Raw genomic sequence first — 63,719 nt, 5'->3', positions numbered from 1 at the left:
GAGGTCCCTTCCAACCTCAGCCATTCTGTGATTCTGTGATTCTGTGAGTTGTGAGAAGACACTTTAGGTTCTTTTCTTCATATATGGTCCCCCTTTTAGAGCTACATAGTATTTTGCTATTTTAATTTTTCCAGCTTATGTTATTTACCTCATTTCTTTCCACAGTCCTACAATTAGAGCTAATGAAAAAGCAAACTTTTTTTTTTTTTTTACTATGGTAAAATTACATTATGTTTTCATGTTTCCTCCTATGAAAAATAACCCCCAAAATATATATTTATTTTGAGTATCTTATCTTCCTCCCTTTTTACTTTCCCATCCACACCACTTTTTCCAGGACACAAAAAGGAAAAAGGAGGAAAGAGGGGAAATAAAAAGTGGAGGAAAAATACAGCACCATTCTCTAACTTTCATCTCCATGCGGACGTTAAATTACATTTTTTCAAAAGACAAGGTGGTAGAGAAAAGAACAGGTTTTATAATTCTTAATTAAAAACTCCTGTGTTTATAATCAGAATGGTTTGCTTTTTGAGATCACTTTTGGAATGAGAAGGATCCACAGACTAGTTATAGTTCCAGTAAAATTTCTGCCAGACTCAGCTTAAATCCTCTACAGCTATTACTGGGTCTGAAAAATACATGGCAGCTATTTAGCATGTCATAAAATGGACTTGCGTCAGCCCAAAGTTAGACATGTGGTGATGATGTCAAAGTTTGGTACAGCGCCTCTGGTTTTACATCCAATTAAGCTGATCTCCTAACTTTCCCATACAAGGTGAACACATACAATAGCAATAGAAAGCCATTTTATAAAGCCAATGAAAAGCCATATCTAAAGAAAAAGACAGTCAACCACAGGGTCTTGTTTGTTTGCTTGTTTTTAATGACCAAGGAAGGGAAGACCCCAGCTTTTTGTAACCTGGTGCATGAGATGTGCTGCAATGTGAGATGCAGGTTCTCCTGCGGGGACGTATGAGGCAGAGCCTACCATAAAAACTTACAAACGTATTCTCGGATTTGAAATAGACATAGAGATCATGACTGATAATCGGCTCAAATTTATGAAATAAAGGAAGGTTTCTTATAGTTGTGTAAGACTGTAGAGAAATCATTCAAATAGCACCAGGGTATTCACATACCTTAAAAAATATTGACATATTAAAATGATTCGGAAAAAAAATAACTACAAGAGAGGTCTGAGGTCTGGGAAATCTGCCCACTGTGAATAAATAAAATAGATCAAGCTATTTCATTTTTCAAGAGTGCTTTATGAAGCAATTGTTATGATATCCTAAAACTACCCCCATTTAGTGCTATACAGTCTTCTTGGAACAAAACTTCTTTCTACCAGAAAGATATGTGTAAGCATACCAAAACAGAATAAATAAACACAAAATCTATTATTTTACTTAAAAAATAATCATGAGTATGTATTTTAAAAATAATATTAATATCAATTGCTGAAGCTTGTTTTCAAAAGCTTAAAAATTACCAGCATTAACTGGTTTCTTTTTATGTTGGATGGAATGCTTGTTCTGAAACTTTTATTTCAAACACATTTATATTTGTCCAACAAACAGACAAACAAACCCCAAAACATTTGAGGAGAATCACCTACAAAAAGAAATAGTTTTCAAAAAAGTAATAGAAAGTACTTCAATTTAAGAAAAAAGAAAGAAAGAAAGAAATGGAAGTTCTAATGGCTGCATGCTGAGGATGTAGAAATTCACAGTAGAAAAAACATGCCAAAATTTAACCATCATGGTAATTAATCTGAAACATTTTTCCTTGGGATTGGATAGTTCCCCATCGCTTGAAGCCTTTTAATAAAAGTGAATTTTACTTTGTGAAATTCACATTCAAAATCATGAAGAGGTATGGTCAATCAAAAGACAGAAGAAAGACAGCTGGCACAATCACTGTTGATTCCTTCTTGACTTAAAGATCTCTCACAATAAAGGATGGTGTGTTCTGCCCTCCTACCGTACACCTTAGCCCTCAATTATCCACATTTTCCTAGTCATCTTATTTGTTTTCTGCATTGGTGACATACTTTATACTCAGTTGGCATATTCCTTGGCTACCCATATTTTACCACTTAGCCCAAGCAAAGAAACCAACTCATCTCCAGGTCTGTCCTCTAGCTTTTTCTTACTGTAATCCAGTAAAATAGGTTGTTCTGTAAACCCAGAAAATGATTGATCAGCATTTTGGTGGTATGTGTATTGAGTTACAAAGATGAACAGTATTAAGGCTTTCCAGCTATGAGCTTATGAAATGAAAATCAATAGTAGTGTCAAGTGTCACTGAATGACTGACTATAATAAGTATCATTGCCCATATGATTTCCATTGGACTTCGTGGGTAATATTGATACGCAGTTTTGGAGTGGGTTTTTTATTGTGCTGTTGTTGTTAGCCTACAAAAAAATGAAGATTATGCTAGCACTTTAGCACGCAGGAGGGTTCAGTGGAAGCCTCAGGCACCTGAAGTCCTATCATCTACAAAACTGTGTTCCAACAGTAATCCTCTTTGTGTTTCATTTTGCTGTAACGTCAGTTTTGTAAATATTACAGCCTCCACTTTGCCTCGCAGCTATGGAGCTTCACAAGAGTAAAAGCAAATGAAAATGCTGCCAAAAATTTCAGACTTTTTTTTCTCTGTGCATGGTATTGCGCTGATGCTAGGGAGTTAGAAATGAATRCAAGGTTAGGGAGTTAAGTGAGCTGAGATCTTTATATTGTGTGTGTATGTCTGTGTGTGTGGTTGTGTGTGTGGTTTTGTGTTGCTCTTCAGACAGTAAATATGTATTTCATAAATATTTCTATTTTAGAATAAATTATAGAAATATACCGTGTTTTTTGAAAAAAGACAAGAAGTGAAGTTCTTGTAGTTAAAACTATTTCTGAGAATTTTAGTATATCAGATTGAGATTGCCACTAAAAAAAGTTTATTTCAAATAATTACATTCAATGAAAGTTAAGTTTATTATCTGAACTCCTAAACTCTTAGTTGAACAGGATCAGCCTCTGCTTCACTTTCTCATTCTACCTTGTTGAGAACAACAATCTGCTTTGATAAATATAGATTAAATAAAGACAAATTTCTAATTCCCTTAACTCAGAAATTTTGAGCCTCTGCTGTTATCTCAGGTACTCATGAAGGCATAGTACCAAGCAAATATTAAATATTAAAAAGTATTGAGCAATTCAGGAGACAAAGTGACATTAGTGCAAAGGACTGGCAGCATTATCCACGGTGCAGATCTTTGTATATCAGTAAATTAAAAACTATTTCTGCTGAGTTTTAGGAGGAAGTAAACTCCACTTTGCTAAATTAGAATATGAGAAATAACATTTTCCTTTTCCATTGGTGCAAGACAGGAAAATCATGGCTGTCTGCACAGAAATGACAAAGAGCATCTTGGGGCAAAGTACTAAAAGCAGATCTGAATGAACTAGCTTTAACAGCGCTGGCATCCAGTATATTTTTGTCCAGCTGCCAGAAGTTATCTACTTAAAGTCACTGCAGACCATCACAGAGAAAACACAGGAAAAAGATACTAAAACAATTTGCGGAATTTCCCATTGTTTTCCACATGTTTAATTAAGAATTGGAGGTAGGGAGTAAATCAAATACAGAAGTCAAAATGAAATTCATGCTATATGAACCTCAGAAAGCTTAAACCACAGAAATATCGTTTAACATAATTCGGACCAATGAATACTTCCAGGAGTCATACAATTTCATATTCAGATAGCATTATCAAAATATTAGGATCATTGCAGAATTCAGAACGTGGAACAAAAGTTTAACGTATGATCCTATTCCATGCTACAAAAAAAAAAAAAAAAAAGGTGACTTTCTTAGAAAGACATAATGACAACTAAAAATGTTGGATTTTCTTTTTTTCTGAATAAACTAATTGGTTGAACTGCATATAAGGTGCCAGTCTTGATTTTTTATTTCTCCTGAATGGGCACTCAAAAATAAAACTGTCGAATCTAGTGAAAAAACAAACAAGCATACATCTTACCTGGACCCAGTATGATAAATTTCATACAGAATTGTGTGTTCAAAAGCTAGCATAGACTCACAGAATTTACGGAATGGTAAAATATGTCAGATTGTATAATCTAATTTCTGTCTCTGAGAACTTCCAGAAGATTCAGTACCTGAGTATCAATGAGTTCAGAAGAAAAAATATCAGATGATATTTTCGAGGAATAAAACCATATGAAGCATAAGGTGTTTCTCTTTACAGTACTTTATTTTAGATATTTAGAAGCCTACTTTATTCTACATTGTCTGTTGGTACATCTCTAATGATATAGTATATTACATCTATTTAGTGCAAGCATAATGGAAGCAGCAAACAAATACTGCTTTTTCCCTCCAGACTGGCGGTCTGAAACTATGCTGGTTATCTGGGAAAAATAACCTATAAGCAAAATCACCCCCTACATTCCCTAAAGGATAATTGTATCTATTTTAGGGCTTTTTCCAAGACAGAAGCGATACAAAAATAGATAAAACAGTTCCTAAACATTATACAGGCAAATGGTCCTAATGTAAAGTGCCATCAAATGGATTTATATGCCTTCCTTAAGTCTACTGTAAAATGATACAAGCAGTGAGACACTATTTCCCTTGAAGAAAGGCATTCAAACTTGATAGTAGAGTAAGTTGCCTGATAATCAAAAGAGAAATTACACAGTTGTCTCAATGTTCACACCCAAAAAACACTTGAAGAACTCTCTCCTGTATGCACTAATTGTTTATCCACGTTTTTCGGACTGAGTTAGTTAATTTTTTCTCTGTAAGTCAGTCCCACCAAGTCATTAATCATTTTTGTTGCTCTTTTCTGAATTCACTCTAACACTGTCAATGTTTTTTCTGGTGTTATGAACACCTGAAAGTAAGAAGTTATTACAGGCAATATTCATTGAATCTTAACTGGAGCACAGAAAAAGAATGTGTGACATTGTAATAAATCTTTCCACTCAGAATATTTTTTTTAACATAATTTCTCTACCGAAAAACACTGGTAAACAGAGAAGCATTGGTAATTATTTACTGAAAACTTAATGTTTTAGACAGATATAATTCCTAACAGTATAATGCAATGATGATGAACCTATGTATGACACTGGTGTCAAAATCAGCAAATGCAATTATTGTCAGTATCTTGTGAATATTCTTTCTTCCTCTTCTTCCTTGCTAGCATTTTCAGTGTTGTTGCAGTAGTTTTCACCCTTAGGAAATCTGCAATTAAAAGAAATATGTAAGAATTTGCTGAAGAGTGGTGGGATATAGATATGACAAGGATTTGTAACCCTGTTCTGAAGCGTGCCTACCTTCTTAGTGTAAGAAAGTGAATTCAGCATTAGTCAGCCTACTGGGAGACCCAAACATTTGCTGGTATAGACAAATACCTTTAAGAAGCCAAAAATGTGAGCAGAAGTGATCTGAAATTTTGGTGTTTTATTCTGAAATGGAACCATTAGTGTCAGTGCAGATAATTTTTGTCCTGGTTTAAAACCCATGCATTTCATCAAGATGCTTTTTCTTCTTTATTTCATGAARCCACAGATAATATAGTTGACAACCCACATATACAGGCAACAATACTATGCAGCAGACACCAGGACTGATACTCGGTTCAACACACAGCACCATTTCTTATTTCTGAAAATATTTAGCTGTAATTAACAACTGGGTTAAGAGAATGAACTGGAGAAGGAACTTCCATTTTATTTTTTATGTGCTTATATGGAAGTCACCTCTTTGAAATTAAATTTGCTCACATTCTTGAATATTCAAAAAATTCAAACAGGAAAACCACTTTTTTCTCTACTTGGCTTCAAGATTTACATTTATCTTAAAGATTAAACAAAATACCATAGCTCATATCTAAGAATGAAGAATGAAAATAAACACACTGTCCATTTATCCTAAATTCATTGCACTTATGATTCTATTAGGCAGAATTCTTGAATATAGAGTTCAACTTGAAACCAACATCCTTCACAATAACTTTGTATTTGTTTGGCCCAAACAGTGACACCACCAAAAGTCTTCTCTGCAGCCACTGATTGCAATATTCCACTGGAACTTTTAGTCTAGTAAGTTTTATTATCATGGTAGACAGGAACTATGGATCTCAGGTCCAGGCTCCAAGAAATTATAACTGAAAGCACAACTCATTTCCCCAGTTTACCTTGCTATCCACTATAAAAATGTCAGTCTGCCTCTTTTTTAAAACTGTGAAAGAAAATATACTGATATTTCTATTTTTGTAAAAGCAGAGAGCTTCTGAGGTACTATACTGGTGGGAGTAATTTCAGTATTTAGCTAAACAGAATGGAGCATATTATCTGTTAACACCTAATCAATATTCATCAGTCTCTGCTTTTAGAAAAAAGAGAAAAGAAGTTGTTTTCCATGTGGTAAACTGTCAACAACTTAGACCTAAAAGTTGCAGTGAGATTTTCAGAGATTCAGGAATGAGACAATTTGAAAAGCAGGTATTTATACTGTTAGGTGAAAACTTACAAATTTGCTCCCACAGTCAATGACAAGTTACAAAGTATTTGCTGACCAATAGGACCAATAGTTTAGTGTTTGGTTAAGCAAGTGTATRCCCGCATTTCTTGTCAAATCCCATAATTGCATGGATTTTCATGAGCTGGTAAATGTATCAGCAATTGATCTCCTTTTACCTGTCAGACATCTAAATGCAGTTATTTATCAGTGTACTAATATGGCTAATCACTAAGTAATGTTATGTTAAAAATCAATATCCCATCAAGGCAAAACATCTGCTTTAACAAAGTACAAATAGTAGCAGCAATATGAGTAAACTGAAGACTGTATTCTTTTGAGTCTTGCTGTAGCAGTGCAACCAGACAGAAATGAGAGTCGCAAAAGTTTTAAAGCATAATTTGGAGGCTCAAAAGAAGAATGAAGAGTGTGAAATGGTGTCTGAACACCTTCTAACATGTTCAGAGATGACTATTAGGTCAAAACATTGGCTGAAAAGGCCAATTTTCCTTAGTTCTCAATATGATTTGTCCTTGATGCCATAATTGTTTTGGATTGTTAATAAAAACATATCCTGCTCAGTTTCATGTTTTGGAAAGAGTTCTGGTTCTAAACTGACAAATTTCAATACAAAAACCTTTGATGCAAACTTTAAAAATCAAAGTTTACCCTTTGCAGCAAAGAGTTCCTGTGATTTCAAAYGGAGTTACTATTCTTTTTTGAATATCTAGTATTTCACAAAGTGTTACTTGTACTGTAAATTCATCAGGGTAAGAAAAATTTTTGTACAATCCATCTCTACAATCCCTAGGTATACTGTGTCTTGGGTTAGTTAAACACTACTACAATAAAAGTAAATAGCAATAATCACCACGAATTCAAGTGTGTATTTGGTTTCTTGACAAACAAGTATGTTTAAACACAGTCAAGAACATCACGTGTCATTGTGCCCCAATTTTAAAAAGAAAACCTGTAACTGAAGGCTTAGAAGATTTCAGATTCAAACAACTGATGGTAAAATATGACTCACAATTGTGTAGATATAGTGAAGGTATTGTGTACTCTCCTTTTGTGCAGAAAAGAAAGATGTTTAGAAATTAGTGAAATAACCGACCAACTGACCAGATGGACAACAAGAGATACTGTAGTATTAAATGCAAAAAGAAACAAGTGTGTTTATGGCATATAGCCTCACACTTGTTGGCATGGCATTAATAACTCCACTTGATTCATTCCTAAAAATAGTAAGCAGGTTGGGATTGGTTATGCTGAACGCATCTGAATTTTGTAAAAAGGTCAAAATCAAGTCTAGCTTGATTGATCTTTTGTGTTCTAGTTTCCCTTCCCTCTTGCTCTTATTTTTTTAACCTGCTCTTGATTAAGATGATTTCTTGGAAGTAACTCTACCACCAATGGATTAATACAGTTCAGGACTATTTTATCCTCTAGTCTCTGATTTAGAGGAATTATATTTCTATCAATGTCATCTTTATAGTTTATAAAGGTTWTATATAATTTTCTATAATACAGTGCTTATTCAAATTTTAGATCAACATAGAGGTTAAGTTTCAGCTCTACTTATAACTTCCTGTAACACCTTCTGCACATATGTTTATATTCTATCTTGCATAATATGCATATCTGTATTGTGTTTAAAGAACATATGAACTATTGATCAATACTTTATAAACTATGCAGAAAAAAGTTATTTCTACTTATACAGACTATTTACATACAAAGATTGCTGCTAATGCTTTACGCATATGATTTATGGGTTCATCTTATTCAAATACAATGTAAGAGTGCATAATTTAAGAAAATAAAAGCAAAGCCACACATAATAAATTTAAAATATGGACCCCTAGGTAATTTTATTTTCTTATATAAGACACTTGGGACAACCCTCAGATTTTCTAGCACATTTTCATCTAAAGACTGTTTCTATTAGAGAGCTTTTCCACTGTTCTTTTTTTTTTTTTCCTTATGCTAGAGTACACTACAGGATGAGGCAGAGTCAAAAAGTGGAGCACGGATACTAGCATTCTGCACTTCCATAGCTCACTACATCTTCTGGAAATCATTCCTTAAGCTTTTGGTGTTATTTCCTGCGCTGACAGCATGATATATAGACCCTGGATTAAAAATTGTTTAATTGTCAGAGATTTAAAAGGTTTTGTTGAAGATGTAGCTGCCATTCTATGTCTTTGAATATGCCTTTAAACTAGTCAGAGCATTTTTATGCAAGCAAATGCTGTGACTTTTCTACCTCCAAGACTGAAACCTTGGGTGACAGCACCTGTTTGTTTTACATCTGAGAAGTGAATCCAGATTAATTTGACTCCATACAGAGACTTAAAGAGGAGCAATGAAATTAATTACAGAGAGTCAAGAAGCCCTGCTAAACAATTTCCAGCTAAACAATTCAGCTATTAGTGAATAAGCTTACAGCACTCAGAGTTCTTACATTCATTTAATTAACATGATAAGACACAGCTTATCTCAGTAAGAGAAACAGGCTAAGACACAGTTTATATCAGTAAGAATAAYAGGACCAACAGGCAGTATACCACGGAAACTTCTGTTTGAATTCAGCACTACAAAAAATCCAAACTCTCCTCCCCTCTGTGGTTACTGATCATTAAAAGTTAATGTCCCATTGCCTATAGTGTTGCCTTCACTATAGTACTCTCCAGAAAGATAGCTCCATCCAGTTCTTCAAGGACATTTCATGGCAATCTGTCTATATGTTATTTAATTTACGATGGCTTGCTTTCTCTAGCTCAGAGTTGAGATTAACGTTTGCATAAATAATACCTTAGTAGTGAAAAAACTTAAGCATAAAAACTGTTCATAAAAATACCAGTGCGGAGAATGTTGATATCTTCAATAGAGGGCTTACTTGTTAACCTTTGACAGGCCAAAAACACATGCTGCATACTYTGTGCTACAGTGTAGAGAAGAATGCTGTCAGTCTTTTCTTCCTATTTTGCCATTTTTAGTGGGACAGAATTGTGGGTTTTGCTTGATTTTTTATACTTTCCTTGCAGTCTTGTTTACAAAGAACAAGTCTGAAGACAGAACTCTTGGAGGAGGTGATGTTTGCGATGATTTTTCATCTCCTCTTCAGATTTATTTGAGGCTGTGAAAGCACTTTGTCCCCTGGAAAGACTATTTTTACCGTTAACGTTCAGAGTTCCTTGGGACCCGATTTGTGAAAGCCCTTCATCATGATAGCTATCCACAGTCTTCTAAATATGCTGGCTCCAGGTTATTAGTGCTTTTACAGTGAGGACTGGGGTTTGAGCTTATCTGAATATTTAAATATATTGAATAAATTAAAATAAATTATGTCAATACTTTGTTCGAATTAGACATACCTACGGCGTTCTTCGTAGGTAAAGAAGCGTGCTCCTTATTAAGAACATGTTGCTTCATGACCAGATATTTAGCACTGCTGAAGATAGACTGGAGTTTGACAAGGAGAAACAGATTTGTAACAAGCAACTTTGGATCTTTAAGTGTTTTTTTCTTTTTTTCCCCCTAGCTGTTACTCCTTGTGGCTCTTTCAGAGCTTCCATTATACGCTTTATTCCTAGATGGGTTCTCACTCTGCAGTCTGATGACTGCCCATGACTCATCCCTGCACTCATTCTGCCCCAACCCACTCCTTATGCTTCTTCGGTCACTGCTGTTGGCCAGACCACGGTCTCAGCAGGTGCTGCCGTAGCTCTTATTCACTGAGGGAACAATGAGGGACAAAGATGTTCCTCCCCACTGTCCTTCTATGGTTCAGTAAGCAAAAAGATACCTCACAACAGAAAATGATTTCTTGTAGAGGCAGCAATGCCTTCATGTTGTCAAGGGCATTGATCTCAATATCTTCCTGACTAGGAATGTACTTAGCAAGTGATTTCCTGATTTTGGCTTTCCTGAAGCAGGGACCATAAATAATATTACAGTTATATGATATTTCATATAACAGAGAAATTTAAAATAGTACAAAAGGGACATAAGATTATTTCTTTATTTTGACCCAAAGTAAGTTATAAATTAATTACATATTTTACATAATATTTTCCATAAACATACCAATTCCAGAAAACAATGTGTTTTTCTCTTTTAATAATTATGAATTTCAAGCATATGTTTCTTCTAGTCATGAACAGAATTCAGAATCTGATAGACCATGACAATATAGACAGTAGTCCAGTGCTACAAACAGTCAAACAGACGTAAGAAACAAAGATATAAGTGCCACTAGCCTGGTTTTGACAAGATGCGCACCTCTCACTCCCTGTGAGCCAAATATTAATTATTATATGTTAATAGTTTGTTAAGTATAATTTTTAATTTTAATTTTCACTTAAAAATTAGCTATTGTGGGAGTCTCTTGCTTATTTTTTTTTAATTTTGAATTCATTTTTGGAGCAAACTGAAACCTCATTTTTTTCAATTTAAATCTGATTCTTTCTTGCCAGCCATTATAATATATAAATAAGTTTCTTGTTAGAGATGGTAGGAAATGGTTAATTAGATATCTTGCAGTTTAATAGACAAATTATACATACTGAGAATACAAAATAACAGTTGACAAGGTCAAGTATTTGAAAAGAAATTACTAATGGACTATCTTAATAAATTAGTTTAATAAAAATGGTCCTGAACAAATTTCATTTTTAGATGAGAAAACAGATGAGTTTTAAAATCCCTTCTCAATCTCTTCTCCATACTTTCAGTAAAAGTGTTTTACAGTATAAAATAGGTTACTTCTTCAATTTAACAGGTACTCAAACATACAAAACATCCTCCTATGTGAGCACATCTTTTATATGAGAGAAAGATAAATGTACATTTAGATTAAAAGCTGAAACCCACTACTGCTTGTTGACAACACTTTAAAATGCAGTTTCAATCCTTCCAAACCAGTCTCCATCTCAATGACTGCTTTATCTCTTCTATTCCATGATAATGCAGTAGCAGCTTGTTTATATGGTGTCAAAAAAAGAAGGTTTTGCTGTGAAATTTCTAAGCTACATTGTCACTGAACAGAACTGCAAACTATTATTTTCTCACGTATATGATTGTCAGTAACAAAATAATTATACAAACAAATAGATGTGCTTTTTAAAATGTGTAATTTTTTTGCTTTTTTAYTTAAAAAGAATATGTTACTGTTTAGACTAGGTCCTTTCAACTGCTTTGCAAGTGTTATTTATAGATGTCATAAACAAAAAATGTTACCAACTCTTAAAAACAATTTGGGTGGCAGTAAACTTAGAAGTTTAACCAGAAATATTCTCTTATTCTATTACTGCAACCTGATAGCAGTGACACTGAAAGCCCTATATCTAACTTAAGGAACAGTGATGTATCTTTTTTCACTACATTTAAGCTACGGGCCTCCCAGAGACAAAATGTGACGTTGTGAATGATAGCTCTAAGACAAGAAGTTGTAAAGCAAGACAGAGAGAGAGATTTACTCAAATTTTTAGCTATATCTAACTCCATGAACCAAACTTTGCTGTTTTTAACAGAATTGTTCCCTGTTCTGTTTGGCCTCTATCTTCCCTCGTGACCTGCAATACAGTTTGAACCATCCCTACATGAAAGGTGAAGCAGAGCAGGCCACAGTTTCAAGTCAATCAGTTTCAAGCCAACTAATTAAACCTCAAGAAGCATTACATTTGGTATCCCAGAATTTACTGTAAAAATCCACCCACTTTCAGTCGCAGTTAATATCACCTCCATTAGTGATGTTCTTGAACACTTCAAAGAAATCAAAAATAAGTTTTAAAGTAAACAAAAAGATTTCTAAGAGTTAGGGGTCACATCGATGATCTCACTGTGCTGGATTCCCTCTCACTTTGTATTAACTGAACTAGTGGTTATAAGGACAGAACAATTTTATTGGTAAGGGTCAAAGACACTGAGCAACAAGACACAGCACTTACCAAAATTAAAAAAAAAAAAAAAAAAAGAGGGATAAATTATAAGCTATGGAAAACAGACAAGTTGAACCTGAGCAGTATTTGACAAGCAAGTTGTAATCATCGGGTGCATGACTTCAGTGCAATTGTGCAAGTGATAAGAGGAATTAGTTCTAGCATGAGAGAAATCACGAGAACATCTGCCACAAGGAAACAAAAAGCAGAAAAAAACAACAAGACCTTCAAAGATTTCTTTTTTTAGCAAACTAGTTAAGCTACTGAATAGGACTTAATCGGTACATAGACTTTGTGCTATTCTCTATGGAACTGAGCTTAATCATAATTAAGCCATTCGTAAATTATATATGACTAGTTTAGTCATTCCAGATATTGTGCAGTTGGAATTTGGATTCAGGTGGCAAATGGGGTATGGTGCAAACTTTGGCATTTTGTAGCTCTATCAGTGCTCTACCAGTGCTTTGTAGCTCCATCAGTGTGACAGATTTGCCTGTTGTTTCTCCTAACACCAAACAGCTTTATAAAATTTACTTTTGTTTATAAATAACATTTGATAATCCTAAATTGGCTAAATGTTTTCAGAAAATCAACATAACTTATTGTTAGAATGAAAAAAAAATCCTCCAACAAAAAGATTTCTTATGAACAGGGATCTAGATGTCCTGCTTTGCAGGCCATCACTTAGTATATGCAGTATAGATAGCTATGTTGGAAAGAAAATGTATTTAAATATTCATTCTTGTTGCTAGGGAAACTATATTCCTTTTACATTGTTGAATCCTTTAGTAAAAAAACAAAACCAAAAAAAMCAGAAACAGTAGTGAATATTTCCCTATTTTGGGCATCTGATTAGTTTAAAAATCTTTTGTAGGAATGAAAAAACAAACACAAACACAAAATTACATAGCGTAACACAAAATAAATTAAAAATAAAATGTGTGAATTTATTAAATTGTAAGTAGAAATATTATTAAAAAATGCTATGGACCCTCTATAYAGTGAGGATGCGAAGTTTTAAAGATAAACTGTGGCACAGACACTAAATGAATGCCGTTACAACATTCAAGTTGGCAATAAAACTCAACTGAATTTTGGCAGACTGAGCAACCATGTAATGCTCACTCTACAGTAAAATAAGAATTGAGACATAATATTGCAAACCTGGTAGCTCAGCTTTTTGGAAAGGAATGGAACATAGTGCTGAAGATAGGGAAGGAACAAAAGCCACATTAACTTTACCTCGGTAATATGTGAGATTTTGAACAACTTTAAACASAAGTAAAAGTAGAATAACAAAAGAAAAATAGAGGAAAATGGGAAGAAATGGAAAAAAATTATAGAACTTAGACCATGCCAGACTATAGAGACATCTTTTTTGAATAATTTTTTTTTCTATAAAAAGGAAATTCTGTTTATCTAACCTATTTAAATGTCAATAATGTATATAATATGCTGCTATATGAGATACATGACATACATGAGACAAACTCATAGAAAGTTGGAGAATAAGATGGCCAAAAGTGCCAGGAAGCTGTACTTAAAGTAGAACTATCAAAGGAGACGGAGATTATTTTTAACATGTCTCTAAAAGTCATCCTGTGATGAATACTAGCTGATATTTTCATTATTGTCCTTGGTCTAAAAAATAAATATGTGCAGGTGTGTGTGTGTGTCTACTTCCTCTACATACACACACACAGTGGTAAAATGTGCTAATAAGAAGTATCACTGATACACACAGCAGGATCAGAGAACAGGAAGGAAGGAAGGAAGGAATGACCTTGAATCCTGGAGTAACAGCAATGGAATGAAAAGTAAAGTACAAGAAAATGTATTTATGCACTGGAACTAATAATAAGAATTTCTGATCTATGATGGGTACTCATCATGTAGAAATGACAGATAAAGAAGATTTAATATATTGCTTCATCCCAGGATGACTATAAAGCGCTAATGTATTACAGTAAGAAATAGGCAAATGTAATCCTAGAATGCACCAGAAGATAAATTTCTTGTGTTCTACTTAGATCCTGGGAATGTGAATTGGGCAAAGTTTTGCTTAAATATAGGGACTTCTATGTTACCATATGAAAGCATAGGCAGATAAGTCACTAGAATTTTTTAAAGGAAATACTGTTTTTAACTAAAAGGAAAAAATATGTTGTGTTATAAAATTTTTATTAGCTAGTATACCTCTCGGTACTTAATGTAAATACTACTACTGGATTTATTCACTACAAAGTATTTATACTCTGCCTCCTGTTTATTCTGGGAATATGATACTGTTATTACTCCCATCAATGAGATTGAGGTGGCTTCTGAAATTGAATTGGGAACCTAATTGTGGGGACAATTAAATAGAATGGCATATAACAAAGCCACTTACTTCAAATAGTGAGGAGTAAGCAACAGGGATTATTCAAACCTAGATCTTCTGTTCCATCTTCTTGGAGGCCCCTCCTAAAAGTAGATGCATGTAGTCTTTCTCTGAAAACCTGAAAAGGGATGATTTTTTTCTTTTAAGATCTAGCTGGAAGAGGAACGAGACCACTTTTGTTTCAATTTCTAGGTAGCAGCGAGCTCTTGCAGAACTAAATACACAGAACTTGTTTGGTAAGAGAACTATATTATGTTTCCTATGCATTTTTAGAACAGGCTGAAATTGCATGATTCCCCCAGCTGAGTTGCTACAACAAATAATTATTTGCAGAGTTGAAAATACGGTTCTTTTTCTGAACTTGAGTTTGTCTTGTTCCATCTTCTAGATATTTGGGTCTCATCCAATGATATGGCTGTACTAGATCAAACTATTTTCAGATTTGATACAAGTGGGATCTGGAGATCATAGTTAATCTTCTCTTAAGTTCCTGTTAGTCAAAGTCAATATGGTGGGCTGCTTAAATCATACTGTCTGATGTCTTCCAATAAAGTGGGCAGTCATGCTTTTGTATGCGAACGCAGTAGAACAGTATTTTTTTTATTGGTGAATCAATCGTTATTTTAGTTTTCTTTCTATGATTAGTTAACCAGCTCTGAACATAAACTATTTTGGTTTTGTACAATCTAACTCCTAACCACATCATGTGGCATTAAGTAAATTGTCTTTCAGAAGACTTAAGTTTGCTAGGTTTCCACAAGTGACCAAGTTATAATCTCTTAAAATAATGTACCAGTTTTGTCTTAAAAGATCTCRTTTTCATAAAGCCATTTTCATCACCATTAATTATTATCTTTAAATATTTAATGATTGTGTCCATTACCAACTTTGTCCAGGATCCGTGTCATGCTAACTAGCTTAAATATTGCCCAAGTCATCTCACATATGTTTTGAAATATTAGGATCAGATTAACTTCCTCTACACTGCTGGGGTCTTTCCAATGATTTCTAAAAACATTTGGAAATGCAATCTGTGTCACAGAGTTCTTGTAGGCCAGTTTTTCAAATTATTTCAGGCCAAGATGTGGGGACATCTTACGTTTGATCTTTAAAAATTATTGTTTAATATGTTAATAGCTAGGTACAAATTGATATGTTGTCACAATAAAAACACTAATAACTGTCATTTTGTGGTAGTCACTGGAAATCAAATGAAATTTCTGGACAAGAGTACTGCCTGCTGTCATTTGTTTCTACTGTATTTAAACATTCTGCGTAATGACATAGGATTGTACCAAAGAATATATTTGAGTCAAATCTTAATCTTCTCTTCTTAAGTCATTAGAAATAAAGTAGTCAAATTTCTCCCCTTTAAAAGGAAAATATATATTTGATTGCTTCCAATCTTCTGTATTATTATTATTAATATTTTATCTGCCTTAACTAAAATTGACTCTAGATGAGTTAGGATCTTTTTCAAAACATTCAAAAATAATTCTTATTATGCTGATACTTCTCTAGTCCAAACTCCCAGGTTACCGTTGAATCTCAAAGAATATATGACATTAGAAATTTCAGACCAGATTTTACGTATTAACATTATTATTTGATCATTTTTCCTGCAAACAGAAGTAATCAGCAAGTATGTTTTTAAATGGTTGATTTTGTCCGAGTAGAGAGAAAGCAGTTAGCATCCTATATAACTACTTTCTCATAAGGCAATTTTACTTGGAAAGTAGGAAATGTCACAAATTCAACAACAGTGTGTTCCACTACATACTGTACGTGTAGTCTCTCAGTCTTGGTAGCTGGTCATATTTACTTTATGGCCAAATGCAGAACCTAGGCTGCTTATAGCAGTAGAAAAAGATTGACAGATTTTTGTGAAAAATGGTATAAGAATATAAAGGCTTTAAGGAAGCTTACCTGTTCCATTACTGTAACAACTGCTTGCTTTGGTAACATATCACTCTGGTAAGAAGATATTAGATATCTTACTTAGATATGTATTGCCTTGTTTTCTACATTTTATTTTGTTCTGCTTTTTATTACACTTTTTAATTTAAGACCTCTTTTAGATGTCACCATATGTGTTATCACAATTTGTGGTTTGTATAGCTCCCTATAATAAATGTAGTGTTTCATTATGTCTAATCTTATGATATTATTATGACACTTTAAATGAACACACAACAAACATATATGCTTATAAATGCAAGAAAGAAAGAAAAAAAAAGGGGGGGGGTTATTCATAATAGATAAGGAAGCCAAGCAGATAATCTATATACCTCCCCCCTCAATGGCTCACGTACTGAGCTGTTGTAAACCATTGATACGCCACTGAAAATACTTCAGCATCTGGCTCAAAAATACAGCAAAGCTTCCAATTTACTTGGATTTCTTCTCCCTTTGTCTGAGCCTGTTAAGATTTATAAGCAATACGAGGGGATATATTATAGATAAGCCTGAGCATTGGCCATCTGTATTATAGGGCTATCATCTTGGTCTGAATTCAAATGGATGGATATGATTTCCATCGCTGAATACTTTCTGACTCAGGAACATTATGTGAAAAATAAAATTTAGATGACTTTGGAGTTCCAATGGGAAAACTATCGCAGGTAATACTAGTGTAGACTGTATATTGATGGATCTTGGAGTTTAGTCACATTAGCATTAGTTCACTGAACATTTATCTTGTTGATGGTGACTTTGACAATAAGAGACCCACTGTACAGGAATGTTGCACTTTCATTAAAAAATCAAGTAATTTTGTTTGCTTGGTGGTCTAGAGGAGCAGTGCATGCCTGCCTTGCAAATTAAGACCCTTGAGAGAAAAATTAACCTTGAGACTGCTCTGCTTTGTTGACCCTATATTTCCATCTAGTGGTGGAGAGAGTCACTTTTCTTAGCGCAAATGAGTGGCACCTGCTTTTACTCTCAGACTTTGGAATCTCTTTTTCAGATTAAGTGAAGTATTAGGGGGAGATGTCCTCACCACTGAGGGCATCAGCAAAGCATCTGTTTACGTGGTAGTGATGGTGCTTTCTCAACTGAATAAATAATCATGTATAATCTTCTAAGTAAAAGATTTACGAGAACACTCTGGAGTATGCTAACAATACAAAGCCAATGCTGAAGGATATTGCCAATAATCTATCAATCACACATTTACATTTTTTTCTGATGCAGACCACACCAGCAAAAATCTATGACTTACTCATTTTCACTTGCCAAAATTAGGCAAAGATGCTGGTAATCTAGAACTGCCTGAACCAAAAGTCTCATTTTTATTCTAGCCTAACTAGTAAAAAGAAAAAAAAATAAGATAAATCTTTAAATGCTTGTAAACAAAACTCCCAGCCTCACATAGACTTTCTCAAAATACAGCTAAAGGATTCCCCTTTTTTAAAAATACATTTTGCAGGGACCAGGCTGTGAATGCTTCCGTAACCTATCAGAGTATCATAACCATGATTTATAAAGAACATGTTTTGTGAACTTAACTCCACTGCCTTCTGGTTGATGCTATGCAATAAAATAGACATCTTACACATTTTCCCTACATGCTACAGTTCATTCTACTACATTGCTTCATTGTTAAAGAAAATTATCCTAATCTGTTTAAGTGAGCATGAAAACTTTACATTTATCACCAGTCCAGGCATCTATTCTTCCATTAAGCTATTAGTATGTGSCAGCATCAGTCAGCTGTGCACTTCCCAATCTCTCTGGGAAAGTCATACACATTCAGGATATGATTGACTGGGAATCATTCTCATCTACTTTTGTTCTGTAAGTGCATAAGCATCAGTGTCAGTAAAGAAAATTCTTCTTTCTTTTTCCCTTCTCTGCTTCTACAGCTGGATGTTGACTGAAAATTTACAAAATGATTTTTAAAAGCAAAAAATTGGTGAGACAGTAAGTAGTAGAAGGAAAAGAATGCATTAAAAGAAACCATAAAGTTTTGCCCAGCTGTCATCAGCAGTATAGAGGACATTTACTCCGAAACAGACATGACATGAAATTCAAACTCCAAACAAATTGGACAGAGAAAGCTTTCCAGCTATGGAAGAAGATAAGAAAAATCTTTTTTGAGAAAGAAGGAATAGTGAGAGAATACAGTATAGCAGATGTCTATGAATCAAGGGGTTATTAGCCATACAGAGGAATTAAAATAATTTGTCTGTTGTCACTGGCAGGATACAATTTGATACAATGTACTGCAGTACATAGAAAGAGGGTATATGACTGAATAAAAGACAAAAGAGAAAAAGAGAATAAGCCATAATTAGTAGTTCATTGTTCTGCTCAATTGTAACATCTTTGAAATTAAGTCAGTGTTTGAAATATGCAAATTACTGAATTCAAAGACGTTTACTCATCCTAAAGTGGGGTTCAGAACTGAAGAAAGTATGCTGCAGTCTTCTAAGTTATCTACTATCCTATTACATGGCAGAAATCTAAGTGTAACAAAATTTACTTAAAATACTATCTTAAATTATTCTGTTAGAGATTTATTAGGTGTAGTAAATTGATTTTTTTCTTTTTTCTTTCATATTTATCATGGAGGTCAGAGAAAGCACATAGCAACTTATTGTTTTTGTTAATCACTTAACTCAAAAATTTCAGAGAATTTCACTGAAGCATTAAACATGTTTGTCACAAAGCCCTGAAAAAAATAGTTAAGTAAAGCCAGAAACAAGCTTTATTTTTTTTATTATATGTTTGAAACATTCTGCAGTTTTCTTATGATTTCTATCACCAGAAAGATTATAGAAATATTTTAAATCATAAATAAGAAGTCAAACAGCTTTCCAAAACATGAAGGCTTGGTTATAGTTTGACCTATGTTGGAACAGAGAAAACAGGAAAAACACTTTTGGAGAGAAGCAAACAATTCATAAAAATTAAGAATTTATCCAAGTCTCAAGTTCAACTTCTAGTTCCAAAAAAACCCTCTTCACACACCATTTTTCTGTTTCACAGAACTTTTACAAGTCCAAAGGTCATCTCAGAAACTACAGTGAAACGTTAATATTATTTATTCTTGTTCAGCTTCCTGAAGTTCTTTCTAACCCTGAACACACCAGATGCTGATCATTTGATAGAAGAAAGCAAAAGACTCTTTCTTCTTCCTCCTGGAGATAAAACTCTTGATGAACTGATTCTCATTCTTCCCTGAGCCAAGAGCATGCAGGACTCAGCTGGGACACTGGGGAGTATTTGAAACCCTGGTCAGTACTGTTACTACCATTGCTGCTCCAAGGGTGTTTGGGTCAGCGTGCAAAGCCTTGCACGCTGCACTTTCTTCCACATTGCAAGGTCAAGAGAGCCAGAAACCTGATTTTAAAATGAGTTAAGTCTTCAGCCTTCGGTTCTGGCCCACTCATAACTTTTGAAGTGATCATGTGCTCATACTTCGACTATTTGCAACCTCTGGTTAGAGATTTTTGTTTTGTTTTGTTTTCTTTTTTTTTTTCTTTTTCTTTTTTTTGCAGTTTGTACCTGCTTCCTGGCTGATTTAGTTATTTAACGAGAGTATTATGCTTAAGATTTCCCTAAGAACTTGGAGACTAAGTGAATTACTGATTGGTTATTCATTACTAAGTATAAAATATTTGCAGCCATGTGATATAGCAGTATTTGGTAAAGCATGCATACTAGGAAGATATAAATTATTTTGACAAAGAATTTATTCTCCAGAATGATAAATAAAATTGTGGCAAGGCTGTTCCAATATCTTTGAACTAAAGACTGTTTCTCAAATACCTTTGAGAACAATTTTTTAAACCCAGGAATATTTTTGTAGGAGATTTTCACAGTATCACTCACAATCAGTACTTCCACCTCTGTCTCCCATATAATCTGTTGGTTAAAGTACTTGACAGTACTACGGAAAACGTAAATTCCTGCTTTACTTGATTCAAAGCAGGAACAGGAAATTAGTTCTTCCTCAGCTCAGAATAAACACTCATCTAGGGTAATGGGTGCTCACTATCAATTTTGTCTGTGTAAACTGCTCTACTTTATATAAAATAACTAAGTAATAACCTTGGACAGAAAGAGATACAATGGAATGATTGTAAGTGCTTGATGTTTAAGAAGGTTAACTCAGAAAAGAAAATAAACATACAGTCCTTGATTAGTCTTTTATATAGCTGCTTTGACAGGATTAAAAAGTTGTTAAAACACATCCCTGGCAGTAGGGACCATGCAATATGATATCTAGCATGAATCAGGTGGATTCATTTTTACCTGGGTACCCCACATGATGAAACGTTATCCATTCGCATTCTGAGAGCATGCCAAAGAATCATGCTCTGAAGATCAATAATCGCAATGTGTCAGAATACTGGTTCATGACAGCTAATTATTTGTTCTTATTGCAATTTAACATGTTATATCCAAGTACAGACACCTGCTCATTCAATTGTGAAGTCCCTCACTCCTCTCACAAAAAGGAAGGCACTAAATTGTGCCTGTGGTGCTGACTAAAGACAAACCAGAGCTACAACTTCAGGGAAGAATTCAAATCCTTGCTGATGCAGTGAAAATTCTCTGAAGACAATAACAGAATTATATGATTTTAAAACTGTAAAGGTGTAAGGGGAAGAATTAACAGTCAGACACAGGTCTGAACATAAGTTTTCATTTCACTAATCAAACTAATTTTCTTTTAAAGCTAATCATCTTTATGTATTACATTCTTGAAAACACAAAGCAAGAAAATTATGTAAAATATAAAAAGTAAGTGTATAATACATACATAAAACCCCTACATCTAGTAGAAGAGGAAGAGCTATAACTCATTTCTAGACCTAGTTGTATATTCAATCATTTATGTGCTTTTAGTAAGTATAAATACATGTGGGTTTTTTTCAGCTTTCTTCATTAAAGAAGTTATTTCCTATCTTAGTTTTGCATTATGAAAGACCTTAAAATCAAGTGCCTTCTATTATTTACTAAATTATCCCTGAAAGCATCAAGTTTTGTCTGCTGAAAGTCTAAAAGACTAAGTCAACACAGCAAATTTTCTACAGAGGATAGGAAAACCTGATTTGCTGAAGCACAAGCCATCAGCATAGTGTGTGTTTGGTTATGAAATAATTTTAAAATATTTTAAAATATATTCCAGAAATATTTAATATCGCTATAAATATTTTAATATCATTTAAAAACTAGGTGCTGTGGACTTTTTCTATACTACTGAAGCCTGTAGCAAAATTTCTGTCTACTGCATCAAGTACAGAATTGAGCTTTAATTTTCTTTATGAAGGACTTTTGATACTAAACTGCAAAACTGTTTTTAAGCTTGCCAAAGCCATTTTCCATGGTATAAAGACAAAACAACTGTCTTACAATAGTTATACTGTTCTATCATTGAGAATCAAACTACTACCTTAAAATTGCTATGCATGGTATCCACAAAGAATATGGATACCTATCTTGACATGAAAGATTCCTGTAGAAAAAGTAAACTAATGGTGACAGCTAACAACTATTTAGAAATACCCAAGCCAGAAAGGTTCAAGTGCTATGATGTACTAACTAATGCAAGGAGATGGAAGGAAGACTGAGATATGTGGCACTTAATCTTTCTCTAGGAAAGTCACTTTGTCACAAAAATCCTCCTCCGCTCTAAAGACAACTTATAATAATTCTGTTAGAGCACTTCAAGATACATTTCTACTAAATCCTCTGGATTTAAGACACTCTCATTCTCACTTTTCAAATAAAGATGAAAACATTGAAAAAATCTATTTCATGTGGCAATGCTTTCTTTTTGGAAGAGAGATAACCTACCTTGCGGACACTAAGGACTTGACTGTATCTGTACTTAACTGAATACTGAAGTTGCTGTCAAGTTCAATGGAAGTGTACTATCTAAAAGGCTCTTGCTGTTTGTCTTTATAGCTCATGTGACTGGTCCTCAAGTGATGCTCATTGATACTGCTTATGAACAGATGCCTGTAAGCAATCAGAATCCCATTAATGGAGAACTGCTATGGACAGACGTGAGAATCACCCTCTCAGTGGATCCCCTTTCATCGGACATGCCCAGTAAAACAGTGCAGAACAGTCACAGACCTTGGTCTCATTCTTTCCATATAGTTTCTGCTTTGAGAACAGCCTGGGATAAGGCCCTATATTTAGCTTTATGAGAGTTAATACAGAGGGACTTCACTTGAGAATATTTTTTGTTTGAGAGCCCTTTGAAACCTCTTTGTGCCACAATGAGTTCTAAAAATAAACAAACACTATAAATGAAGGAACTTTTGAGTCTTTTGATATTTTTTAGTAGTATATTTGGTTATTATTTCTCTATTAATATTATTATGGCCATTGACATATGAAGATTTTGACTTTTGTTTCCTTAAACTGACTCCTATTACACTGCTCTTGTAACTCTCACTAAGACCGGGACAGATGATCTGATTTTTAAACAATTTTTAGTTCATCGCATCCTCCAGCCCCCTGTTGTCATAAACATATCATTGTCATCACTTAAAGAATTTTAGGCATGTGAGCAGAACGTTTTTCACTTTATTTCTATTTTTCCTTAGACCTGATAAGAGGGAAGCTGAAGAAATTACTCTGGCATGACCAGCTTTTTTCTGGGGCACCTTCTCTGCCATCTGTGCATTTCTGTGCTTATCATATTACTTTGAATCTCTGTAAAAAGCTGGAAAGAGGGTGCTACTTCCATAAGAGCCATTTACTTAGCTCGCAAAAACCTTTCTCTCCTTCTCTGCTGTATTTGGACTCCCTTGTATCTAGATATCTTAGATGAATGGAGTTCACCCATTTCTAATTTGGGTAACACTAATTCTATCCACTTCCTGCTACCTGGTTTGGAGCACCAAGGAATAGGAATAGTGGGAAGTGAAATCTCTCTAACACTACATACATATATATTGTGCTCTCTGGGATGCTTAGGCTTTACCAAAAGTGGGTAAGGGATTCAGCTTTCAGGCTCTTTAGATTATTGAATATTAAATGAGTAAAAAAAAAACTTTATTAATATAGGATAGCAATGAATTTAAGTAAAACAAAACCAAAACCTTATCAATGATTTCTACTAAACAGTTCATCCCATACCTTTGCTGGGACAGCAGATCATGTTCCATTTTATTAATGGATATATAGACTTCTCCAAACATAAATTTCCCCCAGAATCTTAGCAGAGAAGGAAAAAAATTTCATCATTTTTTCCAACCATGACAGCAGATACTCTATTTTCCCAGAGTGTTTAATATCAAAAATATTTACAAATCTGGAGAAGGCAGAAAAATACTGCAATACTGAGCACAATATGCATGGAGAGGTGACAAACCACAGTGAATTCTTTTGTAGAGATGTAAAAGCCTATACATCTGTACTTAATCAGGAAATAAAATCTACAGCATGGAGCAGTTTGTAGATAGTTGTAAATATTCATCATACTGTAAGTACTTTTTAATAGGTCACAGAATTTTTAATAATAAAAATATATCTGCGCTGATGAATAAAGATGAGGGCAGCTGATGAAAAAACTAATCTGTTTTGTGAAATTTAATGGGGGACTGAGCAAACAGGTTTAGAGACCAAAACCCAGGGTTTTCTTTATCTTCAGTTTYCTGATACACTTAGTCTACATAATATTAATTTTAGGTATCAGATACTCTCTGAAATGTTTCCATCAAAACATAAGGCTTCTAGTATGTGCAATCTGGCCCCAGTCAGAATTGTATCACAGTGCGAATATTCAAAACTATCTTGTAGTAACTACTGGCATTTTATGGTCAGAATTAGTGAGAACTGAAGTATCCTTTCACTGGGAATTAAGAAACTTCATGGGACCTACTGTCATATCCAACACCTTACTAAAAAGTCCTGTTAAACTGCCTTAAATAATGTCAGAAAGCTGCATAGTGTTTTGTAGTACTAGAATTATTTGTTTATTCTGTTAAAAAGATCTAGCAACCTCAAATAATTTCTTATCTTTTCTTGACTTAAAGAACACAAAATAACATTCATAGTGAAATATGGACATCAACACCATTAGTAAAGCACTAACATCAGACACTAAAGACTGTAGCCAACCTGTAGTACCTAAATTGAATCTCTGTAGTAGTGTGTAGCAGCAGTGACTTTTACTGCACACAGAAATAGGTACAATGTGGAATATTCTTCAGCATCACTTGTTTCTATACTACCTGTTAATATACATGCATAGACACATCTCTTTGGAAGCATTTTCTCTACATTTACTCAGCTTCAGACTCTAGACTACAATCTGCTGAGAGAGGAAGCACAATATATGTAGCAATCAAATATGATGGACAATATTTGGGAATATAAGGTGGAATTMATCTGATAAAATGCTGACATTTACATGCTAGATTCCTTCATCTGAACACCCTCCTTGAGGCTACCTTAATGGAGAAAGATAGGCACTCTTGGAGCAATGGCCTATTTTAGACATTTTCTCTCAAATGATATGAAATCTCTACTCTCAACTAACTACCAAGAAAGCTGAGACTAGATCATATGCAGATGTTTGAAGTTAGGGTTAGGTGAATACTACCAATAGAATCATATAGATTCCAAACAATTGTTGTCAAAATAGCTCTACTTGACAAAGGATACAATCAAATGCAGTATATATTCCTTCTAAACATAAAATGCTATTTATCAGGAAGCAGGTGAACAAAGATTTAGATAGTCTTTCAAATGATATAAAATTTCCCTACCCCTCAGAAAACTAGAGATGTACGATGACACTTGTGTAGCATATCCTTTAAACAGTAATTAAGTGCAAAATTAAAATTATGTCTTTAGTAAGATGGATCACTGGGGAAGATGAACTGTTGTCTTTTCCTGTAACCCACACTCATTACAGTTACAGTCCAAAACTCACTTGGGATTTTAAATCATCAGTATTTAAAAACAGTTTTTAATTTAGGTATGCAAATCATTCTAATTACTGTTGCTTCCTATACACTTTGACATAATCATGCAAGTTCTATCTTCCTGCTGAGGTCAAGACTAGAATTTCCATTTTAAGGCAGAGAATTTCACATCTCAGAGTAATTAAACTATCTTTCATTTAAAATACTATTGATATTTTCTTAAAGTAGGTCATATACTGTAACTTTAGAAGTACAACACGTCAGTTTGGCCAACTACAGGAGTGAATTTTTATACAATTAATACTAGCACTTTTTCACATTTCCTTCAAAGCTAAATTGATTGATTTACCTTCTTTTCTTCCACTGAAATGTTGTGTAGGTTAATGTTTTCCTTGGCTATAATAATTGATAAACTGAAGTACTATTATGTATTGTGACTCACCTTTTACAGTGTCATACAGTACTTATTTTTTGCACACTTTTTTTGCATAGAAATCTCTGTGCTTCAGTTGAAAGCTGTTGATCACAATCTATCACAGAAAAACTTATGAGAAACTGACAGATAAAATAGCTTAATAGCTCTGAGAGCTATTTAAAATGTATTCATTACTTTAAACAGGCTATATGTGATATCACTATTCTTGTTGTTGTTGTTATATGAGYTGTTGGTTAACACTGCTTGTACTTCAAATTGCCTGAAACTTCCTATTCCCTCCTAAGCTCATGTTCAAAGCAGAAAAGCACTACTACTTTTATCAGGTAACAACTCTTCAGACTGATATTTTTCAGTTTGGGTGTCCAAACAGTTTGGGTGGACTTTTAGGCAATTTGCTCGTAAAATCATCTGGCTATTTCTGGAACAAGGTTAGGGAATAAATGGTTTACAAATATTAAGAAAGGAAAAAAATGCTATATTGCTTTCTTTAGGAATGCTGGCTTGTATCCTCAGAGCAGTGAGGGGAGTTTAGAAAGGTGGTCAGTGCTGGGATCAGAGATGTCTTTTTGTTTGTACTGGTGAAAATCTGCCTTAGAGCTWCCCAAACCTTAATCTTCAAAAACAAAGAAACAAAGAAATTCCTACATGCCCATAGTCTTTACAGAGTTTTGCAGCTAAATTGTCCACAGAATTCTTCTGAACTAAGCTTTTCAGAGCCAAAGGAAATAAACCAGATTTGTTCTTCTTGCTGGTTGKGACACTTGACACATGAAAAAGTAGAAAGACATCCTCTCTTGCGTTTCCAGTCGTGACACTTCGCCTACGTCTGATGACTAGTCACAAGGGAATTGGAGGGAAAAAAGGAGGGAAAAGAAACTTTGCAGKGCAGAAAACTGAAAGTTTAATGGTGGGAATGTGAAGAGATCTATTACGCAAGCCAAGTAGTACATGGAAACAGAAGAGAAGAGCACAAAGTAGGAATGGGTTGGATCAGAAAGGAAAAGGATACAGGGGCATCAATAGAACAATATTGAAGGATGGATGGAAACAAAGAGGGACCTGAACCTAAAATGGGTTGGAGAGCAGCAGGAACAGGAATAAAAAAAGATTTGGAAGAGAGGAAAGTGGTTATGAATGGTGTTTATGGTTATGGTGAATGGAGTTTAAAAACAAAGGAAGTCGTTAAAAGTAAAGATGCCTATAAAAACTTAAAAACCATTAGGCTGAAGAGACTACTTCACTTATCGAGCACTGTCCCTGTTAAAGAAACTCATGAAATGTACCTCTATTGAATCCTGTATTGAGAACAATCTTTATACTGATTTGTTTTTTTACCTGATACTTCTGAAAATCCCAGAACAATTTTTCTCTATTCTATATTCAACTCTTCTCTCTTATATTTATAAAGCAAAATCATATCCTTCACCAGCTTGCAGTGTGCTAGCCTAAACAAGTCAAGCATTTTCAATCATTTCTCATAAAAAAGCTCCTACATTCTCCTAATYATCCTCTGTGCCTCTTCCAACTCAAATTCATCTATCTTAAAAATAGGTGGACTAAACTCAAGCCAATATTCCATACAAAGTCCCAGTAGTTCCTTGAACAAAGGTATGTTTTTGTATATATGAAGAAGCAATATCTATACACTCTGTCATCATATCTGCCTTTTTTACAGATGCAGTATGTCCCTGCCTGTGTGCACTACAATACAGTTTTGCTACAGGAATCCCTGTCTTCTGCATTGAGTTTGATAAGAACCCTATGTGAGTAAAAAGTATGCAATGATGTAATTGACAAATATGCCAGTGTGTGTGTGTGTGTGTGTGCGCGCATGMATGTGTGTGCACGTGTGTGTGCGTGCATCAGTCGCATTTCCTTTGTTTTAATTGCCATAGTTTAGTTGCTGAGTACTTTTGAATTCTTTAAAAACATATTATGAACTATTGCACCCTGCATATAGCCAGCCCTACTAGTTTTATGTCCTCTTCCTAGACCCCTAATAACCCTGGAATGAAAATACAAAACTACAACATGTTGGTCTACATTGTGGATGCAAAAACAAACTTTAAAAATCTGTGAGGAATGAAAATAAACAAACCTGGGTTTTTTGGTATACCATTTTAGGGGTAAAGAAAACAAGTGCACAGAAAAAATAAGCTCTGTTTACCATACTTTTACATCTCTCTTCATGTCCATGTTCAGTGCCACATAAATGTTTTTGCATACAGACAGAATATTAGTGGAATGGAAACCATACATTCTTGAGAAAAAAACATTACACTGGCACTCCAGTTAGAAAACGTAATTTGTTCACAAAACTTGCAATATGCATTCCATTCTACATAATAAACACGCTTTCAAATGCAGTTCCTTTTTACTTCACGGCTCCCAAGCAATACTTAGGACATTAAATCTGTAACCTAAGGCATGAGGGCAACAGAGAGGCACCAGTGAAAAGTAGTTGTGATATTTTGGAGGTTCTGGGCTTTCTATGTAAACACCTTGACTACACTATATAGTATCTGACTATATTCATAAACACACTTGCTGTTCCCTCCTCACTGACTGTTTATGACACATTTCCTGCATAAGTTTCATTCATATTTTAAAACCTGTAGTCCTCTATAATGAAACCACTTTATTAATATAGTGCCATTAAAATCATGATTGAAAATGTCATATTCCCTCTTCAGAATCCTATACGCATGAAATTAAGAGTCATTTCTCTTTGTTCTTATAGTCTTAATGTGAAATCTAATTTTAATAGACTGTCATTAAAGAGAACCTGCACTTGTAAGATTTTAAGTCTTCACACAGTACTACAGACATACAAATAGCTTTATTTAGACCTTGAATAAGGCAGTTCATTTTCTGAAGAGATTAGAGTTCAGTAAGATATTGTAAAACTGTTGAGGATTAAGGTAAAGAGAAATAACCATAATTTATGGCATTCTGAAAGTTTACTCTTTCCCTGACACTGCCAAAACATTTATTTTGTGAATTGAGGTTCTCTCTCTGATTATTTTCTCACAGGCTCCATTAACTTAATCAAATCATTGTAACTTATCCCTGAAGAATTATCATTTAATACATGGTTATCATCTAGCTCCTTAGGTAGCTATTTCACTAATTTTAGTGCATATTAGTTCTTTCATTCTTTTAATACCTTTTAATAGGATAAACAGGCTGAGGAGATAAGCTTACCTTCGTGTGCAATGCTGGCAAAACTGGAACTGGTCACTGAACACAATTCTCATGTTCCTATTGAAAAAAGGAACATTTAAAAAATTGGAGATGATATAAAACAAAGCCACAGAAGTGTCTTGTAAAGCTGCTTTACAGCAACAGATTTAAATATATTCAATATGCTTAAATATCCTCAATGTATTCATCAAAAAGAAAATTGGCTATTGGCTTGAGTACAGGCTTAAAACTTTTGTGTAGAATAAATTCAGAATGGTAAAGACTTTTTAATTTGAAGGAGAAGGTACTATAACAACCAGTGACTATTCACAGTCAAAATTAGGTAGTTTTTTTTAATACTTACTAGCCAATGAGGAAGGAAGGAGAAGGCAGCAATGTCAAAGCAATATCAAAGGCAGCAAAGGTATTTCTATTCCTTAGTGTCTTCAAAGTAAGTCTGGGAATTTTTCATAAAGCAATAAATTATGCTTTTGGTCAAACACAAGTTATCAGACTCATCCAGGGATAATTATGAAGCTTACTACCTTGTAATCTACAGGAGGTCACACTATATGACATAACAATCATGGCCTTTAGACTGTAGGCAAAGAAGTTCTGAGGAAAGGAGGAAAGGAGACTAAATACAATAAAATGTCAAAGTAGACTTTTCACATAAGTAGAAAAATGTATTTTTTTACCTTCTTAAACAGAATATATGAACCAAGGGATTTAAAAACTTACAGTAGATTTACTGAGTAGCATACATATCTTACACCTACTTTTGAAAAACATTATTGCTTGATATTGTTTCTTTTTTCTGAGCTGCATGACTGTCGCGTGAAGGGAGGGAAGGCAGGCCCTTCCTTATCTTGTCCTGCCAGAGCCCCCCTGTTTGGGACTTCCCCTGAGTCAGTTTCGCAAAGTAAAAAAAAGAATAAGATTTTATTAAAGCGACAGATACAACAGGTTCGGAATTGCCGTTGATAAATGCACTTGCTGCTGCAAATTTTCTTTCTATGAGCTCAAACTAACAATTAAGCGCTTTCAATAATAATGTATTTTCCCGGGTAACGTCGACGTTTGTCGGAGGCGCAAGTCTTACCAAAGAGGCGTCCCTGTTTGGGGGAGGGGAGAAGGAGGCTCCACTCGTCAGCAATCTCCAGTGAACAGGTCGGGGGTTCAGTTTTCTTCCCTTCCAAAAACTTTAGTGAGCTATCCTCTGTTTTATAGTTGCTGAAGGTGGGATGTGGAAGCGCGGCAGACGTACTTCATTGGCCAGATTGCCATTTGCGCGGTTGTTGGGGGTATGTCCCCCTTATTTACATATCATTATGCAGCAAAGGGCGTGTTTAATATGGTAAGCAGGGATAATGAGGCTGGGGGTACTATAGGTCAACAGTTAGTCTGTGAGCAGCAATTTTTTTTTTGGTATGCAATCCTTTGGGTCGGGGCGGATGGCGATACCTCTATATCGCTCCCTCCTCCCCCGTGCAGCTGGAACAAGCTGTCTGGCCTTCACCTTCTAGCTTGTTACTCATGCTGCAAAAGGGTGGTGTGCTTTGGCTGCCAGGTGCCGTTTCTCCTTTGTGCCCCCTTATCTTTCTCCCTGAATTCTCTCCTGATTCCACAATGACAAATGGAATTTAGAAAAGACAAGATGGAATCAGGAAGTTACAAACAAAAAAAAGCAATGTTAAGAGAGTTATATTCCATGGAGAAATAGCTGGACAACAGAGCGCTATATAACATGAGCTGTGCGTTACCACCTAATTCCTTTCTTCTAACAGAAGATTACTGGCAGCTCTTGGCATAACTGAATGGAGCTGAACTATACAGTCTGTGGTTTGCCATGTAGGTAAATGCCTATATGCATTTGTGAGAGGGGAAAAAAACTCATAAAGAAGTTATTTTATTTAGAAAAGTATTGCAAATAAACCTGAACTGTTTTTCGATAAACATTTCATAAAAATTCCAAACTCTAAGCCATTGTGTATATTCTCAGAAGACATATAACCAAGAGCTTTAAGAGCCTCTTGGTACTCATTGGTGGAATAGATTTTAATAGGTTTAGAGGAGCTCTTACTGTCTGATGGGTCAAAGCATCCCTTAATATTGATTTATAAAACTGTAAAAGCTCCGGAGGAGCAAATAATGTGAGTTTAGAGAATTGCTGCTTGGATTAACCTAATGAATCTGAAGTAGTAAATATGGGACTTTTTTTGTTGTTATTATACTATTTAGCGAGTAAAATCCAAAGAAGCTTTAAATTATTGACTTATATTTTCATAGCTCTTTAGAGGGGTCCTCAAAGCAGTGCATGATATCATACAGCACACCACATGGGCCTGATCTTTAAATGTTCAGGCAGGCAAAATTCCTGGAGTCTTCAGTGAGCTTGGTCTGTTTAAAAAAGCTATTTTCACATAAGGAGAACTAAAGCTAGACATACAAAAGCAGATAAGGGTAATTGTTCAGCCTGAACTCTCTCATTTTATGTTTGTGAAATACAACCACTTTCTCTTAGACATCCATTGTTTGGAATCCTACCGAAATTTCATGGAACACAGAGCAGAATTCATCCCTTTGTTTTAGAAGTATTTGTTGTTTGTATTACAACTACACTGATCTTTTGCTAGTGTTCAGCAAAACTAAGGAAAACACAGAAAGTGCAAGCTATTTTTTTAAGATAAACCTTTCCTATTTTCCCCTCTAGTAAAACAAGCAAAAGGTAGATCCAGTGCACAATTTTAATTCTGAGAATTAAAATGTATATGGTCTTGTATACTGGTATGTATGACATTTCTAATTAAAGTTAGCCATGGTTGAATTATAACGTAAAATGAAACGACCAGAATTAATGCAAGTTTTGGGGTTTTATATATATATATATATAAAAGAAACCAGAAAATGTGCTTTGAATAGATTGACTTACAGCTATTAAACTACTATAAATTACTTTAAATAATGGTAAGAGTCTGACTTAATTCAACAAAGGCAAGACAATTCAATTAAGCTGATGCTATATGCCTATTCTGCCTGTTGCCTCCGCACAGTTCGAGTAATATGATCCTCCTCCAGGAATCTCAAAAATGTCATGTTTTGTCATCTATCATTATCAGAGGAGCTCTRGGTCAAAAACATAAACCATAAAATAATTTGGATTTTGGCTTCTGGAGTCAGTGGTTCCTTCTACCATAGTCTGTAGACAAGCAGTAGTTCAGAACAAGCAGTCATAAATTCATTGCAATTGTATAACTTCTGTGGTGTTTTCAGCCAATGCATTGGCTGAATAAATTTCCATGGTGTGTAGAACTTCCTTGATAACTGCTGAGGGTTTCCAGTGCTCTGTGATCTGGAAAAGCATTTAACCAACTCCCTAAACCCTACTCAGTTTTTGACATAATTGTTTCATGACTCAGGTTTTACTGATGTTACTTGCTGCTAATAACTATGTGGAAAGGAAAGACATAGGAATATTAACATTTGGAAGTTTTGTACTGCTATCCCATGACTTAAAAGTTACAGTAAAAGCATCAGGAAAACAATTAAAAAAAAATCAGTTACTGACCCTGGACACAAAATTCCACGGGTAAAAAGGACTATATAATGGCTGTTCTGTAGGACCAAGGCCTGTACCAGGTATCCCAAAGCACAGATCCATACATCTTTTATATCTAGGGTAAACTCTGGGGTCTGTTGAAGTCAATGGTGAAACTGGGATGGATTTTAACAGGGCCCAGAATTTCACATTTTGTCTTTTTAATTTTTAATAAAGCCATTCATATTAATAGATTTCAGTCATGAAGTGACTTTCAAATATGTGATAGATATTTAGAACCAAAAGTTCACAGGATAAGCAAAACTGAGTTTTTAATGAAATACTAGCAGTTAAAACTGTAAACCAGAATGCACTTCCTTATTAAATGCTTTTTAGCAGTAAACACAGGTTTAGCCTGTCAAGTAAGTCTGAGGAGGCAGCACGGTAGAGATAATATATTAGGAGTGTCAATTTGTTATTGTGTTTTAAAATTCTGAACATAGCATGCATTTTTAACAGAAGTTATAACTCTTAATTTGAAAAACAGTCTCTATTGCCTTTCTCAGTATGATCAGGGGGTAGTGTGATGGGAATAATTTACTTCTAGTATAAATTTGTAGTTCTGTACTATCTATTCTATGAGGAAAGATTTCATTTTGTTATTCCCTAGTGTTTTGTATGTCTGTCTTTTTGATGTTTATGACCCTGGCCAGAAAAAAAATGCTAATATGAAATGCAGTGATACAATATTAGCAGGACTGTGAACAAATTTAAGTAGCTACTGAGAGACTTGGAGTCCCTGATGTAAAAACAGATATCTAATTCTTCATGATGTTTATTATCTCTTTAGAAATACAGAGGCATCTTTAAAGGAAAGCCCCTAAGAACCTCAGTAGGAAAGGTAATGAAACACTATTATAAACCAGTGTAAAAAGCTATCCATATGATTAATACAAGACTAATTAGAAAAACTTTCCCTCACATAAAATGTACTGCAAGTAGCATAATCTTTCASAGCTTACAACTAGGATAGAAATAAATGGGTTTCTGAAAGGTTTCTGAAGGGTGCCACAGATGTGCAATGCATACTTTCTGAACAGAGTCGATGGTTACAGATGATGCTTAGCTATTCAGATTCTGAAATATTAAAAGGCATAATTGAATCACACCAAAGCACCTCTTCAGATAATACTTCTAGAAATAAGGAGACAAAATAAAAAGCTTTAAAAAAGCGTGATTTATGTATGTTAGAAACATGTCCAAAGAGGTACATTATAATAAAGATAGGGAAAAAGCAGAAAACATGCATTTTGCAATAAATTGAAGGAAAAAAGCTGCTTCGACTGTTTTGGCTCATACTATCTAGCATCTATTTTTAATTTTTTGGTAGGCTGAGATATAATAGTGATGACAAAGCTAAGACTGGAAATTTTGTTTAGGAAATTTATATGTCCGTAAAAGAATAATGAAGTCCTCCGTATAGGCTACTTAATTAGAAAGTTATCCTCCCAGTGGGTTAATTAGAATATAAGCAGGGAAACAGAATTCTAGAAGCTTTACAAAAGGAGAAATTTCAGCACATCCTCTTTTAAGTCATATTGGCGCATGTGAAAAGGAGAACAAACTAATCTGTGAATGTACTTTAAAAGATTGGCTTTGTGTCTAAATTGTGTATTTGCTTTTGTCTGCTACAATTGAAATGAATTGCTTTCCTTCTGCTGTAYTTGGCCTGTGTGCTTCCTCTGAGAGCATGCAACAGCTTCATCTGTTTATCTTTGTAGTCCGTTTATCTAAAAAGGACAGCGTCCTAAGTCGATCACTCAGTGTTTCTTTGTTTGACTTGGAAAAAATAAAAATCCCTAGATGACAATCTCTATATTTTTGCAAGTGTCTCATTCTCTGCTGTCCTGCCAGTATCTTTCTTCCATATTCTAAGAATTCAGTGTTCCTTGAAACAAAATCTCTTCTCACATGTTATTATATTTGTTTAATTAAACTGTTCTGTCTGAAACACATTCCATCAGCAATAGCAAGTCATGCTAGCTCACTGACTATATACAAACTCCCATTTCATCCCTGATTCCTGTGTTTTCCTCAGCAGCTTATCTATCATTTCAATAAAGGAAAAAAGGCTTGGGAAAGAATAGGAAAAAATGGCTGGCTGAACTTTCAGAAGGCTGAAATAAGTAACAAATCAAAGAGTGGCTCAGGTGAAATTAATTTAGCATCCTCATCGCTTCCCTTTGGTGGTTCAGGTTGTCCTGTAGGTCAGGAATACAGAGGAGTGCCTGTTTGCAGGTCTGCTCTATGGAAAAGTTAGGTAGAGAGTTACCTAAACTGTAACTGAAGTCTGGCTGACGTGTGTGAGTGATGAATAGCGTCAGTGGATCTTGACCCTTTCTTTCAATCCCAGTTCCTGCAGAACCTCTCAACTCACAAAGACTGGAGGCAACAAAATGTCTCATTGCCATCTTGAGGCAAATCATGTTCTCCTTAGGCACGATCGATACCAATTTTCATCTGAATTCTGTACAAATATCACCTAAACAAACTATATTTCATGCATGAACTGTGGGATAAATACATTTCTGTCTTTGGATGCTACTTAAATGTAACAGATTTCTAGAACATTGCTGCTAACACTGTGGTAATCTGATAAAYTTAGCCCTAGCTGTAAAGATACCTGTAGATCACTTTTTTAAGCATTGACTCCCTCAGCCTCCTCTACCACATGACTCTTAGCAGGCAGCAGTTTACATTTTCTGAAGAATGCTACAGATTTCCTTCTAAGGCACTGGAGTGAGAACTCACTGCAATTATTAAATGCAGATGTTTATCCTCACTCACTTTACTGGCGAAACTGCATTGCTGTCAACAATTAAAGGCAGTTAGCTCGTGTAAGAATTTGCTGCCAAAAAATACGCTCTTACTTTCCCTCTCTAGAGTAGCTGCTGACTCAGATACCTCTAAATGGCTGCTGACTTCTGCAATCTAATTTTGTTGTCCCTTTTACTTGCTTCTGTGAACTTCAGTTTGAGAAAAAACTACATTAAAGCTTTAAGTACTATAGCTACAGCGTGAGCCTCAACACATGGCTGTCCTCTTGAGATTAAAGTGAAAATGAAAATCATCAAAAAGTATGAAGTAAAAAAGAAAAAAGAAAAAGCATGTAAGTGCAAACAGAATAGACAAATGTCAAAGGGAAGAGAAAGATCATCCCTCCTAGGAAACCTACCAGAATTTACTGAAAGGAGATAAGGAAATAGAAATAATATTAAGCTGTCCTGTTCAGATATTTATTCAGACGAAAAGAATGATATCTGCATAATTCAGGAATCAAATGCCAAGAGACAAAAATAATGAATTAGGAAACCAGAAGATAACTTTGAAAATGATTGTTTGAAGATTAGAGGCTTGTAAAAAACTGACAATGCAATAAAACTAGATTTTGTGTGGTCTTTCAGAAGAATTAAAGAACATCTGTGGAAAGAAAAATATCCTTAATATACAGTTTCACAAGTTACTTTGTACTTGGTAATTAAAAAATAAAGTAGGGCCACACAGACCTCTCTTAATAGCATCTTATCTATGAGAAGGACAATATAGAATGAGGTACAACAGCTAGTACTACTCACTGCTATAAGAATAACAAAATCTGGTCTTCAGTAACTAAAGTTAACATTTCCAAGTACAGAGTTTGAAATGCTACAAAACTGTGAAACCATAATTAAAAAAAATTTTTTTTGAAGGAAAAAAATAAGGGGAGGATGGGTAACAGCCAGATAACATATAACCACTCAAAGTGGGCCAAAGAAGAATCCATTGAAAAGTGATATATAAATAAAACAATGGCAGTGACCTGAGCTGAAGAATGTTGATCCAAAATGTGCATGTAGAAAACAGAGATAAATCAAGGTATCATTAACTACTTAATATGATAGATATTTTTAATAAAAATTCCTTAGTACTTTAATATGAATATGGAACAGAATAAAAGAACAGCACCACTCAGAGCTGTCTATTAAAACTCAGGGGTGACCTGATTATTTATTTATGCAAATTGCTACTGTTTTATTGTTAATTATTTTATTTTGCTGTTGTTGTTTTCCCCTAAAATGCTGTATAATTGTGCTTCAGAAACAAAATAACAACAAAAAGAGGAAAAGAAATACTAAGTCTCTGACTCCAGCTGACAAAGATAACCTTCAGAAATGTCACAGGGGCATAATTCAACCCAGCACTATCACCTTGCATTTGCCAATAATTTGAAAAAAATAATTAGGGAAGTAGGAACTACTGCAATCAACTTTTGGACAGAAAAAGATGCTAAATACGAAACCAGRCCAGGAAAACTTACTTACTTTAATAAATACTGATCATTTTAATCATATTAAACTTGAAGACTGTCCTTTCCTATCTTTTCTACCATTTATAGGTAAACTCAGGTATTCACCCTGCTGTCACAGATGCAGAAGTAACTACCTTCTTTGACATCATTCATTTTACTAGGCTGTGAACACATTAAAACTTATAGATTTGCTTATGTAAGACTTTTTGTTTTCTTTGCTTGCTTTTTTTGTAATTAACTAACCATTCATTACAGTATTTTGTTTCTGTTGGTCCAGACATTAGTTTTACCAGAGTGGCATTGTTATTGCAAGAGTGATACTCTTAAGGACACAGTTTGTGGGTAGAGATCGTATTACTAATTAGACCAACATACTAATGGGTCCATTAACTATATTAATTGTGTTTACAAACTTCTTCTATTCAAGGCATGCACATTTATACAATACAGATGCAACAATGTTAAAAAAAGAGAGTTGATAATCACTTATTTCAGGTTAAATAGAATAGGCTACCTTAACCGGGCATTTGCAGTTAACAGTACATGCCAGGACTAAATGTCAAGATTTATATTTGCATTTATTCTAAAAATTCTGAAGGCGTTCAAGGGGATATTTTTTAAATCATAAAAAAATGGCAAGACAGTTAGGGCAGCAAAAGCATAGTTAACTGGGCATTGCATAACTTAGATATAGTTGCTGTTCTACTTAATGTTAAATTACAATTAGCTTGTTATAGAAATTAGGAGGGTGACCTTCCAACCTGCAAAATTAAGGATTATCAACTAATTTCTAACATTTCAGCTGACATTTTACTTTTCTGAACATATATTGATATAAGCCAATATATARACATTCAGCTTCTATGCAATGCAGTCAAAAAAGTTCTTCCTCTTCTAGCTCTTTAAACCTGACCGACATTCTTCTTACTTGAGAAAATCAGACAAAAGAGGAAGCCATTTACCTAAGGTTATGAAGACTAGGTAGTGCCAAAGCTGTGAAGAAAACCATCCTCTGAATCACCATTGAAAATCTCATCCATTATAACACACAGAATACATAACGTAAATTTGTGTAGGGCTAACATTGGGATGCCTCTTTTTGAAAAATTCAAAGTGTTTCCCTTTGCATATAGGCAGGACTTGGTTTCTACAGGAATTCCTTTTAAAAACAGGAGGATTCCTCTTGGGGAAGGAGTCTTTTGGATGGATGCAACAATGGGTTAGGAAGCAAATATTCATTTTCAGCAACAGATAATCAATATTTATAGTGACAAAGAGATGTCATTTTTACAAGATGTCTTCAGAACAATTTTGAAGAAGAAGAGGAGAATAATTTGGAAATGAAAAGTTTGGTTACTGAAGTGATAGTTATTGTGTTTTTAAGCAAGATATAATGCCTCAATAAACTATTGGAAGGCTTTGAGGATGTTTTTCCTATAGTCAGTAGAGATGCATTTATAGCATAGATTTTTCTGACAGCATTTGATGAAGTTTCATATTTGAAGCTAATGTAAAAGCTGCAAACTTAGGGAGAGCAGAAAATGGAAAGATGGCCTTTGGAATTGAAACCTTGTTGCRGTACAAGAAGCAGAAAAAGCATAGATGAAAGTTATCGGGATTTTATTTTTGTATTTTGTTTTTTCAAATAAAGGAAGGAAGTGAAAATAATAAAGAAGGCACAGCTCTGTATTTGGTGGCTTATATTTTGTGGAGCCTCATCTCAATAGTGTAAATATGGTTACAACACTACATCTGTTATAAAATTCCCAAAGGCCAGTGGCATCTCCTTTCTCTTTTTTATTGAAGAATTTTTTTTATTTCATAAAATGCGGGCTTTAGCATTTAGCTTTCATTTTGAGTTTAATGCTCCTTTTAACTGTTTGGTAATCTGATATTTTACTCAATTAGACCATAAGCCAGCCAAAAGGACATTCTAACATTGACAGTTGCAATGGCCTGTGGTCCAGTAACATAGCGAGATATTAGCCATGTATGGGCACTAGTAGCTTCCAGTTCAGAACTTGGGATCACATCTGACTTTTTGTCATAAGGATAGTGAGGTAGCTTGACACACTTTGGTAGATAGGGGGGTTTATGTTAGGATTTTGTACTAGTCTGTTTTTAAAGGACTGTCAGGACTTCAGTTTTCATCCCTTACTGCAATTTTGGTTTACACTGACATTTTATACATTTCTCAGCTAAGAGGAGGAGGAAGAATGCTTATTTACAGATTCATATAAACTTCTATTAGTTAATCAAAGCTATTGTTTTCAGCTTATTCCCTTGCAAAACCATGTTATTGTCTCCCGAAATTTTAGCTTAGCTTCTCTAACCACCAAAATATTATGAAATGCCTTATTTCACAGTCAAATTTTCCTTTCTCAGAACCAGAGAGTTTGCTTACAAAGACTAATAATTTCACATTGGAATCAGCCTTTCCCTTTGTTTTCTGTCCATACACCAGGTTTTAAATTAAATTCATCAGGCCCCTGATAAGCAGCGCAAGTAAAGTAAATCATTTAACATTATTTAACTATGCTAACATTGTTTAACTCCCTTCTGTATGTTTCCTACACATTTTACATTTAGCATTTACATTTAGTGGATTCAGATTTAAATAAAATACAACAACTTTTCTTCCCTAGCTTTACAAGAGCTGTATATGTCCCACACATTTATGAATCCTGTTCTGTGATTCCCAAGCTAGAAAAGAAAACATTTGTTATTTAGATTTTATAAATTATCACATTAAGAACTAGGAGCACATGACATAATATAATTTTCCCACATTTACATTAAAAGTTTATATTAGAGTAAGAAACTACCATCAAAAACCTTCAGTGTGCCTCTTTCACAACATATTATAAAAACTTTGAGGAATGTGTTGTTAAGTTGAAATAACTGTACATAATTAATTTGGCGGAGTTCTTTGGGAAAAGGAGAGAAGATAGAGGTCTTGGTGGAAAAAGGGGTGGATATATGAAGCTACTAGTTTCTTAGGTGCGCAGCATTACTTCTGGTAGAGTGCTTGGTACCTCAGACATGCCATATTTTCCCCTACAATGCAAATCTTTAGCACTCATTCTCCTTAGGATGAAAGCTTCCACAGGCATAGAGCCTGTAGAGTTTGTGGGTCATCAGCTTTTCTGATACTCAACTATGCCATCTTTAAAATATGAGTATATTTGTTCCTATGTAATTTATTTTTATTTCATCAACACCTACATCAGCAACCAAGATAGGAAAAGGCTATCTTGATTGATACCTGTAAATTCTACAATAATACAAATAGTAACTAATAGTGATAAGTAGTGGGCTATGTCCTACAGGACTGTATAATGTTAAATCTTGCGGTAAAATAAGGTGGTACATAATTTATGGTATTAGTCTATTATAACTAGCTGTTCTCACTGAATTTTCAGAGGGCAGAAAATAAAAATTCTTATATCATAATTATTTGTATCACATCAAATTTCATATGTACGTATTAAAAGCCTAGCCTGAAAAATGGGCAGAGTAACATGTTACTGTATTACAGAAGTTAGTAAAAGCTGTTTTGTGTCTTTAATAGCAACCAATGTTATATAAAATATGCATTCCTTATATTTCCATTCTTGACAAATTTCTACTAACCCATTGATCCTCATTCTCATGGTTCATTTATTAGGTTATCTAAGATTTTCTTGAAGAAATGTCTGTAGTATTCCTTTTCTCAGTATGCCACTGTAGTATAGACTATTTTTRAGTTATTAATGAAAATTAAACCAAAAAATAAATCAAGTTTTTCAATTTTCTATGGGGACCTCTGTTCTACAACTGACAGCTGTCATAGTAGGGGGTTGATGCAGAACCTGCAAACCCTGCATGTATGTGTTGTACATGTGTCTGTGTGCACGCACATCCTTTAAATCTTATTTTGTTGTTCGCCAAAATAGCAGCAATTTATATTTTATAGCTGAGCGCTGTAGGCTAATTATTTTGCAATTGTGTGGTGGTTTGCTACAAAATGCTTCTATGCCTGACTTATCATATGTGCCTACAAAAGCTTGGAGCTCAGCATATATTAGGAAGGTGGATTTGTTGTATTTTGCTGATAACAGAACATACAATTATGAATGTGCTGCTACAGATGTAATTCATATTCTAACAAAATGGGTTGAAGTTCTCCAAGTGGACTATCTCACAAATGCAGATGGCAATACTTGGCTTTCCAGAAAAATTGTCCCCGTAAGGGGCAATTAACAACTGCAGAAAATCCTAGAATCTGAATGTACACCAAAAACTATTTGTTATTAGGGAACTTTGTTCTTATTCAAAAAGATTACCAACCCTGTCAAATGCCAACTACTTGGGTTAAATCTCATTCCAAATGTATGTGTTTTGCTTGTAAAAAATGTTAGTGCTGCCAAGAAAGTTACTTTTCCATGTGTATGCATTGTTAAGATCTTTCAAAAACCTAGCTAAAGGGACACCCTCGGTAAGATTATTAGTATAAAAACTTGTATTGAAAGTATTGAAAAAAATAAATATTAAAACTTTTAAGGAGGTAGTTTTCAAAGTGAAACAACTAAAATCTGATCCATGAAAAGAAAAAATAAATCCCAAAAGGCACGCCATCGACTGTTGCAWGATTTAAAACAGTTTTGTTTTAAATTTTGAATGTATTTTGGTGTCAAATCTGCATTAGGTGTTGTTTGTGTTTTAGTTTCATGGGCATTTATAGTATCAAAACATAATCATTCTGCCATACATAATATGTTGTTTAATAGGTCATTTTTTATGTTTTACTGTAACTATGTTGTACCTTATCTGATATTATAAATTGGATTCCAATTTATTGTTTTATAAAACATAAAAGACACAACTGACCTACACAGCAATGTTCAGGAAAAAAACAGGGTTTAAGACAAGTCCTTGCTAAATCCCTTAAACACATGTGAATATCTCACTGATCTATAGATCTAGCCAGAAAACACGCAGAATCTACATCCTCAGATCTCTTTAAGCGGCAGTGTTGAAAAACAGTAAAGCCAGTAGCAAAAAGAGGTGGCATTTTGTTAGGGGGGATGGTGCTAGCAGGGAAATGCAATGCTGCTCTTTGTCTTTGAATTTGGCTTGCTGCTGTGTTGCATGTTAGGAGGTATGGGCTGAGAAAGCCCCTAATGTACCTGAAGACAGATGTCTATTTTCAAAATGCACAGAGCAGCAGAAGCAGCGACTGGCCTAGCGCAGACGGAGCTGAGCTCACTAGGGGATCGCAGCAGGAAAGAACAACAAATTAGAACAAATTCTAATCGTCTTTACCTGAAGGAGCAAAAAGTCTGTCCTAAGCTCTGCAGGCRTCAGAAGTGGCAAGGTGTAGGGCACCACAGGAGTTGCTCAGAGCATTYCAACTTCTTTTTTCCGGGCATAAGATTGTCTCCTTGGCCCAGTGCTGAAAACCTTCATATGAGAGTTCACTGACATCAGTCATTGATTTATAAATTACAAGAGTAAACAAAATGCTACTTTGGCTGTGTCTCATTACACTCCAAAAATTCTTCCTATTGCCTATGTGTACATGCTCAGAAAAACTTTCTCCAGGAAAGTATGTGGCATCTACTTTTACATGTAAAATCCTGTTTTTTAATGTTTATTTTAGATGTAGAATATTCTCAAATTACATGTATTCAAAGAGAAAATATCCTATAACAAGACTGATTTTTATCTTTATTTCTGTTAAAAGATTCTCTCTTGAGACTTATTTAGGAATAATTGCCAGCTTGCTCTCAACCAAAAAAAATTAAAAAAAATCAAAAAAAAAAAAAAGCAAGAACTCTCTAAAACCTTCCCCCTACAGAATTATGTTCTTAACAAAAATACTGGCACAACTAACTGTGTTTGGGATACCAAATACTGTTGAATGTTTTCTTTCACTGTTTTGGGAACTAAAATGCTACAAACTGTCAAACATCATTCAGCCTGAAGCCCAGATCCATTTCATCAGCCTTTCTCTCCATCAAAAGATTTCAACAACCATTTTGACTCAAGCGCTATGGAAATCAAAACTATCTTGAAGCTGCTTATATTAGTACAGTAATTATATGAAATTCTTAACATAACAATAGTTTACAAGAGAAATAATAGATTGTTGAACACATACACAGTTGCGTGACAGTGTCAGTTTCTCTTCATGCATACTCATAGGAAAAAGTTCCTGTGGTTTTCACAGTTTGGTGGGAAAAGATGTCACAAATGTCATCACTTATATCAGTTTTTGAATTACATCTGTCATACAAGTATAGGCAGGTATAAATTTGAATTTCTACATTAGTAAAAGATAGCCTCAACCCTTTGTATGCACTCTGCTTTTTAGTTCCCAATATTGACAGTTTCTGTTTGGGAAGATTATCTTCTATTATTTCTCCTTGTAGTCATACTTGAGTCTGGAGTGCTGCATATTTTCCCTGACTTAGCTTTGTGTTAAAAAAAAAGGATGAATATGCAGGCCAGAATAAATGTCTAAGAAGTGCTACTTCATAGTTTTTGCAAATGACTTCAGAARAAAAGTTGCCAGCAGCTTAAAACAAAAACAAACAAAGCACAGGTTAGCAAGCAATTGGTTATTGGTATATTTGCCTTACTCCTTCCTGGAGGACTTCCAAAATCTGAGCCCACAAAAGAATTTTTTTTTAATTCTTCCAAGTCAAAGGCCACATAATTATACAAAAAAATACAAATGTTAGTAATCAGTTGCATTATTAACATGAATACTATGCATCTATTGTTTGGCCAAACTTGCTAATATTCTTAAAGCATTCCATATCKGGATGGGAACATGAAGTGTTGCTCAGGATAAAATACTGATTCTCTAAAATATTCTTCCCCTATATTTCTATTTGTTGCTTTTTTTTCCMCCCTCCAAACCCAAGCTAGTTTAAGAATAGAGACATAACAGAAATGAAGATCACTGCAAATTTAGTTCAAATTTCTGTACTGTTACTAAAGCAAAGTATCAACTCCACTCATTGCACAAGTGGAAGTTAACCTTCACTTGCTTGACTTCTACTCTGTTATTAATCTCTTTACAAAAGAAATTGAGCAAAATATAGAAATAGCTGTTTTCAACCAATTACTTCAACTAACTAGATATCAATGCACAGGAACACCTACATACATACATTGTTGCTCTGCTGGGTTCTTATGTTGCTGTCATTTTATTTTCTGAGGGAATTTCTTGCTAAGAAATGGGTCCAAAAGCTGTTTAAAGGATACTAAGTAATAGTTGCAACTAGTCTAGTCACAGTACCAGAAACGACAGCTATAATATACTATCAAACACAGGGATGTTATTGTGGACCTCTGGTAGTTTCAAAAATATAGTCTGACAGATCTGTAAAAGTGTCACAAAAAAGGAATTATGTCATTGCAGAGATCGCAAATCTATGTTACTACTGGAAGTAGAAATCACTGTTGCGTCACTTCACAAGCATCTTTCATGTCTCCTTGGATAAATTGCATTCCCTTAAGCATCTGGGCACACAATGCTATCTAAACCTTATAAATGAATGACCCACCAATTACATGTTACAGAGATCTTAGAAAAGATTTTTATTGAAAAAGGGAAATAGAGAGATTCAAGCTGCCCAAAGGGCAAGTTTGAATTTGCCTTTCAGAACAACAGTGAAAGAAAAATCTAATTGTCTTCTGAGTCTTCTGTATGCTAGCCATCTAAATTCAGATTTAAGGAGCTGGCAAATACATCTCAGGGAAATTGTTGTGAGGCAGCTTAGAAAAAAATACTGTCTCTGAGGTGGCTGGAATTCAATATCTATGTTCTGTGCTCTGACTTTCAACAAGATGGAACAGCTTTTATAGTGTTAATATGTCACCAGTACAAACTGAGGCTCTGAGCAGCAGAGACAAGAAAGTAGCATGACTCTGAACAATCTTCACCATTTCACAAAAACAAGAATTATTATTGTCTCCTGTCTGGTGGTCTGAACAGAGGGGCTGTTGCACAGATATTCACAGATAGAGCATTTGTTGCAAAAGATAACACTTACATGAGGAACTGATTCTCAAACAGGATGGTCAGCTGCTGTCCAAATGGTGACAGGGGTCTCTGTGGAAAGAATACTTACAACAGCATATTTGGCTGGATTGGGTGAGATTACCAAACTATTTTTCTTCTAAATTCTTATAATCCAGCTGGCTGTGGTCCCCCATAACCATTGTAGCACCTGCACGATCCACAGCTACTGATTATCTTAAATTACGTACAAAACAACTCTTAACCATCTTAACTATGTGCAAAAGACTATCCTACATGACCGTTTAAGCATTTGTGGGAGCAGTTTCTACTGATTATTTAGAATTATCTATAAAATCTGGTCAGTTTCTTCACCTACAGGAGGAGCCACCTGGGAGAGTCCCTCGGACAGCTAGATTCTCTCACCAGGAGATCAACCATCAACTGTCAACACAAAAGTACTGTGTATCAATCAGTCTAGTCATAGCAGAAGCTGCCTGGGGGACTCTCCAGGACTGTCTGAAATTCCCATCTGGAGACCTTCTGTGAGGATTAGTCGGGTGCTTTGCTGTGCAGGTGGCTGTGAGTTCAGTCAATCACCTGGTCTCTAGTTGGTCCATTGTCTCAAATCACTCCAGTGTGTCTCATCTATGAGACACTAACTGGGGAGTTCCTTGACCACTCAGGGAACTGACACTACAGCAAAATTATAATATAGGGCAAACTTTAATTTCATCCTTGTAAAACAGTTGTAACTTAAATTCCATAGTTTTTGCCACAGGGATTTTGTTTAAATGAGCAGGGAAAACCTACTGCCTCCAACACTTTCTGGACTTGTCCACAGAGAGAGATTCACTATAACTTATATCCTGCATCTTTTTTTGAGGACCAGAGAACCTTATCAAGGCTATGTCCTCAGGTTTCAGTAGCAATATGTTCACTTGAAAATTATATAGCAAACAACAGAAGACTCATAATTTATTAAAGGGTGGGGAGAGGATTACTTATTTTACTTCTTACTGATGGTAATAATAATACTTACAAGTGAATGTCAGATTCCTATAAACATCACCATTCTTTCCCTCTCATTGGTTTTGAACATATAGTCTGCTTTAAAACTCAAAAAGAAGAGGCCTCAATATTTTTAAGAATGAAAGTGATTAAAGAAAATTACAGACCAGTATAGAGTCAAGCATACTATTATCTATGATTTTTATGATCACTTGTCATTTTCTAACTTGCTACCTTCATCACTGTGATGGTCCAGAGGCTATATTTCATGGGCTCCTGATGATTTAAGAACACTTTTGTTGCTCAACAATCATCAGAAAAAGAAAAGTAAATTACTATCTCAAAATTATTTTATCAAGGATAGACTGTGATATATGTAATTTAGATGAGCTATTGGGGATAAGGAGAAAGAAGAAAAAGAGTGATCAACTCAATGGTTTATCAGGAATGACATAAATAACTGTGTATGTGCATATATATAATACATACATATAAAAATAAAAAAAAGTTTTATGAATTAATAAAACAATTAAGAGGTAAACAACTGAAAAATCTTGTTCCACATTACCCAAACTGACTTAAAAAATCTTGTCTTTTCATATTCAACTCTACCATTTTCCTTAAGGTAATGACAGCCTGCTTTTAACAGAATCACAGAATGGTTAAGGTTGGAAGGGACCTCTGGAGATCATCTAGTCCAACCCCCCTGCTCAAGCAGGCTCAACTAGAGCACGTTGCACAGGATCGCGTCCAGGCRGGTTTTGAATAYCTCCAGAGAAGGAGACTCYRCAACCTCTCTGGGCAACCTGHTCCAGTGCTCTGTCACCCTCACAGTGAARAAGTTTTTCCTCATGTTCAGATGGAATTGTCTGTGTTTCAGTTTGTGCCCGTTGCCTCGCGTCCTGTCGCTGGGCACCACTAAAAAGAGTCTGGTCCCATCCTCTTGACACCCTCCCTTCAGATATTTGTATACACTGATAAGATCCCCCCTCAGCCTTCTCTTCTCCAGGCTAAACAGGCCCAGCTCTCTCAGTCTTTCCTCATAAGAGAGATGCTCCAGTCCCCTAATCATCTTTGTAGCCCTTCGCTGGACTTGCTCCAGTAGTGCCACATCCCTCTTGTACTGGGGAGCCCAGAACTGGATGCAGTGCTCCAGATGTGGCCTCATCAGGGCTGAGTAGAGGGGGAGAATCACCTCCCTCGACCTGCTGGCAACACACTTCCTGATGCACCCTAGGATACCATTGGCCTTCTTGGCCACAAGGGCACATTGCTGCCTCATGCTTAACTTGGTGTCCACCAGCACTCCCAGGTCCTTCTCCGCAGAGCTGCTTTCCAGCAGGTCAACCTCCAACCTGTACTGGTGCCTGGGGTTATTCCTCCCCAGGTGCAGGACCCTGCACTTGCCTTTGTTGAACTTCATGAGGTTCCTCTCCGCCCACCTCTCCAACCTCTCCAAGTATCTCTGAATGGCAGCACAGCCYTCTGGKGTATCAGCCACTCCTCCCAGTTTTGTATCATCAGCAAACTTGTTGAGGGTGCACTCTGTCCCTTCATCCAGGTCACTGATGAGGAAATTGAACAGGATTTGATCCCTGGGGGACACTGCTAACTAGAGGCCTCCGACTAGACTCTGCACCACTGATCACAACCCTCTGAGCTCTGCCATTCAGCCAGTTCTCAATCCACCTCACTGTCTGCACACCTAGCCCACACTTCCTGAGCTTACCTACGAGGATGTTATGGGAGACAGTGCCAAAAGCCTTGCTGAAGTCAAGGTAGACAACATCCGCTGCTCTCCTCTCRCCTACCCAGCCAGTCATTCCATCATAGAAGGCTATCAGATTGGTTAAGCGTGTTCTCCCCTTGGTAAATCCATGCTGACTACTTCTGATCGCCCTGTTATACTTCACATGCTTAGAGATGGCACCCAGGATGAGCTGCTCCATCCAGGGATTGAGATGAGGCTGACTGGCCTGTAGTTCCCTGGGTTCTCCTTCTTGTTCTTCTTGAAGACTGGAGTGACATTTGCTTTCCTCCAGTCCTCGAGCATCTCTCCTGATCACCGTAACCTTTCAAAGATGACTGAGAGTATGATTGTTTGAGAGATGACTGATCTTCTCTTTTCTGAGTTCCTCTAAGTCACACCTATTCAACGAAAGGTGCAAGAGCTACTTTTTASTCAAAAATTGATGTCTTGATCTTCTGCAGAGAACTGTCAAAGTAATTTTTTTGGCTTGTTCTGATGCATTCATAAAATGAGTGACAGGCTTCGTAGCTGAGTTGCAATGCTGTTTTTCAGCCACCTAGCATGTGTGATAGGATAACAATGAACAATGAGAATAAAGGGAGAATTACATAAGGAACATGGGGAGGAAGAGCTGATGATATTGATGTTGGAAAGAAATGAGGTGCTGTCCCATGTGGGTAAGTGAAAGTCTTCAATGCCCTCATCCTTTCTCTTTGTCCATGACATTACCATCTTTTTAACAGTGTTGGTCTAAATTGACTCCAGCTCACATGAACTTCTGAAACTTTTCCTTTCCAAAAGCCTGATTTTCCCTTAGGGTAAGGACAAAAGGCGCTTTGCAACACCTAAGCTAGCTCCTTAGCTTGAAAACATTCATTATGAAAGAGGGAGAGCAGGCAAGGACTTTTGAAGGCTTATCTATCTTGGGTGGGGGTCCATACTGAAATACCTTTTTTACGCTACATGATCATTCTGACTAGTTCATGATTAAAAGTAGGACAAGCAAATGTTTTAAACGATTTTAATATCAAAACTCTACATAAGAAATGAAGAAAGAAGATAAATCTTGCCTCCTGACAGCCTGTGTTCCTAGTCTTGCCCCTTCCCAAGATGATTAAAAGCATTCTGAGTAGTAAGAGAATACATGGGATGAGAAAAAGGTCTTAGATTTTCTTGAAATAGACTTTTGAAGTCATAGAGAAGAGCATATTCAAACATATGATGAAATGGTAATGACATACTYACATAATTCTTTAGGACCATGAAATTATATATTAAATGAATATATGTTATCTATATGATTATGGTGGTGAGCTTAAGACAATCATACAAATTGATGCCATGGTCCACAGCTGTTACAGCTCTCTTAACATAGCTGTATTAGAACATTCTGGAATTTTTGTCTAATATCCGAGGATGCAGACATCCCTAAGTAAAGTGTATCCTTTCATCTATGTCATGGACAGTATGTTTTAAGACTTCTCTTTCACTACCACATATCAAAACTCAATGAATGAATATAACATTCTATTATCTATGAATCTTTTGTATAAAGATTGCAGCACAAGTCAGTGAAAATTCTTAAATAAGCTATATAGCTTAGCACTTAACACAATAGAATTCCTTATCTTCAGAGTTCCTTGGGGTTATCTTAGATTTAAGGTAAATGTTCCTAATAGCTTTTGTGCATTTAAATACAATATTCAATAATTAACACTTGGCGGGTGAAAAAGAGGCACATCAAGACTTATGCACAACTTGTAAAAAGGCTGGAATAGTTTCCTGACAGTTGCCAGAGACCAAAATGTGAAAGTGTTGGTTATGCAGCTCTGAAATTAGACCAAACCATTTTTAGCTCAATATAATCACAGACTGAAGCCTTCCTCTCCTAGCGAGCCTTATAAAATTAGATGATTAAGGCCTTACTCTCAAGAAGGTCATTCTAAGACAAAAGTATAATAATGGCAGTTAAAGTTCCTGCAGAAAAAGTTCCCCATATCCAGAACTCCCAACAAATATCTTAGCAGCTCTACTAAAGACATCAATTAATTAGTAGATTTATCTCTCCCTGACATCTAACAGAGAGAATGGACTTTCAGTAACAAATATGATTTATTATCATACTAGGTTCAGGGTACTGCACAGTTGCTGCTCGGCGCTCATCTTTAAAAAAGGGTGTAACAATATAATTTTTATTAAAATTGTAAAAGTAATTAAGGTTAAACAAAATGGTTATTCAGCTGGTCCACTGAGAGTAGTAAATGTACCTGAATAATAAAGAGAAACATAGAAATTAGACATGCATTCACTAATAATTTATCTGCATAGGATTTGGGCTTGACTCTCTTTGGCAGACTTCAAAAAGTTTAGACCTATAGCACCTGTAGCTAGAGTCCTGCAAATGATATAAAGCCAGAGTTCCACCTTGTCAATGGTTTGAGTGGTCTTTGGAATAGGTTATCCCTGGGACTCTCATAAGGGCTCTCTGCAGCATGCTTAGTAGGATAGCAAATCTGACTCCCAAATGCTATTACACATAGGGAATAAAAAATATCCAAGGATATTCAGAGGCATTCTGACATCATATTTCCACACGAAAATGTGGAAGCATGGAAACCATACCAGCTATTGCCACAGAATCATGTCTTCACTGACAACCATGCAAAGCCAAAGACTTTGTACAAGAGAGAAGCCGTCAGTGGATTATTTCAAACCTTAGGGAACCAGAACATAGCAAGGAAGTCCTGTTCATGTTTTGGCACAAAGCAGTCATTTGAAGGAGAATGTTGGCTGGATCATTATAGAGAAAGTTTGGAGTAAACTGAGGCATTTTCCACCACAGTCAATCTGGCTATTCTCAAGTTCACTGCCAGAGCAGCTGAGAGAGTTACCAAAATGCACAAGAATCAGAATAAGGAAATATTAGGAGTAAATTTATAGGCAGAAGATAATTACTGAAACTCTTTGCTAGCTTAATGAAAAACACTAATAAATTATGTGAAAACAAGCTATGTAAATGTGTATTAAAATAATTTTTAAAAGCCTGAACTGACAAAGCCACATGTCCAGAGAGATTTTAAATGACTAAAGACAACTTCTGACACTGCAGCAAACCAGAATAGTTAAAATGATGCCTAATAAAAGTTGCATTCTTTCATCCTCTTGACTTGTTTTTTGTCACAAGCTACTTTCCTCTCATTATAAGTTTTCCATAATATTTTATTTATTTACTACATTGGGTTTTCCAAATACATGTGCAAATCATACCTTATACTAAAGTGGAGAAACTTTCTGGAAAAAATATCAGCTTTCTTAAAAGCTTTTCTTTCTTTTGAAAAATTATCTTTTTCATCCTATTATTATGATTTTCCTAACAAAATGCATACTTTAATCATTACAGTTCAGTCACTTTTCAAATCCTTTATTTCTCCTGATACTTTTCAGGGAACTTTCACGAGCTCAGTAGTTCCAGCAAGTCATCTCTCAGACACGGAATATTTATTCCATGTCTTGCTGCTTTAACAGGAAGTTAGAGCTTTGATAATTGCCCCACATAAAAAACAATCTTTTATTTAATACTATATGCATGTACATTTTTTTTTCTTCCTGAAAAGTTACCAGTAGACAACAGGAAAGATTTTAATGATGCATTTATAAGAAAGCATGCACTTCATTTGTAAGAATGTTATGAATCTGTAACTGGTTTTAATGGGAGGTATGATATGTCTTCTGTACTTCTAACACTGTGCTTATCTTTTAGGTTTTTCAAAAGTCATAATAAAGTAGATTTTCCATTTCATATTTTTCTCAAATATCAGAACAGTTCTACATCCCCCTCAGTCAATTAGTGCCAGGTTTAAGATAACACTTTATGCATTTGGATAAACGTAAATGCATTTCTTGAGAGTCAGAAAAGTGTTCAAGAGCATTAAGTAGCTACCCTGTGTTGAAAGCCTAGGGGATTTAGGTACCTAGACATATTGTATCTTTTTCAGATTTAATTGCGTGTCTATTAACTTTTCTTCCAGGGGACTTTTTTTACACAGTACATTTTAAGAACTTTATACAACAGTTATCACATAGTAGTTATGTTACAAAGGCAATGCGATAATAAAATTTACTAGCTAGGTTTAGAAGTATGAAATCTAACAGTCTTTTAAATGGTATGGTGTCTGTAATAACTGCTGTATATTGTTGCTGAAACTAAAAGAATAATAAGCAATTTGGACATATTTAAGATTTAGTTACATTAGTATGTATAAACTGCCTACATCTGATGATTCATTTTGTGATAAAAATGTGTTCTTCTTGGGCTAAAAAAATTTACCACAGTGCAGTTATGCTCTAAAGGAATCAATGCCTTTTGTTATATAAGACAGCATATAAGAGTACAAACTAATCGTAATAACATCTTGAAATATGGCATTCAGAAACCTATTATTCTACTTCTGATGAAGAGGAGGCTAGGATATAGTAGCTTATTTACAGGATCCTTTTATTCATAAACTAAATCAGGAACACTCAACCCTTCCAGCTTTCTGTCAGTGCCAGGAGAGGAATTTAGCTTCTGAGTCTCAGGTCCTATGATCATGTAGGTTTGCCCACATTCCTGAAGCACTGGTTTTATTTCACAGGCACAAATCAATTATATTGACTGTGAGCATTAGGCAAGACAATTGGAGGAAGCATAAGTTTTATTGCACATGGGATGTTCAGTGAGTGCAGTAAGTTTGCTGTCGGGTGACAAGGAGGGGTTACTGGGCCTGGAGAAAAGACAGCAGATGTGAGGATATTGTAAACGTCAGAACAACTTACCTGACCTACCATTTACTGCTAAAAGGCTTTGGAAAAGGAGGAAAGCTACAAGAGGCTGGATATGTTGCCCTAGCAGGTATCATTCAACCTTTAGATCTCATGTTGAGCAAATCTAATCTAATTTGAGCCTTTTATTTAAGCTCTCGGTCATCAACCCATGGAGGAGGGAGATGGTATGACAGTTCAGTGGTGTTATAACTTTAACATCAGCAGTAAACCTCATTACAAGCACAACACCATTACAAAAGTGCTTCATGATACTAAGGGCACCATGGGAGCTACTGATATGAAATTAAAGCCTGAAACTACAGGTGTCAAAGGCTACTTTAAGTGAAAGCTGCATAAAGTAAATCCAGCTAAGAAAACTCCCTTTTATTTACACCTATGCATACCTATATGCCTACAGACCAAAACAGATAAAAAAGTTCTGCTTTGTCTTTTTACTGACATTTTGCCATAACCTAAATATCTGAATCACTCTGGGCTATATTCACCTTCTGCAAGTAAAYGTACTGCTGTACAGAAGAGTTTGAGAAAACTCCATAGCTTCCTAACATCTTCTTAAAGAAGGAGCACTATGTTAAGGAGGAAACATTAACTAGTTCTATCTAATTTTGTAAAGTAAATGATTAATACTCATTAAGTCCTACTTTTTTTTTTCTTAGCCTTGACTGGTTGCTGGCCATWTAAATGGCAAATATATGAGCACTGTCTGTATACCACTTATTGGTGCAAACAGATTTTCCCATAAGCAAATGGTCTTCAAAACAGATTCTATAATCAGGCCCTAAATTTGTACATGCAAAGATATCTATTACCTAGTGTTACTGCTTGACTTATAGTTAAAGATGACCTGAAAGTCACAGAAGTTTGCTCTGGTATTCTAAGTTTTATTCCTTGCTTCATTTAGATCCAGAAGAAATTATTTGGGGTTACTTCTTGTAATTATGAAACATTTTAAGTACTTTGTCTTTTCTCCAGTCACCACAAGAGGACCCAAATTATTGAAAAAGGCAGCTATTAAAGAAATCTGAGACAGCTATAATTAAAATATGTACATATACAAAAAAATCAATAGCATTAGTTAGTGGCTATGGACTCTCAGAAATTTTCAAAGCAACTCTTCCTCTCTTTAGATGTTCTTCAGATTCCTACTTTGCATAAGAGTTCCCATGGAGAATTACACACCTGTTATTCAGCCCATTTCCAATTATAACATATTGAAAACAAAAGAATAGCAGATTGCACAATGTCAGAGTTAACAGGGGGGTAGAAATGAAACATTCTACAATAGATACTCAGAAGCAACAAAGTGAATTAAATCCATATAAAGGAACAACCCATTAAAAAGCCACAGTATATTTTCAAAGCATTTAGAAAAGTACAGTAGATCCTTCTAAATGAGGCATCTAAAAATAATCCTTAGGTAGTTAGTTCCCAGCAGAAACAAAATAAAACACAGAAATCTCAGCTGTAAAATAAATATAGGAAAATGAATACATATAAAACACCAATCTCCAGTAAAATCCAAGCTATCAAATAACCAAAAAATTAACCATCTCAAGAGATGTTTTATATAACAAGATGAAAATTCACAGAATTTATCTGCAGAGTTATTAATCATCTCTCATCACGTTAACCTGCTGTTATGAGCAAGTTACAATTCAGCTGTCAGTTCAAAGGTTAAGATAGTTTTTTATCTCAGATTTTGATACTAGATTCTGTAGAACTTCTTGAACATACAAAAACATGCCCAAAATTTACTTATAATATTTAAGTTTTATTTAGTTCCAATTTGACATTTATAGTGTAGAGTTAGTCTTTTCAGTACTGGAAATTAGAGATATTCTCATCTTTTCACAGGCCATTGAATATTTTAGCGGTATTTCTTAATATCTTTTCCCAAAGATCAGCTCTTACTCTAAATGCCAGACAGACTGATTGGGACTAAAATAAGTTTGGAAAGATTGTACTAGGGTGTCAGCTGAACCAGTACACACCTAAAAAGACATGAATAAGGAGGTGATAATAATTCTCACCTTCCTCTGTACTTGCTTGTGCTTTTGCTCTATTATCACAGTTATTAGACTCCTCTTTCACATTTATCATCTCTCGGGAAAATACCTACACTGCCAAATTCAGTTAGGAGTTAATACTGCACTTAAGCTCAGACTGCCTCATACTGCTTGATTTTGCAAACAATCCCCAAACTTGAGCCTGTAACATTACGTGCAGAATATTACAGTTTCCACAGGACTTTGTATAAAAACTCTTCTTTCCATACAGGCCTAAATGCAATGATGATGTGGTCCATTTCCCTCTTGCCCCCTTTTTTATTAAAATTAAGTCATCTTATTGACATAACTGCTACTATAACTTCCCAAAGGGAGAAAATCTATGTCCTCTGTGGTCTAGACAAAAGGCTTATTTAGGCTTTACACTTTACTTACTCTTCAGCATCACCATCAAATGCAGAAGAATTTCCATTTCACTTGTGTTACCACATTCAAGTTATTCACTACAGTGGTAGACTTCCTRAAAAACAAGGCTTAATTTAAAAAGGGGGAAGAGGAGAAAGAGTGGAAATACAAGAGATATGGTTTTCCATTATGAGTGTYGGGGGCTGCTCCAGGAAGGAAAGCAAGCTAAAGGTGACCCCAGCATGGGCCAGGGGGAGTTGTGTCCTCACCGAAGCAGGCACACTCCCACAGCACCCCTGCAGGGTGGGCAGAGCAGCTCCCATAGCAGCAACAGGCTCTGTCAACTCTCTGGTGACCATCAGGCAAATACAAGGTGATGAGTCAGTCCAAGGTCAACCCAGGAAATCCGGCCAACAAGAGAAGAGCGGTTAGGGACAACACTGGACACAGGCCACCTAAAACATAGCTTAGAGCAGGACCAAGTGCCTGGGTCTCAGCTTAAATGGAGTGCCCGGGCCAAGGGCAGAGGGTGTGAGCAAGGCTGCTTAGGGCCATTATGGTCCATTGCTGCACTCAGAGCCCTGACAGCAGACCTCCAGCCACTAGCAGTGGTTAATACTCCTTTTAAAGTTAATGGTTTCAAGGAAAGATGTCTATTACATATTAGAATGGCTGTACAAACCTAGTGAGAAAGGCAGCTGTCTAGAGAAGTGCATATTAGGATAAGTACATGTAATACTTCCCCAAGTGCTCCAGCCCCCAGGGAGCTCAAGATTTCATAAGCTAAATGTGGCTTTTATGTATTTAGAACAGTCAGTGGATTTCACTTTCATTAACTTGTCCAGCCTTCCTCTAGCTCCTTGTAACTTTTAGTATCCATAACATCCTGTGTGAAAGAATTTCAAAGCTTATCTATATGTTCCCAGAGGATCCAGCTGTATCTGTTAAATCTGGCTCCTACTTTTTTGAAAGAGACAGGGGCTATTCCTCATTAGCAAGTACTGGGACTGTAGAACAACATAGTGAGTGCCGAGCACATGACATCCAAATTACATATGTTTTGAGGTTTTGCTTCAAGCCATCTCTAGTCTGGATCCATGGAATGAACATTCATTCATTCAAGCTGGAGTACATAGATGGGCTCCTGAAGCACATCTTTTGGTCTACTTTCACCTGAAAAATATCCAGCTTGTATGTGCCCTGATACAAAGCAAAGAGCTTTATGTGGAGACAATATTAATTTCAAATAGCACCCCCGGATACAATCTAAAACACTCATGTGGCCACACACAGTGAGAAATAGATCTCAATTTATCTCCTGCAAGAATGTCATGGTATTATAGATTTCTAAAATATCCCCCTAGGTCTCTCCCTTCCCCCACTATTTTTTTTTCTTCGACTGAAAACTCTTGGTTTACTTAGTCATTTTTCAGATGGCACATGTTCCGTGTTTGTTCATCCTTCTTGCCCTTGCTCAAACCTTCTCAGTTACATTATATCTAGGAAGTAAAACTGCACACAGTATTTAAGATGCAATCAAATCAAAGATTTCTGGTTGGAAGCATATACTAATACTTACTCTGAATACCCTCCCAACATCCTGTACATAAGGGGTGTCATCACTGACCATAACTACAAACATATTTATACTAACATTCCTTTTATATTGTTGTTGGAAAATTCTTTAATTTTATTTATTTATAGCAGTTTAGTTTATATATTCCTTAATTAATAGTGCTAACATTTTTTGTTTTGAAAAATTATCTTCAGTCTTAGATGAGGAGAACTTCTGTGGATTTCTTCTTTATCTTTTACATTTTCCATTTCTATTTACAGAAAATTGCTTATGTGCTGATATAATGCCCAGGAGAACAACTGAACAATCTGCAGCAATGTTATCTTCAAACTGAAAAATAAGTGAAATTGAATTTGCATCAGAAATTTTGTTCAACCTGCACTTCAATGCTAAGTTTTACTTTTATCATTAGTGAACAAAAGGCAATGAATTCATTGCAGCAACTGCTAATCAAACCAATAAAAGAAATCACTGACTACTTTAGTAGGTTTACTGTTGAAAATAAGATATTTAAATAACAGCTTCTGATCTATGGAGATTAGGAATTCTTTTGTTTGTTTGTTCACTGTTAAAGCTCAGTCTGTAATCATTGCAACATTGCAGAAATATAATTTCTTTGGCACCTAGTCATTAACACTGCTAAGAACTAATTGGATATTAAGCCAATGTTCATGAAAGTGGAACTGCTGTAGATTTACAGAACATATAGCCACAATCATTTAAGAATTCAGCAAGCTTCACTGTCCTTAAGAAACAATTTATTTCTCCTTTTCCAATTTTTTGCCTAACAACAGTGCTGTAAATTACATGAAAACCAAATAAAAAGTCTAATTAGTAGTTCATGGACATGATTTAATTTGTACTGGTGTAGAGTTAAAACAATATCAGCTAAAGAAATAACTCTATTTAAGGATATGTGGGGGYATTTTTAAAGATAAAAGAGGAGCTTACAGATCTCTAGTAAGAAAAAAATAATAATAATTAAGAAAAAAAGTAGAAGTCTGCTCTTCAAACCTATTTCCTAATTCTGTGAGTAACTTTAAGGACTATACAAGGAATTTAGGTCTTCTCTATCTCTGGGGATTGCCCTAACTATAAGATTGTCTGTAGATTTTATTTGTTTCTGTTTCATTCAATAACTAATTATGTAAAGGAAGGGAAATAGATATGTTAACTTTCCCTCTTATATAGGCAACTCAAGCCTCTAACTGCCCAAAAGAGCTGTGCATACCAAGTTGCTAGCTATTCTAATGTTGAGCTCTCTCTTGGGYTGTGACTGTAAGTTTTATTATGTAACCACAAAGACTTTTGCTGATGAAACCAGTATGTTATCATGAAGTACTGCAGTTTCAGTTAGTCCACTTTTGCAGTGGAAAATTATTTTATCAAAAATGCAGACAATAAAGTCTGATCTGGGCCTCATTATTATCCCAGTTTCAGAGGTGAGAAAACCAAGGTGGAGATTCATTAGGTGTCTTGACTTAAAATTATACTAAAATATGACAGAGCCTAGAATAGAATAGATTATTCAGTCATGCACAATAGCCACAAGAAAAATTATTGTTCTGAGTGGAAGACTGAACTTCTTTCACTTTGCTTTTTTAATTAATACAAATGCATGAAACAAAAGAAGCAAGAACAAAACATGCATATATATTTGGAAAGAAAAAGGACAGCTAGAAAAATTTGATTCATAGAGTTTTCAAATTGTTGTATACAGTATTAGTAGATCTTTTATATTTTTTCTTTTATATTCTTTTTTAACTTAAATATCTGTCACAGCAGATGAAATAGCCTTTATTAATATGCAACTAGAGATTTGCAGTATGATTTTTTTTATATAAAGCTCAATACAAGATTTTCTATCTTCAACAGAAACACATAAAGGTATTTCATCTGAAGGCTCTCTATAGGGATCTAAGATTAGAATGAAACAAAATATATTGGGATTTTTGATTACACTGTGTGGAGTACTTCAGAGCTCAGTGTTAAAATTTAATATGGGAATTTGATAAATATTTCAGAACAGATGCTGAAGGGCCAACTCATTTTACATGTATTAAGCACTGCAAAAGCCCATTTTTACAATGTTACAATATTACAATGACCTATTTCAAACTGAATAAAACTATTCAAATAAACTCTTCATCCATAAGACTGTATATGACAAGAACTCATTTGATATAATGTGTATTAAGCTTTCATTCACAAGTCCRTCTCCTGTCTGGATCATTTATTTCAAATGTAGAAGACTGAACATTTGCTTCTCTGGGGATTTTTTTTGCCCTTTTGTACTTTTTGGATTACAATTCTAAGTAACACTTTATTGCCAATCTACATGGTAAAGGTTAACTTTGAGAGATACAGTATYATTTTAAATAAACTTTTTCTACACAGTTTGAATTTATTGTGCTGGGAGATGTTGGCCCTGCAACTAACAGCCATAATTTCTTTTTCTAAAGAAATTTCTTTTTCTAAAATCCTTGTATTATAATTAGGGATAAATAAATAAAGGTAGACTATTCCAATGAACCGGCAACTTGCCTGCTGTAGTTACAGCTGGCTGGGATTCGTGTTTGCCTGGTATTCCCACAGGTGGTTTGTCACTGCTTGAGCAGAGGCTGGCTCAGAGTAATAAGCATGTAGCTAGAACATTGTTTAGAATTAGGAAAATTCTAATTCATCCCCACTGGGCAAAAATTTGTGCAGTCAAGGCTCAGGACACTCAAAAATCAGCAACGGAAGTTTTAGAAATAGATGGCCTAGCATTTGCGCAGGCATTATTTTGACATATTTTGTATTATTTTAGGAAAATGAAAGTGCCAAAGAATGAGTAAATAGACTATAATTGGAAATGTATTATAAGAGCATCCCAGCGGTCAATTCCCAACCAAATTTTTAATTTCTATTTCTCCTTCCTTTTTGCCTTGATGTAGCAACTAACTTTGCATCTGTCCTATCCATATCCATTTTTATATCCATTCATGTAGCTTTCATATCCATTCACTGTCTACAATAGTACTGCTTTACTTCAATGGGTTACTCCAATACTTAAAATCAAAGTTAGAGATATACTTAGTTTCTGTACCCATTAACACATCAATGGCAATGTGATGCAGCTATTGTCCGTACAGTTGAATAGTTATATTCAGGGAAGGGGTCTTGGACACATTAATAGCTATCCCTCAAACAGAGTCTGAAGTAAAGAGGATCATTTTAAACAGGCTATTCAGAAAAATGCTGTGATTTTGTCAGGTAGCTTACTGAACCAGTTCTAGCACAGTCCTACTCATACACTGGTTCCTACTGTTTGATCTTTATTTCATTTTGTGTGTTTGTTTGTTGTTTTACTTAAAAAGGGAAACACAATTCATTTTGAAGCTCTTCATTTTGAGGATTATTAACACAGGCATGCAGAGTACTGGAGTCTAAGATTGGGAAGCTACTGATTAATATTTTTCGTTCATAAATTTCTCTCAGATATTGGTATAATTGTTCTGAATAATTCTAACAGAACAGTAATGCATTGTGTTTCTTTCTGTACTCTCTAATGTAATTAAAGCTGTTTGCTTTATTATGCAAGGCATACTTGTTTGCTGTTTAGCCTTCTCTGTCTTCTCTTCCCAACCATAATAGGACCAAGGTAGTGGCAAAAGGAAAAATGCACATGAGAATTTAGTGTTATGTATGAAGACACACAACTTAATAGATATACTTCTTGCTTTAAAACCTTTGTATTTTCTAAAAGGCTTTAGAAAATCATTACAGCATCTATGTCAAGGTGATCTTGGTCAGTTGAGATCTGTTTGTGTTTTAGGACAAGAAATGAAAGTATGATATCTCCCCATGCACATTTAGGCTTGATTTTATTTGGAAGAAACCTTATATGTACAAGGAGTAAAGGAGTTTTAGAGGCTCAACTGTTCACTCGTGAGACACAAGGCAAAGGAGCAAACAACAGGACACATCAGCTCTATGGTTTAGACTTTGTATGTGTGAAGACCAGCAGCAGTGGTACTAATTAAAAATAAAACTTCAAAACTTCAAGTCAGAAAACAAAATATATTATGTAATAAATGTAATCTTTAGACCTTTTAAAAACAATATATATATTTAATGCAAGGCAAACTATGCTTTGGTTTGTCTAGATTTTGTTTTCTAGTACACTTTCTTAAAATGCTTTTCTTAGAATATTCTTCTTACGGGAAGAGTAATTTGGACCAAAGAAGAAACAGATGGTTTTAAAGATTTTTTTTTTTCCAATATTCAGAGTGCTGTAGAGTTCATACAATACTTAACTGTACAGGTTACAGAACTCAGGATTAATTTCCCACTTCACTAGCTAGACAGCCACTTTAGCTGATAGAGAGCAGAATTTGGGAACTAATGCCATCTTAAAATTTATAGAGAGAGGTGGGAACCAAAAGCAAGAACAGACACTGAGACAGCATAACTTTTATGCTACTGTTGGTATTATTATGAAAATAAGATAATGAAAAGCAAAACAGCCAAAAAAGCTTTTTTAATTATTTGTGGAAGTGGTCTTTACCTCTGTGAGAAAAGTAAATATGACGTATTTGGAATCTAACTAATCTCAAAATAGTAATAGGTTGAAAAACATAAAACAGGAATGATGGGAGGAATAGTCAGGAAATAACTACATTCATTTTTAGAAAGAAGGAAATAAGAAAGTAACCTGTCTATCTGCTGTAGATTTAGTTCCACATAAGGGAACAAGTGTTCTCTAGTTTGCTGTAGTAAGGAATGAAAAGGTAACAGGGAAAGTTTTCAAGGAAAAGTTATATGTATTGCTCCAAAATAAATTAAAATATTAACGTAGCATGGAAATGACAGAGAAAGGGAAAAAAAAAAAAGCCAAGTTAGTACTTACAGCCTTGGAATGATATACTGTATTTTGATAAGACTTCACCAAGCTATTTCAAGACAGATGTCAAACATTAGATTGGGCCTACCTTTCCTATTTGAAGCACTATAAACCCATGACTGATTTGTGCTTTACATGCATATTTGAGCATAGAGCAGGTAAAGCTACAATATAGCTGGATTCCTCTTCCTCTTAGGAAAATCACATACTTTGAATTTGTGAAGATGTGGCATTTTCACCCCACAGGAATCAATATATTTTATGTAGTCTTTTCTATCGCTTTGCACACTGTTCCTGTTATGTAAGCTATCTCTTCTTTTAAATCCTACTTTATTCTGCCATATGCAGCTTTTCTTTTAAATTATTCTGGTAGTCTTATTGTGAAAGATGTACATCAAATTAGAATCGTAAAACTGACTAGGCAAGAACAATAGAAAAACTTGTTTCAATTAAGATGCAGATTCCAGATTGCTGCATTGCTTGAAAACTGATGTTTCTACCTCTTATAACAGTACTTTTTACTGAATGACAAAATACTATTTTAATTACATTTCCAGAAAATGTAATTTTTAACAGCGGCAAGCACTTGTGGGGGAAACAAATTCAAACGATTTATATGTGTTACTCAATATAAAGTAAAAGAGAGTTTTTTTCCCTCTCACATCAGACCACTTAACAATTTAAAAAGGAAATTCACTTCTTCAGCACTGAAGGCAGGAATGTCTAACAAAGCTCAGAAACTTGAAGTCAGAAGACCTTGATGTGATTGGAGAGAGTGTTTTGAGGGAGAGGGGTGAGCAACTATTGCAAGCTGTTATATAGAAACTGGCTGAGAAAGTTCAAGAGCACAACTTTAAAGTTCCAGAGAAAAAGACTTAAAACCATAGAATCACAGAATGGTTGAGGTTGGAAGGGACCTCGGGGGATCATCTAGTCCAACCCCCCTGCTCAAGCAGGSTCACCTAGAGCACATTGYACARGATYGCATCCAGRTGGSTTTYRAATATCTCCAGAGRAGGAGACTCCACARCCTCTSTGGGCAACCTGTGCCAGTGCTCTCACAGTAAAGAACTTTTTCCTCATACTCGGACAAAACTTTGTGTGTTCCAGTTTGTGCCCGTTGCCTCGCGTCCTGTCGCTGGGCACCGCTAAAAAGAGTCCGGCCCCATCCTCTTGACACCCTCCCTTCAGATATTTGTATACACTGATAAGATCCCCCCTCAGCCTTCTCTTCTCCAGGCTAAACAGGCCCAGCTCTCTCAGYCTTTCCTCATAAGAGAGATGCTCCAGTCCCCTAATCATCTTTGTRGCCCTYSGCTGGACTTGCTCCAGTAGTGCCAYRTCYCTYTTGTACTGGGGAGCCCAGAAYTGGACRCAGTACTCCAGATGTGGCCTCRCCAGSGCTGAGTAGAGGGGAAGGGTCACCTCCCTCAACCTGCTGGCAATGCTCTGCCTCATGTAGCCCAGGATGCCATTGGCCTTCTTGGCCACAAGGGCACATTACTGGCTCACGGTTAACTTGGTGACCACCAGCACTCCCAGCTCCTTCTCCACAGAGCTGTTTTCCAGCAGCTCAGCCCCCAACCTGTACTGGTGCATGGGGTTATTCCTCCCCAGGTGCAGGACTCTGCACTTCCCTTTGTTGAACTTCATGAGGTTCCTCTCTGCCCACCTCTCCARCCTSTCCARGTMTCTCTGAATGGCAGCACAGCRGTGGTGTATCCGCCACTCCTCCCAGTTTTGTATCGTCAGCAAACTTGYTGAGGGTGCACTCTGTCCCTTCATCCAGGTCACTGATGAAGAAGTTGAACAAGACTGCACCCAGKACTGACCCCTGGGGGACACYGCTAGCTACAGGCCTCCAACTAGACTCTGCACCACTGATCACAACCCTCTGAGCTCTGCCATTCAGCCAGTTCTCARTCCACCTCACTGTCCACTCATCTAACCCACACTTCCTGATCTTGGCTATGGGGAGTTTCAGTT

At 35.4% G+C, this 63,719-nt stretch overlaps 1 long non-coding RNA gene across 2 annotated transcripts; it reads right to left on the bottom strand.

The window, feature by feature from the left end:
- Window positions 1–4,260: 4,260 nt before the first annotated feature.
- Window positions 4,261–30,501, bottom strand: LOC112975836. Of its 2 annotated transcripts, none has more exons than XR_003256796.1 (3): window positions 30,482–30,501; window positions 29,401–29,457; window positions 4,261–5,265 (listed from the first exon to the last, which is right to left on the bottom strand). It is a non-coding gene; the product is annotated as an uncharacterized LOC112975836 (long non-coding RNA). The 2 variants fall into 2 exon arrangements; XR_003256795.1 differs by lacking the exon at window positions 30,482–30,501 and adding an exon at window positions 14,875–14,983 and having other exon boundaries at window positions 29,401–29,458.
- Window positions 30,502–63,719: the final 33,218 nt, after the last annotated feature.

The sequence above is a fragment of the Apteryx rowi genome, unplaced genomic scaffold (genome assembly GCF_003343035.1).
Source record: "Apteryx rowi isolate R43461 unplaced genomic scaffold, aptRow1 scaffold_693, whole genome shotgun sequence".
Classification (NCBI taxonomy): domain Eukaryota; kingdom Metazoa; phylum Chordata; class Aves; order Apterygiformes; family Apterygidae; genus Apteryx; species Apteryx rowi.
This window is presented reverse-complemented; position numbering and strand designations above follow the sequence as displayed.